Source organism: Somniosus microcephalus, chromosome 11 (assembly GCF_052327205.1).
Source record: "Somniosus microcephalus isolate GS21.2 chromosome 11, FLI_Smic_1.0, whole genome shotgun sequence".
In the NCBI taxonomy this organism is placed as follows: Eukaryota; Metazoa; Chordata; class Chondrichthyes; order Squaliformes; family Somniosidae; genus Somniosus; species Somniosus microcephalus.
The window spans coordinates 206,665,226-206,737,314 of NC_140997.1; the positions used below are offsets into that span (position 1 = coordinate 206,665,226).

The following is a 72,089-nucleotide window of genomic DNA, read 5'->3' on the forward strand; positions in this document are numbered from 1 at the left end:
ACCAGTGTCCGAACTGTGTGGCTGCGTCTGAGGCATGGGGGTCCAGATCCAAGCGCTCTGGTTTCAGGAGTCGATCCATCTTGGTGTTTTAGTGATTAAAATTGATATGCCATCAATGACTCAAAGACAAGGATTCAACTGAAGGCTTTTAATCACTAAGAACATAGCAGCATAGCAGGTCTTCCCACATTGGGTTCGTCTGGTAGTGAATGACTCATACAGCTCCTGAGACCTTTATATGGCAAAAGACAGGGGCGTAGCCAATACACACAATAGGAACAAAAGGGTGCGGTTCACACAATGCAAGCAGGTAAAATACAAGCAGGTCTGATGAAGGCATATTTCATCACAGCAGGCTCTCTTGGCGAGTGGACCTTCGGGTGGGACTTCGGCTCTCACAGCCCGTGGCTCTTCCACGACTGTGGGCTTCGGCTCCCTCCCCTCAGGCTCCGCCCCTTCGGGAATTGGGTCTGTGGCAGACGGCTCCTCCCCACCTGTCCCTACAGGTGGAGGATCTCTGCCCCCAATTTCTACCTCCCCCACGCTCGAGTCGAGGGCGGGACCTCCGTCCTCCGACTCCACCTCTTCCAGAATCATGTCGAGGGCGGGACCTTGTTGTTCGGGTCCCTCCTCGTCTGAGTCCCAGGCCATCAGAGAAAGCTCCCCCCAGGTGGGCGGGACTTCCTCTCCTTCCAAGCATGCTACAACGCCAGGTTGTGTGGTCTGTGACTCATCGCGCGCCTCAGGCTGAGGATCTTTATCCTCAGACCTGGCTTCGGTTGCTGATGCTTTTGCACCCGGTTTAAACAGTTTGCACTGATTGATGTGAAACCATTTAGTGCGCCGGGGCAACTTCACTGCGTATACCATGGGGCTAGCTTTGCCTACAATTTTGTAGGGTCCCCGGTACAGTGGTTCTGAACTCCCCACTCGGGCAGAGTCTCCTACCATGACCTTATCTCCCACTTCCCACTCCTGGGCTCCGGTGGCGGGGATCGATAGATCTTGTACCGATTCCCGCCTAGCCTGATCTACGGCTTTCTCACCGGCGCGGATGGTCAGACCCAGGAATTTCACCTCCGGCTGGCCGATCCGTGCCTTCTTTGGGTTTACCTTAAAACCCTTTCTACCTAACAGCTCCAATAACTCGGCCAATAGTGGGCCATGCTCCTCTCTTGAGTCTGTGAACAGGAGCAGGTCGTCCACATACTGCACTAGCTGATGGGGCTGGCTGAACTCTTTTAAACTCCCTGCCATGCATTGATGAAAAATGCTGGGGCTGTTGTGGAAACCCTGTGGCAAGCAGTTCCAGGTGTACTGTTGCCCTTTAAACGTAAAGGCAAACTTGTACTGATCCTCCCTCCGTAAAGGGATGGACCAAAACCCAGCACCGTGAACGTGGTCGCGGAGGCTGGAATACTCCATCAGGTCGGCAACTGCTGCTACTGTTGGCGCGCAGGCGGGGATGTTGCTATTGAGGACTCTGTAGTCCACCGTGGCTCTCCAGGAATCGTCCGGCTTCTTTACCGGCCATAACGGAGAGTTCATATGGGTGGCTATCGGTCTCAACACGCCCTGCTGCACCAGTGAAGATATTGCTATCTCCATGTCGGGCTCCGCTTCCCTGGGGAAGTTGTACTGTTTTTGGGGTCGGGCCATGGGGTCCCCGTCTACGCTAACCTCAAACCCGGTGACCCTCCCGCAATCGTGCTTGTGAGTGGCAAATGTCGCTATGTGGTCGCACACGAATGCCTGTAAATCTTGTGGGACACCCGTGACCATGAGCTCGAGGTCATAGCCCTCTTTTGGCTTCACGGTGCACAGGGTCCCCCTTTCTCCTTCCCCTGGGATGACGATGACCTGGCCTGGCTCACCCTTACCTGCTCCCCAAAGACAATGATTTCTTAGGTCCACGAGGATCCCGTGTTCGACCAAGAAATCGGACCCTATGATCCCTTTCCCATTCTCCACCTCCCACTTCATTAGTATACACCTCCACTTGGTGCGGAGTGGTCCTATATGAATGGAGAGGGGAATGGAATGTGCGCTAGCCTGTTCCTTACCTGTGAAGCCCGACAGAACATATGGAACCCCGGTGGACAGAGGCGAGGTGGCGGGGTTACCTGTGTGGATCACGGTGCACGATGCCCCCGTATCCAACAAATAGATCCCCTTCACCTCCTGCACTTCCATCTCCACGAGGGGTCGCCTCCATATATCATATCGCAGCGCACACAAGTAAATGGGCTGCGCTGGCTCTAGTCATTTGGGTACAGCGGTCGGGGTTTCGGGAGCGACAAGACCGGTGGTGACGGCTACTTTCCCCTGCGAAATCATTAGAGGCCGCATTGTCTGCAAAATTGATTCAATCGCAGCGGGATCCACTACTGCACCAGCTCCTTGCGCTGGGGCAGGAGCTACGACTTGGGTTTGGGCTGGTGCTGGGGCAGCGGTCTGGGCTTGGGCTTGGGCTGCGGGAAATCTCCCTTTATTATCCTTCCATGGATTTCTACAGTCCTTGCGCCAATGTCCATCCTTCCCACACCCGTAGCAATTGAGCTTGGCTTGGACAGGGCGATTCCCCTCCTGACGCCACTCCTGTTTGCTTGGGGCTGCAGGTTTTGCCTCATGCACCTTTCCTTTCTGGGGAGGTGTTTCCTGACTTCTACAGTTCTTATACGCCACATTTAACTGACGGAGCACCGTTTCTTCCGTGACACCGGGACCTTGGGGATCAAACCATGATCTGGCTAGGGCCCGTATCTCTGGCAAGCTGTTGGTAACCAAGCAACGGAGCCAATGAACCCGCTGTTCGTCGCTCATTAGAGCCCGTTCAGGCATACCCGGACAGCTGTGTCGATATACTGGCCACAGCCTTTCTGCGAAAACCCGTGGGGGTTCTCCAGATAGCTGCACGGTCCCTTCTACGTGGTCGAACGGACTACCGTTGTCCACTCCCATTACCTCTAAAACTTCCTCCCTGAGATCCGTGTGCCCTTTCCGTCCCCTCTTGCCATCCTCTGAGAGGCACTGAAGGATCGTGGGATCCAGGGAGAAAAGCAACAGTTTGACCTGTTCCTGTTCATCGCAGTCGTTAATGGCTGCTGTTTCCTCTATCTCTCTGAAATGAATTGAGGGATCTCCCTTTACTGTGAGTCATGTGAGGTGGCTCACCATGGACCTTAAGTTCGGGCTAGCGTAGGGCACCACGAGCTGGTTCTGGTGGGGTCCGATACTGCCATCGGCAGCGTTAGGACCGAACCTCTGGTGCCGAGCGGGACACATCAGTGCCGGTCCCGTCTTTGCTACCAGTGGTTCTTCCACACACTCCACCTCGGCTACCTCCTCTTTCGCTACCCCCTCCTTTTCCGACCAAGTCTCACTATAGCTTGGCGGTGCTGAGGGCTCGGTGGCTGGTACCACAATTACCTCAGCTGGAATCGGCTGTTTTGATTCCTTCAAAAAGTCCATGTGACTGGCTTTCGGGCTGACGAGACACACCATGCCTCTTGCCTTAACCAGGGCCGCTCTTAGGTCCTCTATGGTCTTTTGGCAGGGGCCGTGGTCTGTGCTCTCAAACCTGTGCTCGAGGGCCAGCTTGTAAGCTGCCTTAACCTCCACTACTCTCTCCTCCTGCGCTCTTAGCTGTTGTGCGAGGCGGGCGTTTTTCTCCCGTATCCTCGTTTCATTAATCTTTGCTTCAGTAACCTGGCACTCCAGGTACTCTATCCTAGCCTGATGTTGACTAGCTACCACTTGGCGTTCCTGATTCAGCGCGTGAAGCGCTGTGATGAGTTTTTCCCCACCCATGGCCTTTTCCTCTATCTCTGCTGCCTGGGTTGTGATCTTGGCTGCCTGTGCTGCAACGACCCGGTCCAAGATCTGGACCTGCTTCTTGTAACACATCAGCCACACTGCCTTCTCCACTGACTTCTTATGCTCTTTGCTCTCTGTCTACCTGATGGTTGCGTCCACCGGATGCCCATCCAGCAAGAGATCGGAAATCCACTGTTTAGTGAGATTTACCTTGCCAAAGACATAATCCGCTATTCTCTCATCCATTGCATTTCGACCATTCAAACTTGGATCTACTACATTGCAATCCTGCTGCCAGAGTCCTGCCGCAGTCACCATTTTCTGTAAGGGGTTTTCCTTCCTCGAGAGGTTTCCCAGAGGTTTCTCTCTCCAGAGGCCTCTCTCTCTTGCACAGTAAAACTTTGAGTGGTTTGACCCACTCGCCCCTTAGGTTCTATACTCTGGACTTAGGCGCAGGAACTACAATGTAGAGAAAACTCGTGTAGACCAAGTTTGATGAATCAAAATGAAATTTTATTGCAAATGGAAAAAGAAAATATCAAATCTGTTAAGTCTGTGTGTTATAATGAGAATTATTACACAGACCACAAGAATAAATTTTAACAGATCTTTACTAGTCGAAGGTCAGGGCGGAACTGCCCAATAAATCCTTACACAGCACTTATATACCGGTGTGGTCACCGCCGGTATTACCGTATACAGCAGCCAAGATAAAGTAGTGCCACTCTTAAAATAGTTCTCTTAAAGGTGGAACGGTTACATACACTACAATCCTCCCTTTTTAGCTTAACAGTATATATTCCCCATTAAACATAGCATAACAACATATATACACAACTTCATGTAAAAGCAGTTCACAGATTCAGTCTCTCTGGAGGCTTCCTGACTCGGTCCGGATAACGCCTCGGTGGTGTAGTAGGTTCTCGTTGCTGGGGTGACTCATCTAATAGTCCTTCACTGGACTTAACAGCTTGAACTTTCGTAACTTCAGAACCAGCATTGTTGACTTCTAAAGGCTCGAGTACCTTGGGAAGTTTTTCTGCTTCCAGACTGATTTGGCTCAGTTCGGAGGGACCACGTGCGTGACCTGGTAGGGGTGATAATGGTTCAGATGAGTCATCATTTTCTGCTTCCTCTCTATTGTCTTCTATTTCCTCCATCACTTCAGCTTTTGCCTCTGCCACCAATTCCCTGAGTGGCTTATTACTGCTGACACTGCTCACAAAAGGGTGCTCTTTCTTCTTAGCTTTCAACTGATCGATGAATTTGACATATTCCCTTTCTTGCTCAGCTTTGATTCGTTTGGCCTCATCGCGCAGATGGTTTGTGTGTTCCTGTTCCATTTTCTCAATCAGCTGCTTCTGCTGTCTTTCCAGATTCTCCCACTCTGTGTCAAAGAAGTTTTTCTTTGCATTCATCTCTTGCTCAAAACGGCGAATCATTTGTTCTAATTGCTGTTGTAGTTTGAAATTGAATTGAGTTCGAGCCCGGTGTTCCTCAGAAATGTGCATGTCTGTAGACTGGACAGACTCAGAATTCTCTGTCAAACTATGTTGTTGTTGTTCAGTGGAATTCTGTTCTGATACTTTGTTCTCTTCTGAAGCATTTATGCACTCCTTCGTTTTTCCATCATTAGTCTGCAAGTCCATTTTAGACTTGTCTTTTGCACATGGGCTGGTCTTACCATCATCAGTTCCAGAGTCTGAGCTGATGGTCTTCACCGAGTTCTCACTCTCTGCTTTGTCACTGTCACTGCTGCATATGCCCTCATCCCATATTCTGGACAATCGGGAGTGCCAGTCCATATTTATTTTCCTGATCCACTCCCATCCCAGAAGTGGTGGACCTCCCTCAGGTAGTACATATATGTCCATTCCTTGGTGTTCTTTGCCCTTGTGTATCACCTTGACTTTTATCTTTCCGATGGGGTGTACTCTTTGCCCCGTGTATGTCTTTAATACTATCTCCATATCCCGTAGGGGAATATGTGTGAATAACCTTTTGTAATCTTGCTTATTCATGACCGTCAACGCCGATCCGGTGTCCAATTCCATCTTCACTTGGACTCCTGCTATCTGCAGTGTGACCCAGATAGTTTGTCGGTCAGCTTCCTTACTCATATTGTGAATTCTCAGACTACCCAGTTCCTTGCTGTTGGAGTCTGAATCCGAATTCTGTTCATCCGAACTCTTCTCAGCCACCTTATGTACCTTTCTGCACTTTTCCTGCGGTGACTTTTTGTTGCTGGTCTTCTTTCCTGACCGGCATACTTTAGCTATGTGACCAAGCTTGCCACATTTTCTACATTCCTGGTTTTTAAACCAGCATTGGTTCTGATCGTGTGTTGTCTTCCCACAACGATAACATTTCGTTGTACCCAAAGCCATTTGATCTACGCTGAGTACCGCTGCCTTCAGCTGCATTTCCGCAGTGCCTCTCGCTGCGGCTTCGTGCGATGCTGCAATAGTGACAGCCTTATCAAGTGTAAGATCATTCTCTTCAAGTAGCCGCTTTTGTGTTCCTTCTTTCGACAATCCACACACGAATTTGTCTCTCAGTGCCTCTGTCAGTCTTTCCCCAAACTGACAGTATTTCGCTAGCTTACGCAGTTCAATTAAATACTCCGCGTTGCTTTCCTCTTCCCGTTGCGTTCTCGCATAAAATTTAAATCGTTCCGCTAACATCAGCGGTGTGGGGTTCAAATGATTTCTCAGGACAGCAACAATATTAGCGAAAGTCTGATCCGCCGGTTTAGCTGGCGATAGAAGATGCTTCAATAGCCCGTATGTCTTCGCACCCATTGAGTTTAGTAAGGTTAGTGCTTTATCTTGATTTGATATTTTATTTGCCTTACGATAGATCTCTATGCGTTCTACATACGTGGCCCAATCTTCAACATCGGGATCGAAATCGTTGATGTTACCACGCTTAGGCACCCTCGCAATCTTCTTGAGAAACAAAAAGAATTTTTTTTTTCTTTTACAAAATGGCGGTTTCCCGCGCTTGTCTTCTTCCCCCGCCTACGAAAATGGCGGCTTCCCGCATTTGCCTTTCTCCCCCGCTGGCTGTAATGGCGATTGCCGTATTGCTGTGTTCGCCCTCCCCAGCGGTTCTCGAATCGTGCCTCCCAGCCCCTCTTGCAGTCCGGTCCTTCCCCCCCGGCTGCGGCTGAGTTCTCCGCATTTTTTTTTTTATTTTCTCCCGCGCCTTACGCTGTCCCGGTCGCTGCACCTCGCGGCCTCGGTAGCTGCCCGGCCTTTTTCACCGGTCGCGGTCGAGCTCTCTCTCGACACTGTTGCGTCTCCCAGCCCGCTATTTTCTCCCGCGCCTTACGCTGTCCCGGTCGCTGCGCCTCGCGGCCTCGGTAGCTGCCCGGCCTTTTTCACCGGTCACGGTCGAGCTCTCTCTCGACGCTGTTGCGTCTCCCAGCCCGCTTGCAGGCCGGTCTTTCGCACCGGCTGCGTTTGCATTCACCGCGGCTCCCGTGCCTTACGCTGCCCCAGTCTCAGCGCCTCTGGCCCCAACTTCTGTCCGGCTCTTTTCCCCGGCCGTGGTCGAGTTCTCCGCCCTTATATCCCCCGTTTTCCCCTCCCCTATTTCACAGCCAACGTGGCCGACTTGCTACTCGTCGCTGATCGGCTTACCCACCACCGTGATAGAAGGGATGATCACTGCCTGTTGCTGATGGAAGGCTTCGTGTCAGAATTCTTCCTTTGCTCTGCAGACCCGAGTCTTTTCTCAGCAGAATGATGAGGGCGGATGCCTCCTCTCAACGCCCGTTAAACTGCCTTGGATGTATCTCTGCCGCAGGGTAAGATCGTACTCGTCGCCACTGTTAAGTCTGTGTGTTATAATGAGAATTATTACACAGACCACAAGAGTAAATTTTAACAGGTCTTTACTAGTCGAAGGTCAGGGCGGAACTGCCCAATAAATCCTTACACAGCACTTATATACCGGTTTGGTCACCGCCGGTATTACAGTATACAGCAGCCAAGATAAAGTAGTGCCACTCTTAAAATAGTTCTCTTAAAGGTGGAACGGTTACATACACTACAAAATCAAATGCAACGCAAATAAGAGTACGGTACATGGGAGGGAAAAACAAACACAAACAAATCATAATGACACAGTGCTAACTAAAACAACTACAGGCATCTTATATTCTACAAAGATCATTATGAAATAAGGAAACACACGGAACATCGAGGGACAACTCATGTTAATTGTACCCTTAAATCCACCCCCTCATTAAACCTATCTAGATCTGATTGTGAAGGGCCAGAAACATGCTCACCAATCCCACTAGGAAGTGCAAGGTTTTGAAAACGAGTCTGTGTTTGGTCCTTTCAGGCGTCTCGTCTCCACGTGAATCGTGGAGCCCCTGCGAGCTGCGCCACACCTCTCTCCTGAGGTGGGGGTCGGGGGAGACTGGACACCGGCGGGCCTGGATGTCGGCGGGGTCGAGGATCGTCGGCTCGACCCTGGTCAGAGGAGTTTTGGGCTGGTGTGGCCCCTTCTACCTTCAGCTACGGCCCGGGGATGGTCGATGATCTCCCGATAGTCTTCCAGGGGCGGGACGCTGGTTCCGAAATAACTTTCTTTATACAGTCATAATTATCCTTCTGATTTCTCCAATGGTGGAGCAGAGTCCGCTGATCTTTCCCCACGCCAGCTCCTCTTTGCCCAGCTCAAAAGCTGGACAGGCTGCTGGGGCTGCAACGACTGTCCGATATTAAACTGTCCTTTTCTCGGCTCTCTTTGTGACTGTCTGAGCTTGTTGATTCAAGCTTCCTCCAGCGTCTTCTTCCAAGCTGTTTCTTCCTCCTCAAGCTGCGTGTTCGGGGTGCTGCGCTCCGTGCTCCCTGGTGCTGTGTCGAGTCGTGTCCCACTGCCGTCTCAACTGCCGAAAAGTCTCTCCAGATATACCTTTCTTCCCGAGGCCTCACTTCCCGCCCAAAATCAGGTTAGTCTTTGTTTTAACTTTGGCGGACTTTTGGCACAGCGGGGCAGTTATTATATTTTAAATCATTTTAAGCGTCTGGTAATAGGCCCATCTCTGGTTGGAAATGGCTTTCATTGTTTTTAATGTCCTGCTGATCTCGTTACCGAGCCCTTGGTGTTGTCCTCATGAATATATATTGTCCTCCTTCGTCTGGGTCAACATTTAGATGGCCCCTGTCTCCAAGCCGATCTTGAGTGGATCTTCATCTAATCCATATGCATGCCTGTGGGTCTGGTTTCGTTCTCTCCGAAACGGCTTCCAGAACTTACTAAGGGTTCAATCCACATAGCTGTCTGAGGTTGCGCAGGAACCATTTTAAAGTGTCCCAATAAGCTGATCACATGGTATGGCAGCCATTTTTTTGCCCCTTTTTTCTGGGCTTCTTTTAAAACAGTCTTTAAAATCACGGCCTCTTCTGCCATTTAACCCTTATTAATATGAAATCCAATTTTGCGAATCCTACATGATTTCCTCTCCAACTTTGCCTGAGACTGAGCCCAATTGTATCACTGCACCCACCATTGCCATCCCTACTGAGGTCAGCTAACTGAGTACAAATGAAGGATTGAATCTGGGATGTTTCTGTTCAGTATGGCTCAGCATCACGCAAGATGGCGCAATAGTCATTGGTAAAGAAATAATAATTTGGATAGGAAGGAAAATGTCAAGAGTGCCTTTCATGAAGAACCTATGTTTGAATCTTGCAAAAAAATACCCGGATATAAAAGATTGTGCACCCAATGACAACCAATATTAAATGTAAGTTAAGCCTCTCACTTTGATTTGCACATAATCTCTAAATTCTTCGGGGACATTTTTCAGTTGCGACATATGGAATCCATATGCTAACTATAGCACAGGCATGAAGTGAAGAAATTACATTGGGTACTGCCTTTTAGCGGATGGGAGAGGTAACTTTGACCCTGGTATATTGGCTGCAGAAAATATTCCGCCTTATTGCTCAACCCCATGAAAGGAAACTACGCAGATCCTTAATATAGACACACCACCGTGTAATTACAGTGTAAGATAAAGTTTTTATTTGCTTTCCAAAAAATTGACAACATATATATGACAATCATGCCCTGGTGTCAATGGCACCATTTAGAACTTAGCTACACCATTTAATATATACGTTGAAAACTGTACATTTGATCAATTTAACATTTATAAATCTACAAAACAATACTCTCTTTACTAGACTCATTATATATTGAATGTATTTTATACAAATTAAATACATAGCTGATGTTCAAAGGATAACACCTTAATTGTGTGTTTGTGTTAAGAGTTATTGCAGTGTTAAGGTCTATGATGGAAGAATTGTTATTTTTTGACAAAACTACATTAAATAAGATGCAGACATTAACACTTAATTTTTACACACTTGCTATACAACAACGTTTTGACAGATATAGTTGTAATATATATATTTTTAAAAAGCAACCAATGTTTAATCAATGCACATGTACTTTCTATGCCTTTACTTAGAATACATTGTACAATATAGCTACATTTTCTTCCGTGGTTCTGTTTCCCTGTCACATTTGCGTAGCTGCCGTAGACACAAGCTGATGTCTGTCTCAAAGTAGAAAATTGTTGAAGCACTGCCTTGATCTGCTGCTACCTGATATTATGAAATCAATAATCATTTACCACTCCCTGGGTTATAAAGTACACTGTTAATGCCCGGATCTGGATCTTTAAATGTAGCAATTCCAAAATATTTGCTGCAACTACTTTCTCTATCCTAACTGAAATGGAACGTAATGTTTGAGTGAATAAAATGTTTATACAAATATTTAAATATCATCAAATGCTGACCTAACCAAGATGTAATGGTTTGGGTTCTCACTGGATTTGATCATAGAGTGTTTGAAAGTGAACAAAATGAGGATTTGGTGTTCTTGAGGATCTAGTTAGTCAAAGCTGAGTTTCAATGCTAATGAATTGGCTTTGGGATCAAGTGATAGTTTGGTTAGAGATAGTTGAGCGTAGAGACTCAGGAAAATGAACAAATGACACTAGAACAAAATCTTCCAACGTTTTAGGAGCAAAAATCTGGAGAAGGCAGGTGAGTGACATTAAGGAGCCAACCTCTAATCTGTGTGCCTCTCTTCCCCCTCCCATCCTCGTGTATCATATCTCATTCCCCCATGCCCGTGCATCATCATCTTGTTCTTCTCCCACACTACATACATCTGCCTCCCATTCCTCATTTTTTCAGCCTATCCCCTTTACCTCTCCTCCTTATCCCAGTCTGTATGCCTTGTGTTGTCAATTACCAGTGCCATAAATTAGTGCTCCTTCTTCTTCTCACTCTTCAGCAAGAGACAGCAAATGAACATTATTAAAGGTTGGGACTATCTTGGACACTGTAATCTAAATGATAAAATTCCATTAACCATATATAGAAGAATTTATTTACATTTATCCTTTCTCCTAGTGGCAATACTTTGCTTTACCTCACTGGAAAAAATAATCAATCCCCACATTGGCATCTGACAATGGTACTTGGGTGGAACAGGAACTGGAGTAGATATACAGACAAAGTGCTGAAACTGGGTGACAGGTACACAGGGGATTCCTACAGATTGTAGCCTCCATTATGGGAGTGTAGGGGTTGCAGGAAAAAAATAAGTAGACCCCTGGAAAATATGGCAGCACTATTAAAGAGTAGGTGAGAAAATTCTATAATTTTATTGCAAAACCATAATTTTGATTAATGGACTTAGTGCTATAAACTTGACAGACTGAATATGTTGACGTGTATAAAATAAGTCAGTGACTCTAATCACGTCTATATGGTCATAGAATCATAGAATCTTACAGCACAGAAGGAAGCCATTTGGCCCATCGTGCATGTGCCGGCTCTTTGAAAGAGAAAACTATGGTTTAAAAATGCTAACAGTCTGCCTCTGTTGATGGTTGTTTGCCAAAATTACATTGTTATCAAAACCTGAACTGAAACTATTTTTGTTAAGTGTTTTACTGATGTCCATCAACAAAGGTTTATAGCCTTGTATAACTATTGGTCATATTTGTGGTAGGAGGTAGGTGCACAATAACATAACTACAGTCCTTGGTCTCGATCAACCGGTGAAAGATTCATTTTCTGGGCAGTGTTAGTACCTTATACTTAATAAATAATCTACATATAGGCTTCATCGCTTGGAGTGTTGCCATGCTCAGGTTGTTCTGGTCCATTCTCCCGACATTTCGCGTCCTCGGTTGGTTGAGTCATAAGTCGGAGACGCTATGAACAAAAACATAAAAACAAAAACACATTTAAAGGCTTGGAATATAGATAATAATGACTATGCTAGAATGTATTATGAACTAATCTCAAGTCAAGGGTGTAGTGTATGTACCTTTAAGGGGAGAACTACTTTTTACAGCTCCTGTATACTGTAGTACCGGCAGTGATCACACCTGTATATAAACCCTGAGTAGGGATCTATACAGTTAGTTTTAGAGTAACCCTCATCCAGTAAACACCTGTTGATTGTTCCCTGCAGTCTCTTGTCTAGTTATTGAAGGACACACAACATCAAGATACACGGATCTAACATTGGCGACAAGAAGATTCAAACCTACCTGCAACTCTGCATCACCTCCCAGGGATTCGCTCCTGGAGAACAGTGAAAGAAGAAGGCCGAGTCCAGAAGCACGGGCGTCGACCATCCAGCGGAGACTTGAGCATCGCAGGGGAGGCTGTTGAGAGCTGGGCTTGGTTCTCCAGTCACGGTGGTCCAGCAAAACGGGCTGGCAACAGGTACGGCGCAGACCCTCCCCGGACAGCGGCGGCTAGAGCCGACCGACGGCACAGAAGAAGGCCGAGCAGCGTCGACGGGAGAAGAGAGAGGGTAGAGCGCACAGGGTGCAGCTGGTGTTCAGGACCGAGTGGCGTCGACAGAAGAGAGAGGGTAGAGCGCACAGGGTGCAGCCGGTGTTCAGGACCGAGCGGCGTCAATGAGAGAGGCGCGCAGGAAAACGCGCAGAGCGCAGCCGGTGTTCAAGGGCTGAGCAGCGTCAGCGGGGAAGAAGGGAGAGTGCGGGAGACGCCATTTTGAGCCAGTCTAACCACACCCAAAAATGCCGAAGAGTGGCAGTATCACAGCGTTCGACAATGAAGTCGAAGATTGGATGACATATGTCGAACGCATAGAAGTGTACTGCAAGGTGAATGAAGTGCCAGATGGCAGGAAAGCGCTGGTATTGTTGAATTCAATGGGTGTAAAAACGTATGGCTTACTGCGAAACCTAGTAACCCCAGAGAAGCCAGTGGAAAAGGATTTTGAAAACATAGTGTCAATCCTACAGGACCACTTAAACCCCACACCGCTGCTGATAGCAGAAAGATTTAAGTTTCACAAAAGGAACCAGCATAAAGATGAAAGTAATGCTGAATATTTAACGGAACTGTGCAAGCTATCGAAACACTGCCAGTTTGGAACGGGACTAGCAGATACTTTAAGGGACAAGTTTGTGTGTGGGCTTCAAAGTGAAGGAACCCAGTAAAGGCTTCTATCAGAAAAGGATCTTACGCTGGACAAGGCTTTCAGCATGGCAGTATCACACGAAGCAGCAGCACGGGGCGCGGCAGAGATACAACGGAGACTGCAAGAATATGGCACAAATGAAATGTCATACGGAACAGTGAAGTGCTATCGCTGCGGCAGAACAACACACGACCATAAGGATTGCTGGTTCAAGGACCAAGTGTGCAGACAGTGTGGAAAAGTAGGACACATGGCAAGAGTCTGCAGGTCGGAAAAGAAAACCAGCAGCAAGAAATCTCCACAGGAGAAGTACAAGAAGGTACATAAGGTGACGGAGAGTAGTTCAGACGAACAGAAAAGTGATACAGACTCCGGAAGCAAGGAGCTGGGTTGTCTGAAACTACATAATGTGATCAAAATGGAGGGTCACCAAACTATCTGGGTCATGCTCAAGATAGCCGGAGTCCAAGTGAAAATGGTATTGGACACAGGATCAGCCCTAACAGTCATAAACCGAAGGGACTACAAGTGGCTATTCTCACATATACCCTTGAGAGATACAGAGAAATGGCAACCAGGAACGATATGCACACGGCAGGGGCCACTAATGTACACAGTGGATGTTGGGGAGAACATTGTGAGACGCCATGTTGACCAGATCCTAGAGTCACAGGAACGAGTCAACCCCATGTCTCGCCCATACGTACCTGGTGATGAACCCGACATACAGATAGCATCTACCCCAGAAACAGTAGCATCGGAAGCTGATGAACCAACCGACGACAGGGGGCCAGAATCGCCTCCGCACCAAGAGCAAGACACTCAGGAAAGGCGCTATCCAGAAAGGATCAGGAAGCCGCCCCAAAGACTGAATTTATAAATAGACTACTTTCAGTTAATGTTGCATGTTAAAAGTGCTAATTGTAATTAGTTGATATTTAATTGTTAAATGAATGTTATGGTACTGTTAATCTAAAAGGGGAGGAATTGTAGTGTATGTACCTTTAAGGGGAGAACTACTTTTTACAGCTCCTGTATACTGTAGTACCGGCAGTGACCACACCTGTATATAAACCCTGAGTAGGGATCTGTACAGTTAGTTTTAGAGTAACCCTCATCCAGTAAACACCTGTTGATTGTTCCCTGCAGTCTCTTGTCTAGTTATTGAAGGACACACAACATCAAGATACACGGATCTAACAAAGGGTAACAGTACTGCTTAGAAAAGCCTAGAGTTTTGGCTAACCCAAATGGAAAGCTACTATTTCTTCTAGGAATAGAATGCTAATCCTAAATTTAATGGAGAAGAAAACCTTAGGTGGAATATTTTCAATACGATGAACCTCTCCATCGGTATAATTCAAAATAAATTGAAGAACATATTTCCTAGCTGCAGGAGATATCATTCATTTTGGATTCCATTTGCACCTGGACTCATTCAGGTGACAGATTATGATTGTGCCCTGACGTGCTTCATTCACTTAAATTAGAATTGGTGTTCTGGACTGGCAATTGGGCCAGGGAAGTGTTGTACTTCTGAGCATATAGCAGCACCCACCTGGTTGTTGGCCTGGGCACCTCCACATTCGCTTTGGGCCAGTCTGGAACTTCAACTGATATGCAAGTAGATTATGTATATGAGTGGCGACCTAAAAGGTCAAATTTCTAAGGGCGTGAAAGTGAATTGGCTGAATGTATTGAAGAAATCCCCTACCAAGTAGAAGACATATTCTTCTTTTTATTTCATTGTAAAGATGTGGAAGTACATTGTATTCAAAGTACTCCTTCTAGCTCTCCTTCTCCTGTTACTGAAGTGGAAGTCATGCTAAATATGGGCTACATGGCAGCTTCACAGGATACGATGTTTACAGAAATATCTGGACCAAGGTTTACAACACAGGACCGAGGAAGCTAGCAATGTGTTTTAAGTTTTATAAATATCATAATCAATTGACCCAAAGTTAAAATTCATAGATATTTTTGTAGTATTTGTAGCCCAGCGAGTCATGTATTTTTTTTGAAGTTGTGAGTAATTAATAAAATATGTAGATCTTGAAATTCTGTGGAAGTTCACCCAGCCTCCTGCTGTAACTCTGGTGGGAAGGCAGTGGGACCCTCAGAAAAACACTGTAAATGACCATCTCTGTGGGGATTCTGCGGGTCTCCCGCCAGAGTTACTGGGAGAACTACCATAGACTTTCAGAGTCATACCTTTACGAGCCATAGTTGGGGTAGATTGCAACTTGGGAGTGGTAGAGGGTATAAGAAAGTAGCCCCAGTCTATGCAGTTGAATGAATTATGTTAAAAGAATATTGTTAGATAAAAGCTTACTCAGTAGCTCCAGAAAGAAGTACATGTTGTATTATTAGTGTTGTTTATATGCCCCAAATGGGTAGTCTTTGCTCTAAGTCCACCAAGAAGTAATAGTACTTGTTTCCAATGGGTAAAGGCGCATTTACATTAGCAGTTTAGTGTTGGTGAAACGTGATTTCTGCTTATATACCAACATTAAATTAGCATTGTAAATCTGTAGGTATTCCCGACCTGATTCCAAAGCGTAGCTGCATGAAACTACCTGGAGTGGAGACAGGACTCAGCAATTAATGAGTAAGACAGTTGATGTTCATGAAACTGAGTAGATGAGGCACTCTGTAGTTCTCCAGTAACAACTTTCAAACCTGACTGTGTTTTGAAGCGTTGCAATTTACTTGGTTTTCGAAGGAAAATTAATTTTGTCTACAGTCTTAGAATAAGGGGCTGCTCTTTCAAAACTGAGATGAGGAGGAACTACTTCACTCAGAGGGTGGTAGGTCCATGGAATATGCTGCCCCAAAAAGCTGTAGAAGCTACATCATTACATAAATTTAAAACAGAAATAGACAGTTTCCTAGAAGTAAAGGGAATTAAGGGTTACGGGGAGCGGGCAGGAATTTGGACATGAGTCTAGGTTCGGATCGGTCATGGCCCTGTGGGTAGCGGAGTGGGCCCAGGGGCCGTGTAGCCTGATCCTGCTCCTATTCCGTGTGTCTAATTCTGTTAGATTCAGGAGATGGTTCTGTGATAGTGGATTGGCGGTTAGGATCAGATCAGCCATGATCTTATTGAATGGCGGAGCAGGCTCGAGGGGCTGATTGGCCTACTCCTGCTCCTATTTCTTATGTTCTTATGTTCTTATTGTTTCCGCAACTCCAGCTCCTATCTCTTATGTTCTTATGTAATGCTTGTTTATGTTGTAAACTGCAGAACACTTTCCTTTTCAGTTTGGATGTATTTTAACAGATTGGATCCTGGTTACATTTCAGCAGTTAAGTCACCATAAATTCGTCAAATGTAGCTTTTCAACTGTTCTCACTTACCTGTTTTAAAGAACCCTTTGAAATGAGGAACAAGTAACCCATGTAGCCAGGAATCAACATCATGGATGATAAAGCCATAAACCAGCCCACACCTTGGCCCCACTTGGGGAAGACATAATTCCCCATCTTGAGTGGTGTCATTTGAATTGCACTGAAGAGAAATACACCCTGGAAATAAAGAAATACTTGAATTTATAGAGTGTTTTATTTTATCTTGCAGAAACATCTCAAAACACTTCCCATACAATGACTTACTTTAAAGTTAGTTAGTACTTTAATATAGGCAAATACAGTTCAACAAAATCCTCGAGACAGTAATGAGATGAATGCACAGTTAATCTGATTTTGAAGAGGAAATTTGTGTTAAGCTTGTTAGACATTAAATGTTAAATAACACTGGTGTGTGTTTGTTGATCTCCTGTGATATTGTTCACAAAAAAAATGAAAACAATTGTCTCTCTTTGTATGGCAGTGCCTGTGCTCATCTCCCACTCTCTGGGGGTGGAATGCAGCTTGGGTAGAAGGGCAAAACAGGCAATAGAAAATCGGCAGCCTGTCTTACACCCTGTCTGATTTTCTTTTACATTGAAGTCAGTGGGAAAGAAAATCGGGCCGATTCGCTATTACCCATTTTGTACGACCGCCCTATTCATTCTGTATGCCTCCTATACACTTTCTCTCATTGCTCTCTCTGTATTTCGTCATTTGTCTCCAACTCTCTTTCTCTTTCCTTCTTTCTCTAAATCTCGCCTTTCCCTCTTCCTTTTCCGACACTCTTTGGATCCCTCGGATGTACATTGCTTTAATGGTTTAATTAATTGTTATCTTTACCGTTCTCAAACCTCGGCCTGGCAGCCAAACCTCACAGGTTGTAGCTAAGTGAAAGGGCCAGATAGAAAAGAGAAACTGAGGGCAGAGAGGGAACGATGAGTTTAGATCAGGACAGGGGAGGGGACAAGGTTCTGACCTAGAAGGAAGTCGGAGAGAGGGCAGGTTCTGGGAAGGAGTGAGGGTTGTGACATTGGGAGGGTTGGGAACTGGCATTGTGAGGGAGTGTGCTGGAAGCATATAGGTCAGATAATATACTCGATAGAGTTAATCTAATTTATTTTGCATAGTTATTTAATGCATTGAATTTATATTATAATATAATGTGAAGTATTGCATTGTCTTTGTATTACAGTTTAATTAACTCTATTTAGCCATCTATATATATATAAATAAAAGTTTTCTTTATGACACAGCATCACATTTTAAAATGTATGTACGTTAATAGTGATTGATTGAAATAACTAATGTTAAGTTAATGATGCTGGCTGAAATTACCCCACTGATTAACCACAAAGAGATCAAAAACTACTTCCATTCAGTAGACAGATGGAAAAAACCCAACATCAATAAGCAAACATAGTCACCAAGAAATCAAATGAATCATATTTTTCAAACTTAACAATCTGGAACTAGTAACTACCATAAATTGCTCAAATTATTTTTTATCAAATTGCTTTTGGCTGCTATTATCCTTCTGCATTCAGGTTCGGATACCATGAAGCATGGTAAATAAGGCTGGTGAGCTGCAGGCACAAATAGCCACATGGGAATATGATGTTGTGGTGATAACGGAGACCTGGCTCAAAAAAGGGCAGGATTGGGTATTAAATATTCCTGAATATAAGGTGTTTCAAAAAGATAAGGAAGGAAAGGAAGAAGATGGGGTGGCAGTATTGATTAAGAATATTACATTGCTGGAGAGAGAGGATGTCCTGGAGGGGTCAAGTACAGAATCTATTTGGTTAGAGTTAAGAAATAATAGAGGTGCCATTAGACTACAAGATGTATTCTATAGGCCACCAACTAGTGGGAAGGATATAGAGGAGCAAATTTGCAGGGAAATTACAGTGATGCAAGAACTATAGATTAGTGATAATGGGGGACTTCAATTATTCTAATATAGACTTGGATAGTAATAGTGTAAAGGGCAGAGAGGGTGAAGAATTTCTGAAGTGTGTTTAGGAGATCTTTCTTCATCAGTATGTTTCCGGCCCAACGAGGAAGGAGGCATTGCTGGATCTGGTTCTGGGGAATGAGGTGGGTCAATTAGAGCAAGTGTCAGTAGGTGAACATTTAGGGAACAGTGACCATAGTATCATAAGTTATAGATTAGCTATGGAATAGGACAAGGAGCAATCTAGAGTAAAAATACTTAATTGGAGGAGGGCCAATTTCAGTGGATTCAGAACGGTTCTGGCCCGGGTAAATTGGAATCAAAGATTGGCAGGCAAAACTGTAATCGAACAATGGGCTGCCTTTAAAGAGGAGATGGTTCGAGTACAGTTGAGGTACATTCCCACGAGGGGGAAAGGTAGAGCAACCAAAGCCAGAGTGCCCTGGATGATGAAAGAGATAGAGAATAAGATGAAGCAGAAAAAGGGGGCGTATGACAGATGTCAGGTTGAGAATACAAATGAGAACGAGGCTGAATATAGAAAGTTCAGAGGGGAAGTGAAAAAGGAAATAAGAGGGTCAAATAGAGAGTATGAGAATAGACTGGTAGCTAACATAAAAGGGAATCCAAAAGTCTTCTATAGGCATTTAAATAATAAATGGGTAGTAAGAGGAGAGGTGCGGCCGATTAGGGACCAAAAAGGAGACCTACACATGGAGTGAGAGGGCGTGGCTGAGATACTAAATGAGTACTTTGCATCTGTTTTTAACAAGGAAGAAGATGCTGCCAAAGTCTTAAGCCAGAATTTTTCCCTAAAAATACAGGTGGGTTTGGAGCATGGGGGCAGTTAGTGGGCTGGATTTTGTGAATGGAGGCGAGTTGGAGGCGGGGCTGCTGCCTGTCGTGTCAATGTCCCGCCTCCATCCTCGCCTGACCATTCAGAGGGATTTTCCCCTGATTGAGCTTGTTAAGCCCGCCCTGCGGGCTCAGCAGGCCAATTAGGGAAGAAGTCACTGACAGATCACGTCAATGTCAGACGTGCTATCTGTCAAGACTGCTTGAAAGAAGAAATGACAGCATTTGACAGCTCTGTGAAGCTGTCAAACATTGACATTCTCTTTAGTTTGATGTGGCTTTGTGGTGAGGACTCATCAAATGTTGCAAATTTGTAAATTTCAGATGTCTGATGGATCAGACGGTCCATCAGCCATTACCTGAAATTGACAAGGAGGATTTCTGCTCTCCCCATCCAGCACGGCTATAGGCTATGGAAGAAAAACAAGGTAAGTGAACACTTTTTTAAACGTATCGCTTACCTTGCATACTTACCACTCCACACTTGCACCCATCACTCACCTCTACACCTTACTTCCAGGTGCCTCCGACCACCGCAGACCTCCTCCATGTCTCCTCCAACCCAACGGGGTTCTCCAAGGTCGGGAAGCCTTCACCTGTGATGGTAAAATGGCACTAATCCTTTTTTCTGCCCGTTAACGACCTGTTAACAGGCAGTTAAAAGGATTAAATGCCTTTCCTGCCTCCAGGAGATGGGACCCGAAGCTGCACATCTTCTCACCTCCTGGCAAATGGGCACGGAGGCAGGATGCGGGCGGGTTTGCCATCCGCCCCCACTTTCTCCGATTTTACTGGCTGTCCTGCCTCCATGCCCGCCTCCTCGGGGCTTGGAAAATCCAGCCCAAAGAGTTAAAAATGAGATTCCCGACCTGATCCCACCTCCAACCCGCCCACTTCAGGTTTTAACAGAGACGGGATGGGAGGGGGTGATCAACCTGTTCCTTGGGATGAGTACGTCAATTTAAATATTGTAATGAGGCTGGAAGCAGTTTTTTTTGTAACCTCTATTTTGAATTTAACTGCATGTGGACGGGTTTCATACAATTCGTGAAACCCGGCAGTTAAACCGAGATGGGAACTGCTGCATCCAGGAGGTATGTGGCTTTATACCTATCTCCTGGATACAGGGTCCCTACCTCCCTAACCCAGTCCCCACGATTGGAGACTCCCCACGAGGCCACTGATCCCCATCATGAGACCTCCACCCCCCACCCCACCGATGATGCTGAGGCCGGCCACAATCCTCCGGTGGCCGGCCCTGATCCTCTCGCCTCCCCCCCTGCCGACCCCCAATCCCCGAACTCCCAATCACCGGCTGACTCCCCCTGATACTCCAACAGCCCCCACCATTCTCCAACAGCCCCCACTGTTCCCCGACCCCCCCAAGATCCCCGATCCTCCCCTGCCATTCCCCGACCGCCCTCCCCGCGATTCCCGATCCTCCCCTGCTTTTCGCCAACCTCCCCCACAGTGATCCCTGACCGAGCCAGCCATTCCCTGACCCCCCCACCGCAATACCCTCCGCGGGCCGACCCCTTCGCTCACTCTCCGTAACTGAGGCCAACCCGCCCACAGCCAGCCAGCCTCTCAATCTGGCTGGCTGCTGGCGGGAATCCGAGACTTCACGTGCAAATCAGGCCCTGCCATTAAAGTTGTCAGGGGCTGCGGGAAATCTGGCCTCCCAGATTTCCCGCCTGCCTCAGAGGACGCCCATCCCCAACCCGCCTACCTGGATAAAATTCCGGCCATAGTGAAAGAGGAGGTAGTTGAGATAGTGGATGGGATAAAAATTGATAAAGCGGAGGTACTAGAAAGGCTGGCTGTACTTAAAGTTGATAAGTCATCAGGACCAGATGTGATGCATTCTCGGATGCTGAGGGAGGTAAGGGTGGAAATTGTGGAGGTACTGGCCATAATCTTCCAATTCTCCTTAGATACGGGGGTGGTGTCAGAGGACTGGAGAATTGCAAATGTTACACTCTTGTTCAAAAAAGGGTGTAATAATAAACCCAGCAACTACAGACCAATCAGTTTTACTCGGTAGTGGAGAAGCTTTTAGAAATGATAATCTGGGACAAAATTAACAGTCACTTCGACAAGTGTGGATTAATTAGGGAAAGCCAGCATGGATTTGTCAAAGGCAAATCATGTTTTACTAAATTGATTAAGTTTTTTGATGAGGTAACAGAGAGGGTTGATGAGGGCAATGCGGCTGATGTGGAGTACATGGACTTCCAAAAGGTGTTTGATAAAGTGCTACATAATAGGCTTGCCAGCAAAGTTGAAGCCCATGGAATAAAAGGGAAAGTGGCAGCATGGATACAAAATTGGATAAGTGACAGGAAACAGAGTAGTGGTGAACGGTTGTTTTTCGGACTGGAGGAAGGTATGGAGTCAGTACTAGGACTATTGCTTTTCTTGATATATTTTATTGACTTGGACTTGGGTGTACAGGGCACAATTTAAAAATTTGCAGATGACACAAAACTTGGAAGTATAGTGAACAGTGAGGAGGATAGTGATAGACTTCAAGAGGACATAGACAAGCTGGTGGAATGGGCAGACACGTGGCAGATGAAATTTAAATCAGAAAATTGCAAAGTGATACATTTTGGCAGAAAGAACAAGGAGAGGCAATATAAACTAAAGGGTACAATTCTAAAGGGGGTGCACAGCGAGTGGTTAGAATCTGGAATGCACTGCCTGAGAGGGTGCTGGAGGCAGATTCAATTGTGGCTTTCAAAAGGGAATTGGATAAGTACCTGAAGGAAAAAAAAATTGCAGGGCTAAGGGGAAAGGGCGGGGGAGTGGGATTAGCTGAAGTTCTCTTGCCGAGAGCCGGCACGGGCTCAACGTGCCGAATGACCTCCTTCTGTGCTGTAAACATTCTATGATTCTATATACAGCTGAAAATAACATTCATAGCATAACAAACACATAAAAAGCTGCACAAATCTTTAAAAAATCACTAACGTTGTCCATAATATTAGAGAGAGCTGCAAAACGATTTCCCTGCACAGGCCTGCCTCTCTAAGCCTGAACATCCATTCTGATTCAGATCCAGAGCTGAAAATTTCACCTGGACCCTAAGTGCTGGTGAGTTCCACTCCCATTAACAAATTTTGTGTGTGTGTGTGTGTGTGTGTGTGTGTGTGAGAGAGACAGATCACAGGAATTGTAGTTTTCAATCTGCTCTTGTGGATCTACATTCCCAATGCGCAACACCAAGGAAAATTTGTTAGCTGGTTGAAAATTTTTAGCTTAATACTAATGTGGAGGCCCAGCAGAGGAGGCCTAGGAAAATAATGCAAGCTGTGGGAATGAGCTGAACTTAAGGTCAGGCCCCCAAAAGAGAGCGCCAGGATCAAGCAGGGCTAGGTTTCTGAAGACCTTCCAATATACATTGTCTAACTTTGTAGGCAAGTTTGGTGCTTTGTTTCAGAATTGTTTAAATATTTTCTATGTTTTCTGTTCTAAGTTTTATTTTGAGAGGTGTTTAGTCTGGTGGATGGGAACTAAGGCCACTCAAAGCAGTTTTACAAAAATCAAAACCAATAAATTGATTGGTTTTATGGTGTTTCTTTAATTGGTCCATGGTATAATTGCAAATTTTTAGAAAGAGAAAGTGGTTTCTGATAAAACCAATCAGGACTTTTTGCCATATGGATAGTTTCCATGTCCTATTGATATTTATCCCTACATATGCAGCCAGATATCAGATTTTTTTTTTAAAAAGTACAATCCTGCGGCACTGTTCTTGGACAGTGTGAGGTTTGTAGCATGGCTGCGATGGTTTGTTGCAGACCTGGCCTGTTTCTTTTAAGGCCATTGCTGAGGTGTGGAGAAGTGGTCTAAATAGGTCCTAATACTAATTATTATCTGGTATTTCTCTAAATCAGCAGCTACTTGGCCCCTTTCTGTGTTATCTTGACCACCTTAGGTTATCGCAAGGTCAGTAGAAAGAGATTGCTCTTTTTGAATACTTTTCATAAAGATTGTTCAATTGTGATTCATTCCATGTTTTATACAACGTACAACAAATGCTATCAAAAATTGAATTCAAAGCCTGTTGCAAACGATAGGGGATCCCATGTTATTATAAGGCAGCATTAGAAACAAACAAGTCACAGAAATCACAGAAACCCCACAGTGCAGATAGAGGCCATTTCGGCCCATCGAGCCTGCACCGACACATATCCCGCCCGATCCCCATAACCCCTACACCAACACATATCCCACCCTATCCCCGTAACCCCACGTATTTAATCCCCCTAACACTAAGGGTCAATTTATCATAGCCAATCAACCTAACCTGCACATCTTTGGACTGTGGGAGGAAACCGGAGCACCCGGAGTAAACCCACGCAAACACGGGGAGAATGTGCAAACTCCACACAGACAGTCGCCCGAGGCTGGATTCGAACCCGGGTCCCTGGCGCTGTGAGGCAACAGTGCTAACCACTATGCCATACAATATTTGTATGCCAATCGCATATAAACTGGGTTTTAAAATTATTTTAGAATGAACGGGTTATGGATGAATACCTTCCTAAAATATTTCACAAATGTTTTGTATATAAATGAAGGTGGAATAAAATGTTTATAAAGCACAGTACATAGAAAGTGCAATGTAGGTGTACTATAAATTGTTTTAACTGCAAATTATTGCAAATTCAACAGCCCTGTTATATAAATATAATAAGTATAAATGATGGCACTACTAGTATGTGTGACATGAATCAACTGAGCGGCCTACGGGTGGCGCTGTCCAGGGAAAGTATAAATACTCGGGCACGGGCCCAGCTTGCGCAGGACATTCTTAACAGGAACTAGTGAAGGACACAACTAGACCTCCATGTTGTAAAATAGTTGATTAAAGCTTTGTTTAATGCTTAGACCAAGTGCCTAGTAGTTTTCTTACGTCAATGTGCATTTTGCATCATTACATGCATTCTTCATGAGATTATTTTAAAATGTTCATGAATGGCACAGCAATTTAGTGAATTGAACCATTAATGTAATTTGCCACATCAGTGGGGAAAATGAGTTCAGTGCCCACACTACCGAGTTTCCAATCTCGGCTTTTCTGCTATAGGTCAGGCACCTTCTCAAGAGGCAGGAAAGTCAGGAGCAGCGTCACACTCATGGTGCAGCCTTTTGGGAGTGACATTGGCTGAGGCCTGAAAGCAGATCAGCTCTCCACTGAATCAGCTGCAAAAACACGTACAACTCAGGGGGATTAAGATTTTATAAAGTTCAGACCATGCACAATTATAAATGCTGTCAGAAGGCGTTAAAACCACCCTAAGTACAAAGGCCTGGAGTTTCCACTCGATTGCGTTGGTTTCTTCATGGAATTGGCCCAAAACTGGCTGAACCAGCACAAAAGATCGTGAAATTTTAATCACAAATTACGTTCAACGCAACTCGAGTTTCCGCGATCTTTTGCGCTGGTTTAAAAAACATTGTGCTAGAAGCAGGCCACATCCCCAGGGTGAATGAATCACCATTGGGAGTTTCTGCTAATTGCACTCGTTTGCAGGCCTTTGAGTAGGCTTTAAAAATTAAACTGGCTCTTTTGGGCTCAAGGACACTAATAGATACATTTTAAAAGCTTTTGAATATATATTTTTTAAATTTACTATATAACTAGCAAATGGTTCCGTATATTTCTTTGAAGTGACTTTCAGTAATTTAAAATGGGGTTACTCACAGGAGGTGGATTGACACACTGATTAAAAATGCTTATTTTTTTGTGATAAACCCATTTTCAGCTGTATTAATCAAACCGCTCTTAAATATATCAAGGAATGTTTTTTAAAGCAAATTTTTAAAAAAAATTACGTTTTAAAATGCTGCCCGATTGCGCTGGTTCATGGCAGATTTTGCGTTCTGTGATATACAAATGAGTTTGAGTGAAGACTCAAAAAAAACAGCCGCAATTTGCACCCGTTTCGCTGACTGCACCCGAAGCGGAAGCTCTACCCCCACACTGCTTGGCACTGACCACATTCTCAGAAATGTGGTGCAGGCTGTTCTCACCTGTTCCAGCAACTGAGCCCACCTAAGAATCTTCCCAACTTGACTTCACAGTTCTTATGACAGATTTGAAAGGTAACTTTCGGCATACTCATAATGGTGCCCATTAGCAGTTTTATTTGGATTAATAAGCAATCCCTCTGACACTAACATATTATGCACATGCATGCTCTTCCTTACCCCCACAACAATTGGAGTGAAAAAGGACCAGCAAAGTTTCCACCATAGACAAGGTTTGTGGCCAACCATCTCCTCGATGTTATCAAAGAACCTGTTCACTCCTGAAGGAAGGAAATATCAATTTTATTCATGTACCTAACAAGCAATTGCAGTAATATGAAGCATATTCATGTCCATGTAGGCACAATGGCACTCAGCACGAGTTAAATAAAATGTAACAATTCAGTAATTTAATTTACTGTTAACTCATTGAATAAATCAAATGTAACTGCAGACAAGAATATGTTTTCTGTGTGGAGGTTAGAGGCAATGTTTAAATGAAAACCCTGAAAACATTATAAAATATTCTGCAACTGAATTCAATATTGTTAGCATGTTTTTTTCCAAACATTAATCAAATTAATAAAGAAATGATCTGAAAGAAATGCTGATTGCTATACAGCCAAATAGGCACTTTTCTGCATGTTTTCATGGTATGGTACACAATCTATCAGTGGGCAATTTTGTGGACAAATCAATGTAGCCTAATGACACACTGAGAAAAGATGAGCTTTGTAAATTGTGTAGTTTAACCAAACATACTTTTGAGGAGCCTGAGTGTCAGAGGTACCTTGAATTGACTTTGGATTTTATTTGCTGTATGTATGCCCCTCACATATACAAATAGGTTAACCTTTCACAGCTGACTATTACTGAGCAATGTGCACTTATAATGTGTATTTTTGGTTAATTTGCAGATGTGATAAACTGTGTTTCTCAATTACCGATAACAAATGTACTTTAATCACTTTACAATTGCGACCGTTAACAAATTTTTCTGATTAACTATCTATTATTCTTTTTGTAGTTGCACTGTCATTGCTCTGTTATTACTTTCAATAGTCTTCGAGTTTGATGCAAAGTTCTTTTCCACAGCAGCCTCCCCCGCTCAGGTCTCCACTAAGCTTCTATCTGTTGTCATTGATTATCGCTGGTTTGATTTGTATTGCCCTCCAGTCATGCTATTTCTCTTCGCTGCACCCTTGACCTTTCTGTCATAGAACAAAGACAAACTGCATGCATTGCTCTTATTTCACGAGTGGGGAGACAGTGCGAGCATTTTTTTTTTATCTCTCATTGCACCTTGATGGAATTTTCTTTTGAGTATCAATAGAAGCAGATCTTCTTTTCTAGGAAATCTTGAAACAAAATAAAATTGAGGTGGAAACGAGTCTGTCGGGAGAATCTAGTCTTGGTGAAGAAAGGTATTTCACAATCCGACCACACTGTTCTGTTTGGCTTTCCCACTATACTTAGGAAAACCCAGTAAAATGCCTGAGATGGTTCATAGGAGATTATGCTGATTCCAAAAACAACTGGTTCCTGAGAATTTATTCTTGGATATCCTTTTTGTAAATTTCATTCAAACAAATGTCATGTTTGGCTGGCAACAATTTGGCTGTTCCTCTGCGGGGTTTGCAGCAAGCAGCAGAATCTTTTCCCATTAACTGAATTAGTAACGTGATTATTATTTAAAGGTAAGAAGGATAAAATGTTGTGAAGAAAGGACCTTGACACACAGTTGAAAAACTTGAGGTAGAGAGGATGTCTGAAGATAAATACTGGGCAGTTCTATGTTCCATAGACTACTCCATGAAAATGCAGAACATTAGGAGTACTGTGATGTGACGCTATATCACAAAATATTAATAGGCTAAAACAACAAAGAAGTTTTTCATGAGATCTTTGGGTGAAATAATGAGCCACGTAATTGCTTGATTCTTCATTATTAATTTAAAGATTCCTTAATTTTAAAACAATGAAAAATAATTCAGGTAATCTCTCTGCGTGTTACTGGAGGTAAATCCAACAACCATTTGACGCTATTTAATAGTTTCATTGTTCCATGAACTTCCATTTTGCTTGGTTGTTATCCCTGATGAACAATGACAATTTCTATGTTGATAGTGATTTTTATTTTCTGTAATTTGTCTTCTTGTTCCAGATTCAGTCATTCTTCTTCAGTCGAAGATTCCATCTGCCTTATCGTTTCCTTGTCTTATAACTGTCCCGACTGGTCAGTTCCTCTGTCCGATTCTTTTTCACTACTGTCTTTTCCGAGTCTCAACTTTCTCTGCAGTAATTCTTCTTTCTTCCAAATTTCTATCATTATTGGGACATTCATAAAACAATTCTGCCCTCTTGGCAACTAGCAAACATGTTGCCTTATTTCTTTAACTTCTTCAAATAAATTTTTCAGAAGTGAGTTCTGTATTTTGTTGTTTCTTCCTGTAAACCCATTCTTTCTCTTCTGCTGTCTTTCAATAGTCTCCCACCTTTCTCTTAACAAACACACGCAATGAAAAGGAAAGTGCTCATTTTTTCTATTAGAGTTCCTGAATATTACATAATATTGGACCAAACAACGTGAAATTTGACTGTCCTGATGGTATGAATGTTCCCTTGTTCTAGTAGGAAAACTGAGCAGTAATGGGTGGATAATGAAGATTCTGTTTAAACATCTGTCACATTAAAAAGATAGGATTGAGGGTGAATTTCCACTGGGGGTTCTCCCACTTGACCGCCGTGAATTTTGATGGACTAGCCAGTTCCCAAGGCTCTTCCACCAACATTACGGCAGGCAGCTGAGAGAACCCCCATGGAAATTCACCCCCGGTGTGTGTAAGCACATCAGAAGAGCAGTGAGCGCTGATTAACATTGAAACTATGGCCTAGAAATTGGGTTTTGGCTTAGCCAGGGCTTTAGCGCCGGAAATTAGTGCCGGCACTAAGTCCCCTGCGCGCGCCAAAAATTCAGTGGCGCCGCGCCCAAACGGCTGCCGGCGCTACTGAAGGGTCTCAGTGCCTGGAAAAGGGCGCTAACTGCCGTTTCGCGCCGCAATTCCGGCGCTGCGGCACCCGATGCGGTGCGGCAGGCTGGGGAAGTGCAGGCCTCCTCCTTCCGTTAAGGAGGAGCTGCCTGCACCCAGCCGCGGCCCGCGCAAATCTGCTTAAAAATGAGCCCGGCACCTCGGACAAGTGCCGGGCTTGCATCTGTTCCGGGGGGGGGGGGGAGAGAAGTCCGGGGAGGGAGCTGCGGGCAGGCGGCCGGCGGGAAAGCGGCCGGCCGCCGCGGGGCCTTTAATGTGCCGGCGCTAACTGCAGTAAGGCACCTCTGACAAAACGCTGGTTGCGGCTGCCACGGGCGAGGCGGCCGCAACTCAATTTCAGAGTTCGGGCGGGTTACCACGGCAACCGGGACGCTGCGCACACCGATGACGTCATCGGTGCCGGCGCAGCGCTACCGGAGCAACGCCGATTTAGGGCCCCAGGGAATTTCACTACTGGCCATAACTCCGGCGCAAGGCCCTCTAGCGCCTCAAATGAGGCGCTAAGGCTACTGAATTTTCAGCCGTATCTTCCTGGTGTACGGAAAAACTAATGTAAGCATTAGGCGGGACACTTGCATCTGTCATTTGTTGCATTTATGGTTGCTACAGATACATAATCAAAATGATTATCAGTAACAGATTTGCTCTGTTACAATATAAGATGACAGAAAACATATTACTGTACACAGCAAAAAATATTTAATACCCTGTACAAGCATTATATATTGATTCTATTTTCTATGAATATAAGCCTTGAGCTGCAATTATACTAAAACTACCATTATCAGGCTATTAGCTGCACAGTGTGAGACCCAGTTAGCCTCAGTTGAATTTGTGTCTGGTCAAACTGAGGTCAGCTACCATGGAGCACAGCAATTTTGCTTAAACTTATGCTCCTCAAGCAATTTATTTTTAATGGCATTGAAAATATGTCATGGAATTCCAGGATAAAATGTCTAATGTATTTGCGATAAATTCTTGTCTCCATTATTTTAGCAGAGGTGACAACCTGTTTATTTTAAACATGTTAATGCCACTGCTAACATAGGAACAGAAGTAGGCCATTCAGCCCCTGAAGTCTGTTCGGCCATTCAATAAGATCACGGCTGATCTGTACCTCAACTCCATTTACCCACCTTTGTTCCACATCCCTTAATACCTTTACTGAATAGAAATCTATCGAACTTAAACTTGAAAATTTCAATTGACTCAGCATCCACAGCTTTTTGGGGAGTGAGCTCCAGATTTCCACTATCTTTTGTATGAAAAAGTGCTTTCTGATTTCACTCCTAAGTGGCCTAGCTCTAATATTAAGATTAGGCGCTCTTGTTCTGGATTTCCACACCAGAGGAAATAGTATCCCTTATCAAAAACCTTAATCATTTTAAATACCTCGATTTGGTCATCCTTGACCCTTTTAAACTTAAGGGAATACAAGCCAAGTTTATGCAACCTGTCCTCATAATTGAACCCTTTCGGCTAGAAATTCAGCTCCTTTGTGCCTGCCACTAGCGCCTCCAGGGTGCACTAACATGGCGCAAAGGGCTTATTGCCTGGGGGTGAGGTGGGGGGGGGGGGGGCGGCGGCGAAAAAAGTGCCTCACGAGAAATTCAGCGGGACATTGCTAAGGTGCTACCCAATAGCGCCGCGCCCCCGCCGGTAGTGCCCCAGGCCGCTGTGCCGCCAGCAATCACATCATCGCTGCGCGCCATGACCCCTTAGAGCCAGCTGCGTCTCCTTACCGCCCCATGGCAGAAATTCGGCTGTGCCCCGTGAGGCTGCCGCGGGCGGTGTCAGCGCCAGCCTCGCGGGTTGTGAGCCAGGCTGACCTCCGCTTGCAGGGCTGTATTTAATGGGGAGGTGTGGCCGCGACCCACGCCGCAATTTTTTTTTGGCCGACCTCCAGGTCGGTCCTCCGTGGTGGGCCGTGGTGTGGTCCTGGCCACCATCACGCAGCCTGGCACCGCGTCTCGGTGCCGGGCTGTGGCCGTGGCACCACGCCGCCCTGGTGGCCTAGTTGGGGCTATTGGAGGCCCTGCAGATGTGCCACAGCCCTCCCTTTAACTGAAGGGGAGGGGCGCTGAAATGCGGCATCGCTCCACCGAGCCTCCGTGGAGCACTGCCGATCGTGCCCCGACAGGAAGTGGAGCGCCCGAGATTGCACTCCACTTCCTGTGCGGGGCGGTAAGCCAAATTTAGTGGCCAGTGTGGTAGTTCCGCGCCGGGCACAAAATGTCTGGCCTTAACTCAGTTACCGCCCTCAAATGGGGCATAACCGAATTTCCCGCCCTTTAAGTCTTGTTATCATTCTGGTGAATCTGTGCTGTACCCCATCGAAGGCCGATATATCATTCCTGAGGTTCAGTGCCCAAAACTGAGTGCAGTACTCCAGATGGGATCTCACTATTCTCTGCACAACTGAAGCATTCCTTCCTCAGTTTTAAATTCCAGCCCCTTTGAGATAAAGGCCAACATTTCGTTAGCCTTTTTGATTACTCTTTGTACCTGTGCACTAGCATTTAGTGATTTGTGTACATGGACACCTCAATCATTTTGTTCCTGTACAGCTTCTAGTATCTTACCATTAAGAAAATATTCCAATTTATCTTTCTCAGATCCTAATTGGATGACTTCACACTTCCCCACATTGAACTTTATCCGCCATAGTTCTGCCCACTCACTTTGTCTGTCCCTCTGTAAGGTCCTGCTCCCATCCACACAACTTACTGTGCCTGGTATCCCATGGTGGAATTCCAAGGCCAACAGCATGAGAAAGTGGCAGTGAAGCTATAAAGTCCCCCAAAAAATTAATGATTATTATTTACCATGTGGCTTCACATTGGCCTAACTTACGCTAATGCTCAGTGCAAACTCGAACCAGCGTGAGGGTGCATTTACACTACAATAGTAGAATCAATGTGAAGTGGTTTTGCTTCATACTGATGCTATAGTAGCAATGCACCCTGAACCCAGAGTTAGGGCTTGGCCTTTACTCTGGAGTCAGGTTGCCACTTAACTCTGGATCTATGTTACATTTGTAAGGCAGTTCAGACTAGTAAAAGCCCCATGAGACAAGCTTTGTGAGGAGGTCTCACAGAGCTTGCTTTTGTATGCTTAGGAGTGTGATGGAGATCTGATTCCGAGGTTACACTGCCACTTTTGTATTGATGCATACCTGAACCTCCTTTGCATCAATGTGAAAAGTGGCAGCAACACTTTACCCTAGACCACTCTCAAAGCAGAAACTCTGAAATACGTTAAAAGAAATTGTAGGAATCTTCTAGTCACAGAGTTTAAATGATTACATGTGCAATAGTTCTAGATCTGTCCAGAAATCTATAGAAGATGAATATAAATCTTGTCTATTGCATGAAGAGCTTAGAATAAAACAAACTCCTAGTAAGATAGTTCACTTTTGAATTGCATTCCTTGGGGTAGATCTTGACTTTGTGCGATAGTGTAAAATGGGTGATAGCAAGTCGGCAGCCCGATTTACATCTCTTCCGATTTTGAATTCGATGGAAATAAAAATCAGAAGCGATATAAAACAGGCTGCCGACTCGCTATCACCCGTCCTTTCCTCTTTGTACTTTTACAAGCCATGGCTTAGAATGAGCACCTGCTTCATTTATTTTTGGCTTCTGAGTTTGAATATATCTGCTCAGGATAGCGACTTCCAGATGGCATATACGAATGAAGATTTTTAACCAGCATGCTATAGCTTGCATATAGAAATCATGTGTTGTCTTGTGTGAGCAGCAAATAGATATTGGCCCGGGTATTCCGATTCCTACGGGTGGGGACGCGCTGTGTACACACCCATAGGGACATCGGAAATGCCGGTTTCAGGCATGCACAGCGCATGCGCTGGAAACCAGCATTTCCGATCTGTCAAGAATGGTCTTGACAGATCCTCCGGCTGCCCTGGAGAAGGGCCTTTGCGGGTGGATAGTTCTGCTTTTTGGAGACCCTCCGCCCACAAAAAACACTTAGAATTCTCCTGCTTTTACCAGGATAAGAGTTGAAAAAAGTTTTAAAAAAATTTTCACTGATTTATCATTTAAAAATATTTTTTAAAAAAGTTAAGTTTATTTTTAGCCCCGTAAAAAACCTTAATTATTTTTTTCAAAAAATTACATTTTTGTTTAAAATGTTTAATTTATTGTAATTTCAAGTCATTTTAAAAAATGTGATTTTTGTTTGAAATTTATTTAAAGTTTTACTGTTTTTGGGGTGATCTCCATTCATATATTTGACCGGTCTATCTGTCAAGTGTATGAAGGGAGATTCCCTTCTTTGATTGGCTCCCCATGACCCTCGTGATCCCAGGGACGCTGCGAACTGCCTGCACCTCTGGGATACGTGGGCCCTGTGCACTTGGAGTTTGGAGAGGCCCAGGATCGGAAGTGTGTGCATCCCGGGAGCCCTCAGGTAAGGGTGTAGATTTTTCCAGATCGCAGGCCTCCGCACGCGGGAAGCCTCAGATCGGAAAATACGGGCCATTGAAGTAATCTACTAGGCAGAGATGGAGTTGCTGGATTCTGCTATTCTACCGGCACTCTCAAATCAAAGAGAAATCACTGCTCCATTTTCTGAGATGTTGAGAAAAATTGCTTGCGAAGCCTTCTCATGTACTTCTACAGTGCTACTTCAATGTATTCACTTTTTAACTGGGCACCAACCATTTATTTGTTGTCCCTAACCATAATAAAATCTTCATGGCCACATTGCAGATGTATTGTCACTTGTCGCATTTCTTTGAATCTCCACTTTCCAATGCAGACTTGCCTCTTTGGAGAGTATCATTCACTTAGCAATCATGGTAAGATTACACAGAGGAGCATTGACCTGAGACTTGGAATTAGGATTTCCAACAGTTGGCAAACTTTGCATGACTAGCATTTTTTTTCATCAAGTGACCTTCACATCCATTTATTGGGAGATTTGACAAATTGCTTTGGTGAAATCAGCATATCAGAAGTTGCTATAAATCTGCAGATGTTATCCAATATAACTCAAGTTATAGAAATTGAATAATAACCAACATTTGGTATTTTTGCATTTATTTTAAGATCCCATGGGATTTTATATCCTTTAGGTTCAGATAGTTTCTTTCTCCTGCATGTTTTTGTTAATGGTATGCAGGGCTGAGATGCATTTTCATTAACAAATTGGAACAAATAACGTGAAGACATGTTCATTGGGCCAAGAGGTTTGAAGAGAATTGCCCAACAATTTAATTTCAGGTTGATCATTTTGGTTATGCAGCTGACACCTTCTGAAACTATTAAACTGATGAATAAAAGCTGTCATATAGTTTTCTTCTCATTCGCTGTCAGAATGTTCTTCTTTACTGTGTTATCACTCATTGCACTACCTTCTAATATACCAATAACATCATGCTCCTTAGTGCCAATATGACACACTGCTGGGATGTGCATTGTCCTACTGTGTGACTTTGAGATCCATAGTGCCAACCAGTGTAATAGAAGTTTAGGTAATGTCGTCCTATGCAGGACCAAGCACCACAGTCTTGTCAGTCTTCTTAAAGTCATCTTCAGCGATATTGAGATCTGTTTCCTCTTAACTAGTACTGATTTTTTGATATCTACTGCCTTGTGCCCTCATTGCTATCATGCACATTTAGTCCTACCCATTGTTTGGGTACTGTTACCATCTGCATTTTATTTAATCAGTGTGCTGCTGGCCATGTCTGACTTTTTCTCCCCAGACTGACCATGATCTACCATTTTTTCTTGCAATCAGTTAACAATTTCTGTTCCAATATTTTTGTTGTTGCAATTTCCATTGCTTATTAGCACTCAGTCGTTTCCTTTATTGCCATCTTACTGAAAGTCTGACAAAAAAAAAGCCTTGGATGATATCTTCTTCCAGCTCAATCCCCACTCTTGGACAAATCTTCAGCAGTCCCTACAGCAAGAACGGCTTGTTGTTATGCTCACATTGCCTGCCATTGTGACAGTCAAGAATTATCCAACTGAAAGAGTCCTTCCCACACAAACTCTCACTCCAATCTGAATATTTATCATATGTTGCTACTATATATGTGTCAAGCTACCTGTACATTTACATAAAATGGGAATGAATTGCTCTCGTCACTGTGTAGCTTCTTTTAAATGCATTGATGATGTCACTACACATAAAGACCAGAACAATGCTTCCCCTAAAGTACTTAAGTATGGTTCGTTTGTTATTAACATGTAAGAAATTAAACTGATTACTAAAAAGTTGGATTGTAAGTTAAATGCGTCAACACCAATTTGAAACAATTACAGGGTGCTGTGATCATCTGTCATGTTTGTTCCTTTTTTCACAGTGGAGAATTAGCCTATTCCAGAAATAACTTCAAAAGTGTTCAAGAGGAAATCCTCACCCAATTTCTCTGAACTCATTCGTTTGACTATATAGTGAATGTACTGCTGATAATATAGGCTTGTATAGGCAGATATAACTTTGGACTAGGTTATTAGAGCTAGACTTTTATGATTAAAGGTTATTTTTATTTTCAAAACTGTTATTTCATTTATAAAAGTGTTTTGTTCTGAGCGTTTGCTCCCCAACATTTAAATTTCTATAAGCACGAGTGGTTCTCCTGCGGAATGGCACATGGTGGGTTGGAGGTTAGGCTGTATTATATTATGCATCCAACAGCTGCCATGCTTCAGGTCCCTGCAGATTCGGAGAGTCCCACCCTATCAATTTGTAGCACGGTCTGTGTTCCCATCTTTTCTAGCCCCTCTTCTCCCTTTTTTATCTTCAGAGGGTTTCTTTCTCTGTTCTTTCCTCATCCTCAAGAGGGTCTGTCTCTGTTTCCCCCTTCTTCCCACTGAATAGTGTAGTGTCAGTGTGTCTTCCTTTCATTCCCCCATGACCACCTTTTGTGATATGCAGCCTGAGTTGGATTGTTGAAATAAATAAAGTCAGGCATTTGTGTACCCCAACTTCAATTATTTATTTCCTTCAGTAATGGAGAGTTGCAAAATAAAGTTGGGAAATCCTGTGGCCTGTCCCCTCCCTCCCTCCCTCCCTCCTTCCCTCCCTTCTTCCATCCTCCCTTCCTTCCTCCATGCCTCCCTTCCTTCCTTTTCACCCTCCCTCCCTTTCTTCCTTCCTTTAATTCAGAGTTCATGTAGCCAAAATTTCTCTCTCTTATTTTTGGCAATGGAGAGTTAATTATTTTTCTGCCAGGCAGAACCTTGGCTGTTTTATAATTGCCAGAGGCTTGAAACCCCTTGGGGCTCTGAGATTGCACACGCTCTGGAGCTCCAAAGCCCAGGTAAATGATGCAAACTCTGGGAATGAAAATCACAGCAACTTCCAAGGCCTTGAGAGAGGTTTAGGCTTTGCAAGGTGGCAACGGTAAGTTTATAGGTATTTCTTTCAGGATTGATTAACTTTTTATTTGTTACGTTAAAATTTTTATTTTAGGGGTATATAGTGGGATGGTGGGAAATCAACAAGGCCATTCAAAGTATTTGTGGGAAAAATTCAGGATGAGGTTGGTCCATCATTTTATGTATGAAAATTTGTTGTGAGATACTGATATGAAATTTGAGCTAATCAGCATACTTTGTACACTTTGAACTTGTCCGGATGTAAAATTCTTAGCTCTATAGATAGATTATTCAGAAAAATAGTCAAGAAATGTTTCCCATCATTTCTGTAATTCTTGCTGTGTAATTTGGCAGTTTGTGGGGAAAAAAATGTTTGATCAGTTCATTCTCCTCAGGGAATTCAACATCAAGGCAAGTTTTTCCTCAGTTTAACGAGTAATGCTGTGATACCATGAACAAGGAGTTTGGCAAGAATCTTTATCGAATGCCATTCGTCTTGTTTGTCAGATGTATTCCAACAGTAGTAAATAACATTTTAATCCTCAGCAGAGTTGTCATTTGTTGCTACAGTGTATGTCACAAACCAATCTGTTTGTGAATTCTGTGCTTAAATGTTGCTTAGCTGTTGGGACATGAAAGGTTGGAGCAGCGTCAATATCCAGTTGAACCAATTACAGGATGTTCTGATCATCTGGGATGACCACTCACTTCCACAATGGAGATACAGCCCATCCCAGAAATAGTATTGGAGTTGAGTAAATGATGATCATGAGGAAATGAGTACAGAATATGTGAAGTGAAGGTTGCAGATGCAAAAATCATTAAAACATCCATATGTCAAGCCTTCAAGGAGACTGCTACAGTCACTCAAGATGAACAATACTCTATCATAGCTTGACCAAAGTGTGAAATGTTGATTGACTTAAGAAGGTTACCATTTACAATGGTGGTAAGGCACTAGCTAAAGCACAACATTACGAAAGTTAGCCTGTCAAGCCACGAGTTGTGAAGCCCACTGTATTCTGTAGTTTGTCAATCAAAATTAGATTGGATGGTCTCAGCTCCTGTGCTTAGAGAACTTTCTTTCTTGATCACTCACTTGCATGCTGTCAGCTTTGACATGGGTTGAGGGGATTGGAGCTATTGCAAATGATCCATATTCTTAAACTGGGAAAATGTTGGAAATGTTCTTGTGGCCAAAAATAAGAGTATCAATGAGTTCCTCTTTGAATGATAATTCAGATTGCAGTCAGCCAGTCGGCAATCAATCTTTTGTTTTATACAACCCAAAAATGGACTGACACATTGGATCACCTTGATGAGATTGTTCGGGTTGCCTGAATATAATGTAGACATTGATAGTTCTGCAATGGCATCAAGTTCATACAGGTCACTTAAGGCATCAATAGCAATTTATTGATCTGTCTGACTTTTTAATGAATTGCAGTCAAACAATGATCCATTTGGTTCTATATCCGAACTAAAAAGCGTCAATGCCGTGTTCCTCAAGAGAGTTTCTGAGGCTATATTATTCCTTATATTCAGAAACTCTATTCCATTCCAAATGAAAATCCTGAGATTGAGACATTTGCATATTATACTCTTTAACGAATCCACTTGTGAAAAAAAAAGTGAAATGTCACTGGCATCCTTAATTATGATCTGCGGAGTTGGTTGAGAGATGGCTTGTGCTAGCCAAAATGGCCAAGACCAACTGTTGACCGTTAGACTAGAGATATGCAAAACTGTAGCTTCCTCTTCTATTTTTGAATTCAGTTCCAAGGGGATATGATGATTGTTGTGTTGGATGTCAAATTAACAATCAAGCATTTGTGTTACTCATGTAGAGTAGATTACCTCCCATACTGAGCATATAAACATTTCCTCCTTTGTAGTGGTAATCAGCTGCCACTACAGTCACAAATAACTGTTTGTACAGCCTTAATCTGATCAACAATGGTATAGTGATCAAACTGTTTGTGCTGGAGAGCGCCAACTCAGTTGCCTAGCTATGACAGTGTCGAGTGATCTACCTTTTGCTGCTGTCTTTACTAGAGAACAGGCAGATGAGAAGAGTTGCAAGAAGGGGACACATCAGCACAGCGGCTCCAAAACAAATATTCAACATTGCCTGCAATTTTTGCCATGCATTACCCATACATGGAACAATCTCCATGTCAGTAATGCAGTCGACTAATAAAGCGCTATCAGCACCTGTTTAGCAGACTAGTAATATTCTGCCATTTATTCTGTACAAAATATGTGTTACTTTGTTTTGAAATAGAGTTACGCATAAGAATGTTTGTTTCAGAAAACAGAAGGATTTAAGTGAAATCGTCTGTTAAAGGCTTGAATTTACTGTAATCTAATGGGCCTGATAACTCTGCAAACAACTGCAATTTCTTTATAACACAAATTTCAGAAATTATGGAACTATTGTAAAATTGTACAAAAAAAGTATACTTTGGAAATTAGAGCCCAGAATTTTGCTGGCTAAACTTAGTTAAGTTGTACTTATTAATATGTTACCCTAAAAGGAAGGAGGGTTTAGCGACCTGAAATATTTGATATGTGGTTAGATGCTATTTCTGATTGTGCATTTGTATAATCCCAATTACATAGCTGAATTTTGGTTCCCAAATTGTTGTAATAATCTTTTGCAGAATAAGTGTGAGTAAGATCTTCAGTAATGTGACCCGATATCAAGCTATTTGGTACAATGAATGTTTTTTTCCCCCGTTGGGTCATAGGATCGCGCTGCTTGGTGAAACAAGTGATTGTAGCCCCATGATGACTATATGTAAAGGAAAAGATGTTGGTGTCTTTCACATAGGTTCAAAATACTTTTAGCAGCGAAGTTTCAAGATAAAAAATCAACAAAAAAATCGGTGTTAATAATTCTTACCATAGCACCAAGATATTGAGACGGTCTCAAAGAAAACGAGAAAGAGCAAAGACATTCCACTAGCAGAGTAGTAGTCAAAAAGTTTAAAGACATACAGACCACCCTAGGGAAAAATTATAATACGTTACTTAGATAACTTTTAATTTAATACATCATGCTTCAGTATCTCTTAGTTGTGCACTTGTTGTTGATTATAGGCACCTTAATTGCATGCCCAGTCTTTAGCTATCCTAAACATAATTGACAGATTAACTAGCCTGACAATAGCTGTTCTGTAGGTAATTCTGATCAAAGTAAGCTTGCCATATATGGACGCTTTCCACATCACAAAAATGAAGTTATCATGAGTGTATTTTGTACAATACCGCTGATACATTTTAAACAAGCTTCAGTATAGTTTAAGTATCTGCCTTCAGTGCCTATGTGCATGTTGTACAGATACCTCAGCAGTATCTAAGCATCGAAGCATTACTTACCCTATATATGCTGATACAATAGTGACTGATGATGGTTAATAATTATCAGTACTCTGGTTATTTTTTTCTATTGTACTTCTATGGGAAGAGCTTAGAGGAATCATAATCCTACTAAATACCATTTTTCAAAACATTCAATCTTTAATTTAAGCAATGACACAAAGCCTTTATAACAAGTTACTCCTTGAAAACCCTGTATAATGATGTCACTAAGTCAGGCAGTTATGACCAATTATATATATTTCTACACTTATTGGCCATATAATTATATACTGTACTACACTTATTGTACCAAATGTGTATTCTATTGCATTAAAAGTAACTACCAATCTTAATTTAAGTGCTAGCCTGTTTGCCCTAAATAGGACAAATCAAAAATACTATTTATTGGTCTAGTTTTGACATTCAAAAAAATGTTTTTCTAAATGTATACATGCTACAAATAGAATTGTAGATCAGCAATAGGAGAGATTTTAGCAGACGATGTAAAGGGTATAAACCAGGTACATTGTGACATGAATCAACTGAGCGGCCTGCGGGTGGCGCTGTCCAGGGAGAGTATAAATACTCGGGCACGGGCCCAGCTTACGCAGGACATTCTTAACAGGAACTAGTGAAGGACACAACTAGACCTCCATGTTGTAAAACAGTTGATTAAAGCTTTGTTTAACGCTTAGACCAAGTGCCTAGTAGTTTTCTTATGTCACATTGCATTGAGGAAAAATGGGGAAAAGATTGTTCTGTCAAATTTTCTGATCCACATGATAAAAGTAAGTTATATCAAATACTGGAGTTCCACGGATGATAGAGAGATTAGATCTATTTGAAACTAAAGGGGCATATGTTAGGGTTGTTATAATTTATGTTAAGAATTGAGTGAACAATATCAAATATCGCTGATGACATTAAATTGTGATAAGGATTGTGTAAACAGATGTAGGACGTTAGCTAGCAGGATGGGTTGATACTTAACAGATGCCGTTTAATTTTTTTAAAATGTGAGGTAGTACATTTTGTAACTAGGATTTGGGAAAAGAGGCACACCTTGAATGGTCAGATTTCAAAATTAGTAGAGGATCAGAGGTACCTTGGTGTGCAGGAACATAGCTCATTAACAGTGTAGCACAAGTGGACAAGGCCACAAAAAGGCAAACAAAATATTTGGTTTTATATCTAGAGGTATAGAATACAAAAGCAAGGAAGTAATGTTAAGATTCTACAAGTTCTTAGTTAAGCCATAGTTGGAATATTGAGTAGAATTTTGGGCACCCCATTAAAGGAAGGATATAAAAGCAGTGGGAAAAGTATAGAGTAGTTTCACTAGGGGTGAGCTGTTACAGTGATGAAGAGAAATTTGAGAAGTTAGGGCTTTTTACTGAAACTGAGTGACCTGATCAAGATCTTCAAGATTAGGGTACATAGTAATGATTGTTCCATTGATCAGTGGGTAGTAACAACGTGGAACAAATTTAAGCTAATTAGAAAAAGAATTAAAAGGGTGGCTAGAAAAAAACTTTACACAGAGAATAGTGGAATGTAGAATTCTCTGCCACAAACAATTGTTGAAATAAAGTCAATCAATTATTTTAAAAGGGAATTAGATAGTTGCTTGATAAAGAGAAATACTAGAAGGTATGGGAAGTGAACAAGAGAGTGGGATTTGAATAGGTGGCTCGTGTCGGGGGGGGGGAGGGGGGAAACATCAGGGAAAACTTATTGGGCCAAATGGCCTGTTCCTGTGCTGTAACATTCCCGATTCTACGATAAGGCCTGGTACATTTGGTTTGAAAATGTGACAGATACATTTTAATGCTTTATATACAAGTTTTGAAAATCGCCATGTAAAAATGTTGCTTAAAGCTTTTACTGCCTTGTTTTTGATTGTTCTGAAATCTGACAAATGTTGACCTGAAGGAAAACAATTTGCAGAACTGATGAAAAAGAAACTGGCATGATTTTCATCGGTGGATTCATTGAAACAATGTCACATAGACAGCACCTTACACAATATAAGTCTCACCAATAGAAACTAAAGCATTATAGCTACATTGTAGTGTATGTAACCTGTACCACCTTAAGAGGATACCTTAAGGTGATGGACTACTTTTTGATGGCTCCTGTACATTGTAGTACCGGTGGTGACCACACTGGTATATAAACCCTGCGGAGCAAAGTGTATCTCAGTTCAGCCCTGACCCTCAATCACTAAAGACCTGTTTAATTATTTCTGTAGTCTGTGTCCTGTTATTCAGCATAACTACATTTGAAAACACAGACTCAACAGTGGCGATGAGTCTGATCTTACCTAGCGGCAGTTTTGCATCAAAGGAAGCTTCGTCCTCTGAAACGGGCGTCGAACAAGGGCACCCGCCCTCAACATCCTGCTGGGCACTGCATCGCACGGGAGGCCATCGGGGAACCGGGTTGGTTTCTGGCCACGAAGACAAACATCAGTGAACATCCCTTCGACGACAGCGGCGGGTAAGCCCGATCGAGCGGCACGGGGGGGGACGTCGGCCGAGTTGTCAGTGAGAGAAGGGGAGGGAAAACGACGAAAAGGGCGGAGAACATGACCGCAGCCGGTGTCAGGGGCCGGACTGCAATCGGGGCAGAGACGCGCAGCAGCCAGAAAAGCGTTTATGACCACAAGGACCGCGGGAGCGGCGGGGAACAAGAGCAGCAGCGCAGGGGAAAATAAAGGACTGCTGGGAGGCGTGAATGGCAACAGTGCGGGAATCGCCATTTTGAGTCGGCGGGGGAAGAAGACAAGCACGGGAAAAGCCGCCAAGCGTGGGAAAAGCCGCCATCTTGAAAATAAAAATAATAATATCCGAAGGGAAAGGAGAAACTCAGCAAGGATGCCAAAAACGGGTAACATCACTGCTTTTGATAACGATGTGGAAAATTGGGCCACTTATGTGGAATGCATCGAAGTTTACTGTACAACTAATGAGGTACCGGATGATAAGAAAGCACTAACCCTATTAAACTCGATGGGTGCGAAGACGTACGGGTTATTAAGGAACCTTGTAACACCAGACAAACCGGTAGGGAAGAGTTTCGCGGATATTGTTACTATCCTGCAAGAGCATTTAAACCCCACGCCGCTGCTGATAGCGGAACGATTTAAATTCTACAAAAGAATTCAACTTAAAGAAGAAAGCAACACGGAATTCCTAACCGAACTGCGCAAGTTATCAAAGTACTGCCAGTTCGGTACAGGACTAGCAGATGCACTGAGAGATAAGTTTGTGTGTGGGCTCCTAAGGGAAGGAACCCAGAAGCGACTGCTAGAGGAAAAAGACCTTACACTGGACAAAGCTTTCAGCATTGCAGCATCGCATGAGGCAGCAGCATGAGGTGCTGCAGAGATACAGCAAAGGCCATTGGAATTCAGCACCAATGAAATGGCATTGGGCGCAGTAAAGTGCTATCGTTGCAGAAGGACAACGCATGACCAGAACCAGTGCTGGTTCAAAGATAAAGAATGCAGGCAATGTGGCAAACTTGGTCACATAGCGAGAGTATGCCGGTCAGGAAAGAAGACCAGCAGCAAAAAGTCACCGCAGGAGAAGTACAAAAAAGTACACAAGGTGACAGAGAACAGTTCGGATGAACAGAAGATGGATTCAGACTCCAGCAGTAAGGAACTGGGTTGTCTAAAAATACATAATGTGGGTAACACAGCAGACCACCAAACTATCTGGGTTATGCTTCGGATAGCAGGAGTCCAAGTTAAGATGGAATTGGACACTGGATCAGCATTAATGGTCATGAATAAGCAAGATTAACAAAGGTTATTCTCGCACATTCCCCTGAGGGATACGGAGATTGTATTGAAAACATACACGGGGCAAATAGTATACCCCAAAGGAAAGATAAAAGTAAATGTGGTCTACAATGGTAAAGAAAGTCAGAAAATGGACTTGTATGTGTTACCTGATGGAGGTCCGCCACTACTGGGACGGGAATGGATCCGGAGAATAAATGTGGACTGGCATTCCATACAAGCACTGACTGTAGATGCCTGTAAGGGGGACGACGTCAAACCTAAACGACTGTCCAAAATATTAGACGATGCTAAGGTGGTGTTCCAACAGGGACTGGGAACACTGAAAGGAATTACGGCAAACATCAAGGTTGAAGAACATGCAAACCCAAAATTTTTCAAAGCCAGACCGGTACCTTATGCGATACGACCTGCTGTGGAAGCAGAGCTGGAAGGGCTAGAACGTTCAGGGGTACTGTCCAAGGTGGACTGGAGCGAATGGGCCACACCCATTGTTCCTGTCATGAAGCGTTCGTTAAGCAACAAGCCGGGGGAACCTGGGAAGGTTCGCATCTGTGGCGATTTCAAGATCACTGTTAATCCGGTTCTTCACACGGTGCAATATCCGCTTCCGCGGATTGAAGATATCTTCGCTTCACTGTCTGGCGGGAAACACTTCACCAAGATAGACCTGGCGCAGGCGTACCTACAGATGGAAGTTGATGAAGCATCACACCAGTATCTCATGATCAACACACATAAGGGCTTATATCGGTACAATAGACTGGTTTTTGGAGTGGCATCGGCTCCAGCGATTTGGCAAAGGGCCATGGAGCAGGTATTGCAAGGAATCCCAGGCACACAATGCTACCTGGACGACATCCTGATTACAGGAGATAACGATAAGGATCACCTCGCGAATTTGGAGCAGGTGCTCATCAGATTGAAAGAATATGGGCTCAGAGTTAATCGCCAGAAATGTGAGTTCTTTCAAAAGCGAATCTCGTACTGCGGCCATGTCATTGACCAGGAGGGGCTCCATAAGTCACCTGACAAGATCGAAGCTGTTGTAAAAGCTCCTGCACCGGAAAATGTATCCCAGTTGAGGTCGTTCCTCGGGTTGATTAACTATTACCACAAGTTTCTTCCAAATTTATCCACGGTGTTACACCCGCTAAACACTCTTTTGCAAATGGGAATACCATGGAAGTGGAGCGATGATTGTAAGCAGGCTTTTCGAAAGAGCAAGGCACTGATCACCTCTAAGGAAGTGTTGGCCCACTTTAACCCAACGCTGCCTATTCGCTTAGCTTGTGATGCTTCTCCATATGGTATCGGGGCAGTGCTCTCACATAAGTTTCCAGATGGCTCGGAAAGGCCAGTCGCTTTCGCATCCAGATCATTGACCTCCGCTGAGCGCAACTATGCTCAGATAGATAGGGAGGCTCTCAGCCTCGTGTGGGGAGTTAAGAAATTTAACCATTACCTGCAAGGCCAAAAGTTTACGCTGCTGACAGATCACCAGCCGTTGGTTTCCATTTTCAACCCTAAGAAGGGTGTTCCGGTAATGACGGCGCAGAGGCTTCAGAGATGGTCCCTTTTCCTAGGGGCACATCAATATGATATTGAATTCAAAGGTACAAAGCAACATGGTAATGCTGATGGGCTGTCGCGCCTGCCACTACCTACAGAGGAAGAAGCACCGGCAGTTGACCCTGTCGAGATATTTCACTCGACCATCATCGAATGCTTACCAGTCACCAATGCGGGTATTGAGAGAGAGACCCGAAATGACTCGACACTGTCTCGGGTCTACGACTTGACAGTGAAGGGATGGCCAGCACATGGCGAACCACTGTTACCAGCATTCTCAGCCAGATGAGAACAGCTGTCCGTATGTCAAGGAACATTGATGTATGGAACAAAGGTGATTATTCCTCCTAAATTAAGGGAGAGAGTCCTGAAAGAATTGCACGAAGGTCATCTGGGGGGAGTCAAGATGAAAAGCCTTGCTAGGGCTTATGTGTGGTGGCCAGGTATCGACAAACAAATAGAGGATCTGACTAAAAGCTGCTCAGGGTGCCAAAAAGTTCAAAATGCACCTCCAATTGCACCGCTGCATCCGTGGGAATGGCCTTCAACCCCATGGCAATGTGTGCATATCGACTTTGCAGGTCCATTCATGGATTCCATGTTTTTGATAGCAGTAGACGCACATTCTAAATGGCCAGAAGTGATTAAGATGTCGACCACTACCTCTGAGAAGACAATCGCAGTTCTAAGAACCATATTTGCAAGGAATGGGTTGCCGGAGCAAATATGTTCAGACAACGGACCAAAGTTCGTGTCAGAAGAATTCCAGAAATTCATGAAAAGGAATGGGGTGAAACACTATACATCTGCCCCATATCATCCGGCTACAAATGGGTTGGCTGAGAGATTTGTACAAACGTTCAAAAAGGCGATAAAGGCCATGAGTGAAGACCATATTCCACTACAACACAAGGTGGACAATTTCCTGATGGCGTATCGAAACGCCACGCATGCAGTGACAAATCAAAGCCCCGCCATAATGTTCTATAACAGAAGGTTGTGGTCCTGGTTGGATTTGTTAAAACCCAATGTGCGAAGGGAAGTCGAAAACAAGCAATTCCAGCATGTAAATAACAAGGCCACTCATAGTTTTGAAATAGGACAACCAGTGTTGGCCAGGGACTATATGGATGATAAATGGCAACCTGGAACAATTCGTGCACGACAAGGACCCTTGATGTACATGGTAGACGTTGGAGAGAACGTAATACGACGTCATGCTGACCAACTGGTGGAATCGAGAACAAGGGTCGACCCCATGTCTACGGCAGAGACACCAGTTGAAGAACTTATTGAGCCTGTAGCATCTACCTCAGACTCGAACGTATTGGATGATGTTAAATCCATAGGAGATCAAGTGGATGAGTCACCCCAGCAACGAGAACCAGAGACCCCTGAAAGGCGTTATCCAGCCCGGATCAGGAGGCCTCCTCAGAGACTGAATCTTTGAACAGTTATTGTGTGTAAATTGTACATATGTTATCCATGTAATGTTTAATTTGGGGTGTACACTGTTAAGCTAAAAGGGGAGGAATTGTAGTGTATGTAACCTGTACCACCTTAAGAGGATACCTTAAGGTGATGGACTACTTTTTGATGGCTCCTGTACATTGTAGTACCGGTGGTGACCACACCGGTATATAAACCCTGCGGAGCAAAGTGTATCTCAGTTCAGCCCTGACCCTCAATCACTAAAGACCTGTTTAATTATTTCTGTAGTCTGTGTCCTGTTATTCAGCATAACTACATTTGAAAACACAGACTCAACATACATGCCCCCACTATTTTCTATTTTATTTTTTGGAGTACGTATTAAAATAAGAAGCACTCAAATGAGTGAAACGTATGTGTTATATTGAAAATTTGGGATCAGAAAATTAAAAAATGTAATTAAGTTGCTGGTGGTCCAGTTGGGGAATGCAACACCTAATGCAAAATTGATCTGTAGATAGCTAGAATGCCATAGGGTCCATCCCGATCCGTTAGCTGATCTCAGCTGGGGTAGTGGTAGGATGCTAGAGCTGGCCTTCGTAGCCTGGCCTGTGGAGGTAAAAATCAGCTAGGGTTCCTGCTCCCCATCACTATCCAATGGTCCTTGCTGGAACGCGTGCATATTTTGATTTTCGGTGAGGACAAAAGCTGTCTTGTCTATGATGCTACCCAGAGTTAAAAGCCAAATTTGTTCTTTCCCAATTTTTTTTGGAGGGGGGGAATAGTTAAAAAAGGTATCACAGAAAAATGAGGCAATGCAGTTCAATAACATAAAAATCTTATGTTAAAATAAGAGACTACCAAACTGAGCTGGGAGCAAAGCAATTGCTTTTAACTGTTTCGAATGGATATTAATCTATAGTTAGTAATAGCAAATTTATAAAGAATCAAAGGGTTGATTCTCCGACCAGGCGTTCCCAGTGAGGAATAATATTTGCAGGGAGCATTGGTTGGGATATTGTGAACACCAGCCCCTGATTTTCCATCCATTTAAATGAATGGACTAAAATAATCAGGGGCTGTGGGCCCACAAACTCCCAACCAGCGCGCCCTTTAAGTGCTGCTCCTCAGTGGCAGTGGCCGATCAGGCAATCAGCCCTTAAATGTATTCTGTTGGCAAACAATATCCATAATTTTAATATTCAAAGACCTTTTATTATTTGCATTTTGAATTTTGTTCTCATCAAATTGCAGGAGATCGGAGCTAAGTAATGCAAGTTTTTCCCACACTTTTTAAACTCTGTATCATACTCCTGCATATCATGTTTAAAATGTGTTTGACGTAAGAGATAAATATCTTTACAGTGCCCAAACCCTAACCTCTGCTGCAGAAGAACATGTCCTATTCCACTAGTGCGATATTTCCACTTCCATTGACATTGTCAATCACTGTTGGGACAAGCACAGGCAATTTATGTGCTCTGGACTCATACCCATTAAGAACTGGATTTAGAAAATACAAACTCATTTCATTTAGAATCCTCACAGGAAGGAAACTTTCAACACTCATTCTAGACCAGTTAAAGGACAGTTTAAGAACCCTCTGTGCCATCCAACTGCACATTTGAAACTAACCTCAACCTAAATTGGGAACAGTAAACTTTGACAAGTCATTAAAATCACTATTATGCTTTCAAGTTACATTATTGCTGTGTCTCACTGGAGTGTTCCCAGGTTCATCTCATGGGTTGAGTCTCAGCTAGTCACCTTATGTTGGATGCAACTTTCCGAGACCACTTGACATTAATGGACAGAAGAATCATAAGCAGCATTCTAGTCAGCCTCCTTCTACGCTGAAGGCCAGTGGGACAGAGCCCTCAGAAAGTTCCGCCCATTATCTGATTAGATCATCCAGTGGAACTGTTCTTTTAAAAAGAGTGAAGCGACGCAATTCTGGCAATAAAATTTAAGTCTAGATTCAGGATTTGTTACTTTTAAATATTGTTTAAATTTGAAATGTGCTCACAGATCTGTCACAGTGTTGTTTCTGGGAAGTCGGATGATGCAGCGTTTTATAATGTTGCCAGGTAAAGTGCAACTATACTTCACCAGGCCTGTCCCATTAAAGCCCCAAAGTCAAACTGCTGTAAATAAGAGATCCTGAGGTCATTTAGCGATTAACTGTTATTAGTGAGGGAAGTTTACAGATTGCCTTGTACATTTCTGGCACTAGATCAAAAGAAACTGTCTGAAATAACTGCACTTCTTTAGACATATATTTCTGATGCTTCAAACTGCAGGAGTTGGTGCAAAGGGCAGAATTTGGTCAATGGGCAGAATGCCCTTTGTTACTGCCATGAGTCGCAACCTGTTTTGAAGACTGGGCCTCATTTGCATCAATCCAGCAGGCTCACATACCAAACCAGCGCGCCAATATGACTTGCTGAATGGGGAGGGTGTTAAATCAGTAGGCTCCTGTGTGGCACCAGTTGGCTGGGGGGGTGGGGGGGGGCGGTAAATGATCTGGGGGGGCACCCACGGGGCAGCAGGCCAGAATATTTTAGTGGAACCTTTAAGGCCCGCTGGTTCGGCTGCCCAATGTCAATACAAATGGGCGGAACTGCATGGCTCACACTCTGTCTGTCTATTTGTACATCAAATTTGCAGTTGGAGTCCGATGTATTTCATAGCAAAAGTGGTTTCCCACCTGAACCAGCAGGCACTCCGGCCACCCATCTAAAGGAATGCAGTGTAAACAGGGCAGTAAGTGACCAGATGCCAATTTTGGGCTGCTACTGCCCCATTTACACTGGGACATTGCAGTTAAAATTGGCCCTGTGATATCCAAAATGTCATGGATGTGCACAGAAGTAAGACTTTTATATATAGATGCTGTAGATTTGCTTTGTTTCAATTTCAGCTCAGGCAAAATCAAAGTTGAATAATCACAAATCATGTTACGTGGTGGCTATTTTTCTGCGGCAAAATATTATACTGTATCTGTCACATTTTCAGATGGAAATCAGCTTAAATCTAGAGATTGCATATTTAATACAGTTTCATGGAAATTGATTGTAATTTACCTGGGTAATGTTAGATAGTCCTATCAAATATGAAATAACACAGACCCCGGCAATGAAAATCTCTCTTCTTCCTCGTAACACTTTGGGAAACTCATCCACCAAAGCAGTTATAAAGCCTTCCACAGTGCAAAACTGAAAATTAAGAAATATTGTCCATGAACATCTGTTTATTTTTCCTTTAGATTATATAAGTAGTTTTTGTAAACAGTGATAGCTTAGCTATACTTCCTATTATTGTACAGCATCTTCCTTTGCTTTTACAAATGTAAAATAAAATTTACAAACACGGGCATTCCCTATTCTCAAATCAGTAATCATTTTAACTTCTTGACAGCACTGTATTTGGAAATTAGCCAGAAATCTGAAGGGGATGCTGTGATTTTACAAATGGCAGGGTGCTGAATCAAAAATAGAAATAAAAGTTCTTGAGGATGACGAATACTGTCTCAGTCCTAACCCTATGGCTGCCTTTTCTTCATGCTTCAAACCCATTTTGTTTTAAAATGTATTCTTCTTTCCTTTTGTTTCCATTGAGTGCCAGTCTGTTCTCTGAATAAGTTTGCCATCTTTAATTTTATTGAATCTCTTAAATATTTTCTCCCCCTTTTCTTCATTTTCTCCCTCTCTCACACACATTTACACGATTGCCCCACTAAACATCCTCCAAAGAAAATAGTGCAAAGCTGCAAATTGGGCAAATAGAGTTTATACTGTAAGCATGGAGAGAAATTCCGAGGTAATTTTTTTCACCTTAATGTGTGTGTGTTTATACACATATATGGAAATCAACTCCATGTCATTATGTGTCTACCCTTCTTTAAATCTTGTACATTTGGCTCCATGGCTTCTGGAAATCCCACTCTGTAACTGGTTGTTGGGAGGTGAACAAGAGTAACTCAAAGTGATTTGCTCTTCAGTCTAGTGGAAAAGTATCTAGCCTTCATTCAACTCCTCCTCCTGTTAGCACAACTGAGATTGGGAATTCACTGTGTGAGGGGTGGCAAGTGTAATGTTACATCTTACTACTCCATTACACACTGAGCATGTTGGTACACGAACCTACATCTGAAGAAACAAAGTGCAAGTTTCAACAGGTTCAATATTCAATTGTTTGAAAGAAGAAAATGTTTCCCTCAAAATCTAGCTTTTAAATATATATTATTCAGTTTTTTTAAATATATTTACCGAAAATCTGGGAAGAAACCAATTTTGTAATCTACTTTGTAACTAAATTGTCCAGGGCAGTGTGCCCCAGAGTATCTCTTGCTTTCCTAGGTGAGTATCGGCAAATGTAAAGAAAAAATATTGTAATTGCCTGCCTCAGTCACTCTAGTTACTAAATGTTGACCACACTGCTGCATTTGTCATCTGCCAAACTCATCTCTTCTTATCTAACGAGGAAGCTTCTCAGCCTGTGCACTGGGCATGAATTTATTTAGCCTGTTATACAGTGCAGTCTTCAATGGAAGCTTGCATTGAGAAGAGAACAATTCTTCACATTGACATATTTAGACAGCCTAACTTGGACTACTGTTGACACAGAAAACATTGATTTTACTAAGAAATGCAATGTGATTTTTATTACAGCACTTCATCCTAGAAATTGCAACAGGAGCATAGCCAGGGGCTAATCAGCAGTGTTACCCATAGCAACAGGAAGCTGTTCAGTACTGATGTGTGGCTGAGGCAAGGCTTGGATATGGCTGCACCTGTCAGACACAATCAGTAACGGCATTCTTGGTGTTTTTTCCCCCTAAACCATTAGATTCACAGAGAATATTTCAAGGAAGTGGCAGGATACATCCCTGCCCAAACCTATTAGCTCTATAAATGTACAGTTGTAATTCTGTATTGTAGTACATAATGTAATCAACTTGTTTTACTTGGTGTAGTGTGAAATGCTTCTTACACTGTAAGCCTTACAGTTCAAATGTGTTTAACTAGCATAATTTTTTTAATATTCAACTGTATTGAACAAATTTTCAATGTTATTAGTAACAACTGTTCACAATTTCAATTACAAATATGTACAAAGATTCTTGCCGTCCATTTTTATTTGTATTAAAATTTTAATGAATTCAAATTAATCAAAAAGCTGAATTACCTGACGATTAACTCTTTCAAAAATGAACAACAGCAATTCTTATTACTGACACAATACAACATAAAGTGCTGAACTAGAAGCTTACCTGGCTGTCAATTCCAAGCATAAGTAGCATTGAAAAGAAGAGAATGGACCATAGCGGAGATATTGGTAATTGAGTCACTGCCTCAGGGTATGCCAAAAATGCCAGACCAGGACCTTAGAAAAGAAAAGAGAATCAAATATTATCTGTTTTATGTTCTAGAGCAAACATAACTACATGGGTAGGATTAAATATGTTGTAATGTAATTTCTGTAAGCTAATATTCAGTGTAGGAATGCACTGCTAAAATTAACTAAAAACATAAGCACTAAATGAGAAAAGATTATCCATTCATGGAACATGTACAGTTCATGATCAAGGGACTCTACTCAATCCATTAAGGTGCTGTAAAGTTCATCCCAAGGAAAGTAGTGTTAAACTACAGATTAGCTATCAAACTTTACATCCTACATTACTCTTCCTTGGCTTGTTGCCTTCCCTTGGCATGGCATTTCCATGATCCCAAGGACCATTATATTCCAGTGAGCTTATAATTATCTCTAGCCTCACCAGCCTTGTTCCTGCTGCAAACCAGATATTTATTTTAGTGTTTTAAAGGTGTTAATTGACACAACAGTCACTGTTATTGTTGGAAGGCTAGATTATATATTTATGGAGAAAAATATATTTTATTCTTTAATCTTGCTTATTTTGTCTAAAAAGCCCTTTTTAATTGTTTCTTACCTTCCTAATTAGGAGCACAGAATGTTATATTCTTATTCTCAGCTGGTGTTGGACTTTATATTTTAATGTATGCTTGATTTTGGATACTATTGACCTTGTGCATTAATATATTTTCTAGGCACTTAAAATGAAGAGTTTTCAAAAAATCTGGAATGATTTATTTCAAATTGTTGCCAGAATTCACATGCAAGAGAGGCTTACAACTGATTGGATTTTGTATTTCATTCAAAGACTTGTGGGGCTTCCTACTGTTCTCTTTTCCTAAATGAAAGTATGACTCTGTACAGTTGCTGGCCACAATTACATTAAGACCTCTCGGGCTGAATTCAACAGAGTATCTTACACGCATTCCTCTTACCATGTTTTGACAGATAGAATTAATAAGCATATAATAATAGTAATCTAATTGTGCCAATGATGATGATTGTACGAGGTTAGCTATTAGTCTCAGTGTAGCCTAAGATCTTCAGGTCCTTCCACACACATAGCAACAATGACTAGGATCTGAATATTCCAATTGCAGTCCATGTTCCTGCTGCTCTTGCTTGATCTTCATTCAGCTCATTTTAAAGTAATCCTGAGAAGTCTGTCATATGACATTTTCAGCACATCTCATTTAAGTTTTCAGCAAGGTGCTGGCTGTTGCTTCTCTGGTTTAGATGCCAGTGTTGGATCTCGTGATGCCATTTGACATGAAGAATGGTGCAAAAATATTGCATGTGGAACTTCTCTAGCGCTTTGTGCTAGCTATAACTATCCAAGTTGTACAATTAAAGAGTAGAGACTTTAATCACAACAGCATGATGGGCTTTGATTTTAGTTTTAATGTTCAACCTAATATCAAGTTGGCTCTAAAGGTTTTCCATTTCTATAGAAGCCAGGACTAGTCTTCTCGATAATGCTGCAGACTTCCAAGTCTATTATCCCATCACTGGATAATGCTCTACCCAGGTAAGTAAACGGACTCACAGATTTCAATGTGGTACTCTCGATGTTGATGGAGGATGGCGAGTACGTGTTCTGAGGCGCAGGTTGATGGATCACTTCCGCCTTCTTCAGGCCAAATCATTTCACAGATATTTTGTAAAACGGTCCCTGGGAGTGTTCGGCAAATCCTCTTCTGTGTGGGCCAGAATGTATGCAATGAGCTCGGAAGAGTATTTCGTCCTTCTGCATGGAACAACGAAGACCACGCCTGACAAGAGGAGATTTGGTTTTCCTTTTTGTGAGTGACGCGCCTTGAGAAGGAGTTACAGAAACAAACACTTGTGATATCCATGAGCATTTCTAAGACGTGCCAAGGAAGCATATTCGTTGCAGGGGTGCAAATAAGTACTCCAAAATCACAAACAAGCATAACATTTTATCCTTGAAGCTCAAATACAAGCCACCTGAAATCGATTTTAGAAGGGGTGGCGTTGGAGAAAATAAAAGTGTCTCCTATACAACATCAAATATTCACTAACTTCTTTCAGAAGTGGCGCGAAAGATATTGACGGTACTTTCCTTGCTACAATGTCAGGGTGGGTCTAAATCTGCGCATTAGATATAAGTAGACCCTGCAAAACGGCGTAAGCACGTGCGTGTACATACCTGAAGCAGCCACGTCTGCTATAGACCGTTTTGTCACATGTGCCATGAAGCCTACGATGGAGAAAATGACAAAACCAGCGAACATGCTGGTGGTGGAATTTATACAGCAGACGATAATCGAGTCCCTGAAACAAGGAGCAAAAAAAAAACATTTGTCTGTCGCGCGTGCAATGTTACAGAATTAGTTTCTTGGGCAACATCAAAGCAGCACCAACATGTGATGCCAGGCAGTGAATTCCCGCTCGTGATTCGCCAAGCTGTTGAGTTATTGATATCTAATGTCACCACGGGGAAGCGTTTAGTGGAGGTTACGCATTTCCTCACTGGGTCAGAAGGAAAATGGGCGAGTCTCAACGTAAAGCGGGTCCTGTGCACCTCCTGGTAGTTGGTGATGAACCGCATTGGCAGAGACTGGGGAGGTCAGCTTGCTGCCTTCTCTGCTGCAGTTTGTACACAGTCTACTTTCGTTTTATCTTATTTAGGAGGTAGATAGAAAAACATAAACGAGGGAAAGATGTTGGCTGTTTTCTATAGCGTCTCCATTTGATTCAATGGATCCATTTTGGGGGGAGTAACGCACCGTACACATCCAGCAACTGGTAGCACAGAAGTGAATACCAGCCCCAAATGCCTGACATAAATTCGAAGTGAGGTTTATAATAGGCTACCCTCGCCGACAATTACAGGACTATTGTTAAACCAGGCATTGATGTGCATTAACTCTGAATTTTGAAAGATTAGACTTTCTCATCTTGAAAATATGCTCCAACTGTTTTTAATCTCGCGTGTATGAGAAAACTACATACCCCGGCTAGCTAAAATGAAATGAGACATTCCCGTGTTAACGGGCAAGAGAACCCCTAAATCGGGGGCTGAGGTCCCCTTGGATTTAACCTTGTTGCGTCATGGAAGGAATCCAGACAATACTTAATTGAAGTGACTGGTAATTATTGAACTCCCGAAGCATAAATGATTCAGCCAACGTTGGTACAAAATGCATTGGAATCGGAAAGTGTTCCCCTCCTCAGGGGTAAAGGGGGCTCACAAAACATGAATCTGATTGACAAATTCGGATGACTACAAAAATTAAAGTGAAATTAAAGTTGGAGAGATTTGGAAGTGTTATCTGAACCTATGACTCCGAATATTGCCTTGATCACCAACAGGTGATTGGATATATACAAAAAGGATAAAACATTGCAGGGCTATGGGGCAAAGGGCAGGGCAGTGGGACTAACTGGATAGGAGCGGTGGGCCGAATGGTCTACTGCATGATTCTAGTGCAGTTCATTTTGCGGGGAGAATGCGGTCAGTACAGATGCAATATGTAACGGTGTCTGTCTCGGGAAAATGTTACCTGTAAATATTATTGTGGAATGTGTTGTAGCTTCCGAGCGCCACCAGGGAACCAAGACCCAGACCGTAGGAGAAAAATATCTGTGTTGCTGCGTCCAGCCAGACCTGAGGAAGGAACGGTGGAGATTGTCGATGGGCGGCGGTAACTAAAGCGGTTTCGTTGACCTATTCACATGAACCCCGAAACAGAAACCTCGCGGCTGACAGACATACCTCTGAATCTGCAAGGCGGCTGAAGTCAGGAGTGATGTAGAACAAGATCCCTTCGCGGGCGCCAGGCAGTGTCACTCCACGGAAAAACAAAATAAGAAGCATGATATAGGGATAGGTTGCTGAAAAGTAAACTACCTGTGAAAAGACACGGGCAGTTTATTATAATGGAGAAGATCATGGTAATAGACTTCTATATCTGCCCCATGAATAGGAGAGATTCGCAACACTTTGACTTTTTAATGCATAGGATTAATACTGATAGTTTCTTGCTCCAAAATACGCAAATTAAGTATGTGCACTAGTGGTCAGATGCCTATGTGGTTGATGTGAAGTGCTCTGAGCAGTATATATGTTTCAAAGTTTTAATTGTCTCGAAATGAGATCTTTGTCAGACTCATTCCACTGTTAATTCTGGCGGGATGTGTGTACTTCCATTGGGAGGAGAGGCTTTAGATCTACGAGGAAGTGAACAGTTAGAATTTAAGTAAATAATATTCCCCTTTGTATCAAATTCAAACTTATGGTGGGGATGACAGTGATCCCAGCGCTAGTGTAAGGCTGTGGGAAATGCATTTTCCGAGGCCCTGGGACCTCGCCATTGCTCCTTATTCCTCGCGAGCTACTTTGGATTGACCCGAAACTTCCTTTAATTGTTGCACAAATATCTTTCTTTAGGCAAAGAATGGTGACAGCGGGGAATGCTTTGCCACGCGGGATAGTTGAAGTAGAGACCCAAGCAGCTTTTAAGGGGGAAAACAAGTCGTTTGAACCAACAGGGCTTTGGGGAGAGTGCAGGTTTTGGGTTGCTCTTGTAAACAGCCAGCACAGACACGATGGGCCGTATGGACTCCTTCAGCGCTACGCAGCGAGTGGTTAGGACCTGGAATGCACTGCCTGAAAGGATGGTGGAGGAGGACTCAATCGTGGCTTTCAAAAGGGAATTGGATAAGTACCTGAAGGAAAAATCATTGCAGGACGACAAGGAAAGGGCGGGGGAGTGGGAGGAGCTGAAGTGCTCTTGCAGAGAGCCGGCACAGGCTCGACGGGCCGAATGGTCTCCTTCTGTACTGTAACCATTCTATGAAATGTGCCTGGTTCTATAGGTTCTAGTCTGCATTTCCCAAACCCTCAGCCAGAGACATGTAGGAAGTAGTGGGGGCACCGTGATTTCACACCCCAGATGAAAATCTGGAGAGCTCTGGTTCCAATTATTTTAATGCCGCGGGTCTAACCGTGCCCGAGAATTGTTCTCTTTAAGTTAGGAATGACGTTACCTTTCCTGTCCAGCTGACACCTTTCCAGATACAAAAATACACAAGAACCCAGGCGATCGCCAGCGTTATTGCAAGAGGCGCTCGAATTTGTCCAGGCTGATCCAACCCGTCTGTTAACTGGTGCATGTTTCGTCTGTGGGTATAGTTATGTGTTTATCAATAACACGTTTCATTCCTGGCCTACTTTTTTTTCTGTTAATGTAAATCTTAATTTGCAAAAATAAGATAAAAATCGAAAGACGTAAAAGCCATCTTACTCCCAAAATTCCACGATTGGGCTGGTCAGGTTGGTTGCATTGGTCATGCTGTAGTTTGAAAAACACCTGTCTGTATTCCAGACATTATCACAACTCTGCCAGGGAAGTTCCTGTTTACAAAACGATACAATTAGTTTGGTTTTTCAAGAAATAGATCTCACATAGTCACCAATCAATCTTTATTATCTGTAGTCTCTATTTGGCAGTTCAACCCAAACCAGCGCTATGAATGCGGTTATGCGGGATCATAGGTGTGAATGTTTCCCTCTCCTGCTGTCGCTCACTATAGCAGAAGCGGCATTGGTTTACAGTCACGGAGTGTTTCATTGCCTTGCTAGTTATTTTCGAGAATGAGAACAATAGTTACTTTAACACCAATTGTTATAACAGCCAGGAAATAAGCAGAAACAACTTACTGATGTGAAGGAATTGTACAAGTAATAAATGGCCCAAGCAATTATGACGACGTAGTAGATGTTTAGCCAGAAAGAAAGGACTGCAGCTGCGAGACCCACGCCTGCAAATAGAAGAAATACCGCGAAGCCCGAAATGTTTAATACAACAGGCTGTGCCATTCATTCATACAGTATCAATCAATTTAAGGCACGTTAACAAAGGCGGCCACTCCCAACAAAAGCTTCCAGTGAAGACTTTGCACGATATTTGTGAAACGCGAAGTGAAATACACGGTGTTAATATCACTTGGAATACCTTCTGTGACACCGACTGAGGTGTTTGTGAATAGCCTTTTCCTTCAACTTGGAAAAATTGAAACTATATTGGCCCTAACATTTACTATGGGTAACCTGGATGTGAGACAGAAGTGGCACTGAGAAATTAACATTATCATGTTATGTGTAGACTTTAGAACAGACCGTTCGAATTAAGAATTGCAATACAACATTTCAGTGGTAGTAAACAATGACGAAAGAATGACTAGGGTCGCTAATTGTAGAGGTGCAGTGTTTTGGAATAGGTTAGAATTCCGCTGCAATTCTTCCTCTATATCAGATAGGAAATAGCGATATGCCGTATTTCCCATTGACAGTGTTTGTTTTACTTTTTTTCTGCACACCGAGAGATGTGCGGCGTTCTTGCTCGCGGTGCTGATTCAGACCATACCTTTGAACATTGGCGCCAGTTTCCAGATACCCAGTCCACCGACAGACGTGTACTGACCCACAGAGCATTCCAGCAGGAAGATTGGCATCCCAGCAAAGATCAGAGTCAAGAAATAGGGAATGAGAAAGGCCCCTTATAGAGAACAATGAGCAGTGTGTTAGAAAGTCATGGGAAATAGACAGCCTCATAAAATCCAGACCAACTGGAGAGATCTAGACATTTAATAAATGCGTTCATATGCAAAGAGCACGAGTTGGTCACACCATCTAATGCCATAACCCACGCGTTAAAATGCATTGCCTGTTTTCTTGGACTTAAAAAAATGCATTCCGGTAGAAAAATATGAGTATAGTGCCTCACCTGGATTTCACTATTCCAATTTTCACATATTAAATTGATGCATAATTTTGCAATAATTGAATACCTGACAATATTCTATCTCAACACAACTTCACCGGGGCTCTTGGGGCGGGTGATCTTTAACATATAATTGACTCTAGTTTTTCCAATCCAACCCCAGGAAAGAGGAAATGTTCTGGTTTAGCTTTGTTTGAACTATTGTTTCATTTAGAAAGTATATCGTGAAGTGAAAAGTAACGCTTACCTCCGCCATTCTTCCCACACAGATAAGGAAATCGCCAGACATTTCCCAGGCCGATTGCATAGCCAATACAGGACAGCAGGAAGTCAAATTTCCCTCCCCACTTCTCTCTCTCGGGAATCGTTCTCGTCTTTTGCACCTTGACCACCAGAGTTTTCGGTTTATCGTTCGAGGTGGGGGCGTCGTGCAGCTCGGTGGAAATTTGCCCGTCGGGTGTTTTTGCGCCGTTGGTCGCCATGCCTTTAAATTTGGGCGCCGAGCGTCTGGGAGTTGGTCGGAAAATTTCAGCACCAGACCACGTGGAAAGCAGCTTCGCGGTTCTGTCTGACCAGCCCAGGTGAAAAAAAATATATCGAGCACTCGGAGCGGAGCCGAACTTGCGAGGTGGGGGGGAGAGAGAGAGAGAGAGAGATGGCCGAGTCCGTACTCGGTGAGGCGAGATTTAGCCAGGGAAGGAGGGAAAGATGCTGGAATGAGACAAGGATACGTAGGCTAGAGTTGGTAACGATAGAAACAGCCAAAGGCACGTGTCTGCATTCTGCTATCGGTTTGGTCATACCGATGGAATTGGGACACATCATGTCATTTCAGAGTTTGACTAAAATCAATAACACAGCTGTTGGATTCGGAGCACAATACGCGGCGATCTTACCACAGCTGGAGCACATTCTAACTATTCATTGTTTTCCCATTTCTTTACCAGAAAACATCGCTGTAAAAAGCGACCTGTCGCCGTTTTTAACACATATGGTCGAGGTTAATGCAACTGCCTGTCACTGCGCGTAACATTTCCCCGCCAATAGACTACTCGATGCCAATGTGCAATGTGTTGATGGGCTACAAAGCCCGGCTGCTGAGCGGGAAGACTGTGCACGATGTCAACAGTATGCAATAGACCTTAATCCTCGTGCAGACTTTTGGACATTGCCACAAAGTGATAGCGATCACATTTTAAGCAGAGAGTCCGGCTAGATCTGCACGAACAAGACGCCTCAAGCTCCGAGATTTGCCCGTCACGCTGTCTGCTCGTGATGTCTATAAAAATATCCCTTATCGCTTTCGATGAATCAAAGTAAAGATCGCCAGCATTTCTCCCCCTTGAATTTCTGGAGACGAAATACTCTGGCGTCTTAACCCTAGTGTTTGGACTTGAATATCTTAGCAATTGCGATTAAATTCCCCTCACACCGGCATTCCCTTAGCTCAACATTCAAAGTTTTCTTAATCGTTCAGTCTGAACTGCGCGAGGAAACTATTGCTACAAACCCACATTGCGATTACAGTTGATTCAAATAGCTGCGATTTTTCACTTCAAATCAGTCCACCGGTTTACTGTTAATTTGTTTTTCTATTTTCTCATAAACCTCGATGAAAGAAAGAGTTCGCTCTCTGTATGGTTAAACCGTCCACTTACTGTTCCAGAGCGCAGGCTGAGCCCGTCTTTGCTGTTCGATCTTGTTCCTTCCTCTGGTCGAGTACCAAGTCTTTATTTTTTTGGGGGGGGAGGGGGGGGGGGGTTGCGAGCCTACGAGCTCAGAACCGTCGGCACAGTATGTTGCCAGAGCGCGTCTCTGAGAGTGTGGCGAGCGGAGAGGAGCAGAGAGGGGCAGGGAGCAAGAGGGACGAGGCTCCGGCGACAACGTAGCGTGCGGCGCCCAGCCTGCCACTCTCATCTACATAGCGTCAATGTCATCTCAAAGTCACATCCACTGAGATGGCAGTCAGTGGGCTTCGCTCGACTGCCCCCTTCCTTTTTTTTTTCTCGCTCCAGCCTTTGCCGATCTTGTTGTTGTTGTTGATGTTTGCTGGCTCCTCTCAACAAGTTAACACTGTGCGGCTGCCAAACGCAAGTCCCATTTCGTAGGCTGGTCGAAAATGCCAAGTGGCAAGTATTAGCATTTTAATAGGACGGCAGGTTATTTCGAAAATTAAATCCTGAGTACTTCGACACACGGTCGAGTTAGTGCTGCAAGCCGCTCATGGTCCTCAAGTAATGTCACTGAGAAAAGCCAAAGCTTAATTTGAATTTGAATATTGTTATCGACAACATTAAAGGCACATGTTTCTTAAATTGTGGTGATGTTTCCACTATCTGCACTCCCTTTACCTCATACTGTAAATGTTATAAACCAAACCATTTTATAAACACGAACACGATAAAGTTTGTTACAAGGTAGAAAGGGTGTTAACTATACGGGGGTAGCCACAGTCAGTTCTGAAGGGTTGGAGGGCTAGACTAAGCTAAATTTGAATGAAGGGATGGGACATTCTACCCTGACTTCAGGACAAGGAAAGTTTCACTCAAAACAAGAAAGCAGCAACTCCTCAAATTTTCCAGTCGCGCGAAGATAACGCCTTAGAAGAGTTTAAAAAAAAAATCAAGTTCTGCATGAAAAGCTCAAAGAATTCACTTCACCACACTTTCAACTGGCAGAATTGGGAATCCTGGCAGGGTAAGATAAGAGAAACAGTCAATAATACTTGCTCTGGAGGCAGGAGATAAATTGAGAATAGTATTTATAATCTTCTTAACTTCCACACGCCAGAGAAGAAAAGGCCCCAGTGCCCAAACTCCGGAACACAGAGCTTTGGAGTTTAAATGAATGGACCAGCTTCTCACCAGGGGACCACGGAAATATTACTGTGTCGTTTAAGCCATTCCCGTGATAATTGATTGGAAAGGTGCATGTTAACTGTCGTAACAGCATTAAATTCATACCGGGTTCCACAAAACACGCTGCCTTTCGTCGTGGTAACCCCCTTCAACAAGAATAACCACTTTAATTAAAATTCGGCCAAATAAAACTGGAATGAAGGTTGTGCTCTTTATAGGTGGCAAGTAGATTTACGTTCGAAGTACACCTACATCCATTGGGATAATGAGGAAAAGTGGGTATTCATTTCATTAAACGCGTTGAAACCCTTAAGCATGACACACGGAATATCGTATTTAATTATTTAAATATATTTTCGTTTAATGCGCAATTCGGTTGTGTGACATGCAACAACTGGCCATCTTGAAATGGTTCATATACCGTTTAAGATTCATAGTGAAGATGTCCACATGTAGGATAGAGAGTTAGAAATGGAAGCAAATGTTTCAAATGTTGTAACAGATGCATCAGTAAAACGTTCAGTATTACTGTTCTGAGAAATATTTGTAAAATGTATATATATAAAAAAACCTAAGTAACTTTCCGTTATAAACTGTCTCCCTTCTTTCCACGTTGCTCGTTCTTGACAAGTCAATGCAATTATGTGGCTTTTTCAGAATAAATGCCTTTGTCTATAACTGGGAGGCGTTTACAAATACTTCAGGCACTAACCTCGTACACAATAATGCTCGCGTTGTCTTGTTAAGTGTATCGCAATGTAATCTGGCTGTAATAAAACTGGCAGCAATAATTTCAACAGCTGTTTCCTGGGAGGGGAGGTTGGGTTTCAGTAAGAAGGGGGAGATGGTGTTTGCATATGCAAAGTTAGCAGGTGGAGCCAGCGTCAGGAAAATCTACTCACATTACATGGGATGCAGTTAGAATTGAGAAACATGTATTTCCATTAAATATGAAGAGGCGCTGAATGGAACCTAACATTTCCTATGACAGCGTACAGCTGTGGATCGACTCCACCATTTTGCAGTTAAACGCTGTAACTGTGCCAATTATGGGATTTCTTGTCATTAAACCGTTTATCCTTTCCCAGTAAGGACCACTTGTGATATAACTGACGCGCCAATATTTTGAATGTTGCAATACGGCTGATTGGATTTCAAGAAACCTTTATGCACAACGAGCTCAAACTTGATGGCTCCCACTGGAATCTCAGGCCATTGCCCGCGGTTTCCTCAGGTCTAGATCATTTGGCTTTGAGTGCCCTCGACGATATTCCGGGCCATATCCAATTTACAATGCGCTGTAAGGGTCGGGAGCAACTTCACCGAGTTCACTGTGCTGATTAACCATTTCTCAATTGATTTGTGTTAGTGGTCATTATATTCATATAAAACCTGTAGATACTCTTAATTATCGGTGTGGACATTTAGGGCAGAGAGACACATACCTCCACCATTGCGATTCTGGAGATAATTATGGGAGACTTGAGAAATACTGTTTCACTTTTTGAAGTGGGTAACGACGTCATATTTCAGTTCAAAACCTAGTGTTGAGTCCGGTCCACCATAAGTTCAAAATGAACATTTCAATTTTCAAAATGTATGTTTAAAGACATATTTGTTTAATATACTAATAAAGTAATGCACCCCATTCAGTAAGATCTTCAGAACTATATAAATAATCTTTTTGCGTTTCTGATATTTAATTGAGTCAGTTCTTGTGGAATAACGGATAGCTAACTATTTTTGTATTTACAGGTATATAATTCGACACAAGCAGATTCAGCGAATGTTGCCATGACTATCACAAAGCAAGTTGTAAGCAAGATTTTGGACCTCACTGATCTCAGTTGTTACTGGGGTAGCGGGATAACGTGACATTTGCATTGATAGGTCTTCTTAGCCAGTGCCTCGGATCCGAGGATGACTTGCTTCCACACTAAAAATGAGTTCTCAGGTGACTGATGAGTCCAATGCAGGACCTACAGTCTCTGTCACAGGTGGGGCAGACGATGGTTGAAGGGGTGGCTGGGTGGGGTACTTGGGTTGACGTGCACTCCTTCCGCTGTTTGTGCTTGGCTTCCGCTTGCGCCCGGCGAAGAGACTCGAGGTGTTCGGTGCCTTCCCGGACGCTTCTCCTCCACTTTGTGTGGTCTTGGGCCAGGGATTCCCGGGTGTCGGTGGGGATGTTGCACTTTCTCAAGGAGGCTTTGAGGGTGTCCTTGCAGCATTTCCTCTGCCCACCTGGGGCTCTCTTGCCGCGTCAGAGCTCCAAGTAGAGCACTTGTTTTGGGAGTCTCGTATCGGGCATGCGGACGATGTGGCCCATCCATCGGAGCTGATCGAGCATGGTCAAAGCTTCAATGCTGGGGATGTTGGCCTGAGCGAGAACACTGACGTTGGTGCACCTATCCTGCCAATGGATTTGCAAGATCTTGCAGAGGCAGCGTTGGTGGTACCTCTCCAGTGCTTTGAGGTGCCTGCTGTATATGGTCCATGTCTCTGAAGCATACAGGAGGGCGGCTGAAACTCAGCACCAAGTTCATGGTCTACAGAGCAGTAGTGATTGAAAGGTATACTTTTAGAAACATGGTAGATTCCCCCAATTGTGGCAAAACAGAAGATTTTATGATATTCCAGTTCTTTCCCTCTGGTGAACTTTAGTGTCCTCCATAACCCGGTCTTAAAATTGATTGTCTAACCAGAAATAACACAACGCAGCCCAACAGGCACGTGTAGTGATTGGAATGGAAATAGTTCTATGTGCACTGAAGCCTTTAAGAACGACGTCACATACTTGCTAAATACCATAGTTGCTAAGGTGTTTATAAACACCTCAAATGTTATATATCTCACCCAAAGGTGATTTGAATGGTTAGCTCAAGTTATATTCGGGCGATCATGGATTTAAATAGACCATTAAATGAAGTAACGTAGATATGTCACTCCGCCCGTTGTGTAGTCATTTGTGATGTTATGTGTATTGAGATTTAACACACACAAACATATATACGCACAACACATACATATACAATCTTGTTCTAGTGTCCTAGGTGGAAACGCAAAGCACCAGTCATCTTTATTAACTGGGCCTGATTGCGTCAATGTGTGACCGAGTCTCCCTGTCACCAGCCTACCACACTCTTCATGATTTAAGACACCGGGCTAAATATTATGGTAAAGCTGTGTTTGCTTTCAGCTTCTGATTCCATAGTAAACAGATTAGCTCAACTCAAGAATCCCTGCAGTTTATATGGCGGTGTTTTGTCCAACATTTGATGACTAGTAATTTAATTTATTTTATCTAAATATGTCCCTGCTGCGCTATTTTCTCACCCACCTTCATTCAATATCTGCAGATAGGACAAAAATACATATTTATAAAAAATGATCTGCATAACGTTCCGTTGTTGAATCGTTTTCCCTTCCAAGTTAATTGGTATTCAACTAATTAGAAAATTAATCCTTTTTTCATAATTAGTGTTTGTGAGGATTATTGCTGATTTATTTTGGGGAACAAACATACGGCGTTTGTTATTGGCCAAAACTAACCCCTATGTGATTTTACTCAAGACAATATGAAAAACGTTTTACACAACGTTGAACAGTTTGGGAGCGATAATCTCCCTGACAGTCATTTTAATTCGCCCAACACATAAAAGTCGTGTCAATCTTGACATAAAAGTGGTAATATGATAGAACTTCTAGCATGTATTTCATGGCATAATTTTTACAGAGCAGGGACGTTTTAACAGCTTTAGTTTAGCAGCCATTAAGTTATGATTGGGTGTGGATAGAATCAAGTTTACCGAGGCAGCAATTTCTGAACTATGAAGGTAGCTGGGTTTACTTTAATTGTACTCGAACCAGATCTTCATTTAATCCCAGTGACTGGTGAACTGATATTTTAAATATTGTAATTGGGTAACTCTGCAAACTGATGTGCAGCTTGTGTCTTAATACAGAGGATTGATTAGCCTGAGCTTGAACAGTGATTTAAACACGATAAACCCCTTTGGCATCTCATTAGAAGAGTGATCCGGGATAGAAACTTACTGAATAGATGCACATACAACATTGCGCTTTTGCAACTAGAATTGTGCAGCGAACTGCCACACGAAAAATGTCATGTCTCCTCCAAGAGAAAGTGCACCAAATCAGACTGAGCATTTAAGAAGCATTCAGAGTTCCACCCAGGAGGGCGATCCAAGCCCGCGCTGAAGATTTCAGACATGAGCTGAATTTGAAAGATTAGCACAGAGGAGGAGAAGTCAAGAAGTAAGTGGTAAAACTATTAAGTCTTGCTTTAACAACTTAGAAAAGGTAACACAAGTAGATAAAATATTACTTCTCTGCAGACAAGTTATATAATTGTAGTTATACCCACTGCAGTCTGAGGCTTAGACTTATGTCTGCCATTACATTGTTTTTCTGTGCAAAGATTCTGTGCAAACATATCTTAAAAGATAAACAGTGCTACTTAGACAAAAACAATTCCTTATCATTCTATAGGATACATGCACATGAAGAAAATATTCATGGCTTCACTTTTCAGATTTAACAAAGATCCATCTGCCCTCCCAAAGTAAGGGGCAGGCAGGGGTGTCTAAGCTTTTTATCTTCATGGGCCACAGAGGTGTATGTCATGGAGCCTTGGGGAGCACATACAGACACCAAAATTCAGACGTGAAGCTAAGGCGGACAGCAGGTGGAGCTCCTGATGGGAACACAGTTTGGAGCAGAACTCAGTTCTACCTTAAATTCCAATAAGGAATGGAGGGGGGCGGGGTTGGGTGGGGATGAGTAAGTCTTCTGCCCTCCCCTCTACCTCTCTGGTGGAGTTCCCAGGCTACACCAGGAATTCTGCCCAGTATGCCCTCAAGAGAATCCTTGCTAACTGCGACCTGGCAAATGTTTTGTTGAGGTCCATGGGATGGTCCCAGGAGGTTCTCAGGCAAAAGTAAGGGATTCATTATCTTTATTTACATTACTTATCGCTTTCTTTGGAGCTGATAATCGAAAAGCTGGCAAAAGTCTTTGGCCCAGGACATGCCTGGGGGACCTTTAGCTGAGCAGCTGGGGACTGCTCCATTTTCCAACAGTGGATTGGGGTGGGTGCCACTGATGCAGCCTTACAGGAGTGGGCACTCATTCCAACCATGTAAATAACCTTGTCCCTGGGATTTGGGACAGGTTCTGAGACCTTCCTTTTGGGTTATTATGAGGTTTACTCCGCTACACTAGCAGAGTGGACCATTAATCTGAATATATCGCAAGCTGCAGATACTAATAGGTTTTGGTGTTCTTTTAGAATTTAACCACCAATGAGGAAATACTGCTAAGGATCGCCTTTCCCAATCTCCAGACCCATGAAATTCAAACAGGATAAACCAGAGATTAAGAAATACAAGGACTTTGAGAGTCAGATTGCTAGGTCTTGCAGGCCACAACTTGGAGTCCTGACCTAAGGAAGAAGTGAAATGGATCCCTGCCGCACAATTCCCATGGAAAGGCCTTCAGATGGTTCTATAAGGCTGTGAATTCCTATATCCCGGAGCAACATGGAGGACAGTAGGTCATTGTGTACAAGTGTGCCGAGCACATTGAATACAAAACCTGTGTACACTGCCAACAGTGCCCAGCCTAACTGTATAATGTGTTGCAGGTAAATCACATCAGTGTACATCTGCTTGCTGCTAGACCACATACTGGCATAAAGATTGCCCCATGTCTGCTTCTGCAGATACATACCATTCTCTGCAAGATCTCTCGGATATTGGAGGGTGTAACAAGAACAGTCTCTGTCTCTTGTGGTTCAGGTGTATTTCCAACTGCCATTGTAGAACCTCCTGAAACTTTGCTCCATCTCTGCCAGGCTCTGTAAAGGACCCATTGCAACTCATTCTTATCTATCTATTTTCAGTTAACAGTTATTTATCCAAATCTTCTTAATGGAGCTAATCAACTACTTTTGCTAGGAGTCTATATGCATTTTGTTGTGGCAAAAAAACCTAATCTCTAGTCTTACTTGAGACTTGTTAATATTGAGCTCATGCCCTCCAGATTTGCAATCCATGTCTAGATTAAATAAACTGATTTAACTGCATGATCCACAACTCTCACCATTTTAAAGACCTAGATTATGCCTCCTCTCAATCTTCTATGATTAAAATAACGTTGGTTCTGTGAACTTTCCCCATAACCTAGAGCTCTGAGTTCCAGAATTATCTTTGTTGGTCTTCTCTGAACTCAAGTGCATCAAGTTTTTGCAAGAGATCAAACTGTTAATAGAAGTGAATGATATGAAAACATACATATTTTCAAAAATGGATGAAAGCAGCACCAGTGAAGAGAAAAATAGCTAGAAATAAACAGCAGGTCCAACAGCATCTAAAAAGGGACATGAAGGCTAACCTGACTTCCCCTTTCAGATGTGGATGGTCCTGCTGAATATTTCAGATGTGCAGACCCATGCTGCTAGCTAGACAACCCCCCACCCTGCATGCCCTCATTGCCCACTATCTGGCCGTTTGGTACCCACTAGCCCTCTCACTCAGCAGTTTTTGGCCTGCTACCCTCCCTTTCCTCATTGAGCAACATTTCTGTCTTCCCGCCGTGCACAGTAGGTTTTCAATCCGGGCTGTCCCCCTCACTGAGCACTATACTTCCCCCTCCATAGAGAAAATTGCCAGCCCAAACCTACCCCCACTGAGTAGCATTCCTGCACTTTGACAACCACCCCCCACCCACCCCCACCACCCCAAAACAGAGCAGCATTGTGGCCTATCCCCCTTCTTTTAGCTCAAATTCGTCCTTAGTTCCCTCCACTGACCAAGAAAATCTTCACTGACACTTTGTTAACCTCATACCATGGTCTGAACTCAGACTACCTGCCATGAGGGGCAAGTGCTACTCTGAAAGAAGATTTGTTTAAAGGGGCCCATCACTTGCAAGCTCGGACACCTGGGAGAAAAGAAATGTGACTGGCAACTAAATTCCTCCAACACTGTGTCCTCTCTTTGCAAAGGGAAAAGTAGCACACAAACAGCACCAAAGAACAGCAACTGGAGGAGAATAATAATCTTGGTCACTTTAGAATGCCCACAGGGAGGAAGCTTTGCAGTTTGCAGGCAGACATACAGGAGAGGTTGTAGGAGGTAGCGAAGTAGGAGGGGAGTCGTCAAGATCAGACTGGTAAAGGCAAAGCACGCGTCACTTCAGCTTCATGTGAATTATTAAAGTATAGCAATGGCTGTGCTTTCTGTATCTAATTTTTCTGGGAGTCATATCACTGTTTACACAGCTAAACAAGGTTTTGTTTTTGCAATTCTAGTAGATGTCTCGGAGGAATAAATGGGTCGTTTTCAGGTTGGCAAACTGTAACTGGGGGGGGGGTGCCGCAGGGATCAGTGCTGGGGCCTCAACTATTTACAATCTATATTAATGACTTGAATGAAGGGACCGAGTGTAATGTAGCCAAATTTGCTGATGATACAAAGATAGGTGGGAAAGCAAATTGTGTGGAGGACGCAAAGAATCTCCAAAGGGATATAGATAGGCTAAGTGAGTGGGCAAAAATCTGGCTGATGGAGTATAATGTAGGAAAATTCAAGGTTATCTACATTGGTAGGAAAAATAAAAAAGCAAATTATTATTTAAATGGGGAGAGATCACAAAATGCTGAGGTACAGAGCGATCTGGGGGTCCTTGTACATGAATGACAAAAAGTTAACATGCAGGTACAGTAAGCAAGTAGGAAGGCAAATGGAATGTTGGCCTTTATTGCAAAGGGAATGGAGTATAAAAGTAGGGAAGTCCTGTTACAACTGTACAGGGCGTTGGTGAGACCACACCTGGAGGACTGTGTACAGTTTTGGTCTCCTTATTTAAGGAAGGATATACTTGCATTGGAGGCAGTTCAGCGAAGGTTCACGAGGTTGATTCCAGAGATGAAGAGGTTGTCTTATGAAGAAAGGTTGAGTAGGTTGGGCCTATACTCACTGGAGTTTAGAAGAATGAGAGGTGATCTTATTGAAACATATAAGATTCTGAAGGGACTTGACAGGGTAGATGCAGAGAGGATGTTTCCCCTCGTGGGGGAATCTAGAACTAGGGGGCATAATTTCAGAATAAGGGGACACCTATTTAAAACGGAAATGAGGAGGAATTTCTTCTTTCAGAGGGTCATGAATCTTTGGAATTCTCTTCCCCAGAGGGCTGTGGATGCTGGGTCATTGAATATATTTAAGGTGGAGACAGACAGATTTTTGAATGGTAAGGGAGTCAAGGGTTATGGGGAGTGGGCAGGGGAGTGGAGTTGAGGCCAAGATCATATCAGCTATGATTTTATTGAATGACGGAGCAGGCTCGAAACATAGAAACATAGAAGATAGGAGCAGGAGTAGGCCATTCGGCCCTTCAAGCCTGCTCTGCCATTCAATGAGATCATGGCTGATCATCCAAACCCTAGCACCCGGTCCCTACACCGACAGCCATCCCACACAAGCCCTATCCCCGTAACCCCGTAACCCCACGTATTTAATCCCCCCTAACACTAAGGGCCAATTTTTTATCATGGCCAATCAACCTAACCCGCACATCCTTGGACTGTGGGAGGAAACCGGAGCACCCGGAGAAAACCCACGCAAACATGGGGAGAATGTGCAAACTCCACACAGACAGTCACCTGAGGCCGGATTTGAACCCGGGTCCCTGGCGCTGTGAGGCAACAGTGCTAACCACTATGCCACACTATGCTGACCTCGACGCTAGTGCGATGAAGCAGAGAGCTGACCTAGATGCCAGTCTCCACATTCTCCAAAGCCAGAGAGCTGCCGCTGCCGCTGAAGCTGAAGCTGCAGCTTATGAAGAAGGTGAGGAGAACGAAGCCGGGGAGCCCAGCCATGAAGCATATGTTCTAGAACAGCCCCTCAGTCCAGTGCAATGTACAAGTGAGTATGTCCAACAACACTCCAAATTGTTCTTCAAGGAAACATCCAGGTATCTCGATGCAGAACCAGCTACTCACCACAGTAGCAAACAGCCTGTTTTTGGAGACACTCAGCTTAAAGGAGAAGAAACAAGTAAGACTTACCTGCAGAGACCTCCACAGCACTCGGCCAATCCAGCCAAGCAGTCCTCACCCGAGCCACAAGGTGCACAAGACCTCGCTAGGTACCTTATCCGCCGAGAATTGTTAAGTTCAGGCCTTCTAGAATTTGATGACCGTCCTGAAAATTATTGGTCATGGAAAGTGTCCTTCCTGAGTGCCACGAAGGACTTGAATCTGTCAGCCAGAGAAGAACTAGATTGGATGACAAAGTGGCTCGGAGCTGAGTCATCAGAACAGGTGAAGAGAATTCGCTCAGCGCACGTCCGCAATCCCACAGCAGGCCTCAACCTGGTTTGGCAACGTCTCGAAGACTGTTATGGGACACCAGAAGTCATTGAACATGCACTGCTCAAGAAGATTGAGGACTTTCCGAAGCTAACCAACAAAGATAATGTTGAGCTCCGAGAACTGGGCGACATTCTCCTCGAACTGGAGTGTGCTAAGGGAGAAGGTTACCTGACCGGCCTCTCGTATTTGGATACAGCTCGTGGGGTAAACCCAATAGTGGAAAAGCTCCCCTACAACCTTCAAGAGAAATGGATAGCTAAGGGATCCAAGTACAAGGAGGACAATGGAGTGGCATTTCCCCCCTTCTCTCTCTTCTCCAGGTTCGTCCAACAACAGGCAAAGATGAGGAATGATCCAAGTTTCACTTTCTCCACCTCCAGCAGTTACACTCCTTCGAGAACAGAGAAACCCACAAAGTACAGCAACAAAGCCTCTGTGAGCATGCACAAAACAAATGTTCCAGCCGAACCCTCAGTCAACCAATCCAGTTCTGCTGGGAATAAAGTGGATGTCCCAGATCGTCAGTGTCCAATACACAAGAAGCCCCACCCACTCAAAAAGTGTCGAAGCTTTAGAGACAAGCCTATTGATGAGCGCAAATCATACCTGAAAGAGAATCACATCTGCTTCAGGTGTTGTGGGTCGACTATGCACATGGCAAAAGACTGCAAGGCGACAATCAAGTGCTTGAGTGCAACAGTGAAAAACACATCGCAGCCCTGCATCCAGGTCCTCCTCCTTCAACCACCGAGAGTGCTGCGGTTGACAAAGAGGATAGCAGGGAGCAAAGCGAAAGCACATCTTCTTCAGTCACCTCCAAGTGTACAGAGGTTTGTGGAAATGCAAGTAGCCCACGCTCATGCTCCAAAATCTGCTTGGTTAACGCATATCCTGCAGGGAGAAAGGAGAAGGCAATCAAAATGCCACTAGGCCAAATGACCTATTCCTGCTCCTATGTCTTATGTTCTTATGTAGGAAGAAGCTAGCAACTCAGATGAAGTCAGGGTCATTAAGTTTCACTTAAGGTCCATAACTTTTGTCCTATCCTCATCAACTCCAACATGACATCTTACCTGCTCCAGCACTAGCCTAGATACACCCAGCCACCAACCTCTCAACCTCACAGGTATCTGACTCATCCATGGCTACACCTGCTGACACAATTTTCCTTTTGCAAAGCATTTTGGAAAATTATAGTCAAAGCCTCCACTGTTTCTACCCTAGTTTCCCTCAGGAGCCTTAGATGTAAACTTGGTGATTTGTCTACCATAAGTTTGAGTACCATGCATAGTCAGCATTTATGAACTGTTTCTCTTATGGCAAGATTGCACAGGATAAGTCTTTCTGAATGTTTAGGTTCACCACAAAATGATTTACAGGCTATGAGAGTAGATTTTGTGGCATGAATATGTGTAGCAGGTACTGCTGTAGAAGCTGTACTGTAGACTTACGTTAGCAGCTTGCTTCAGGTCAGCCATCTTCTTCCTTACTGCACCAGTCAGATGAATCCTGCAAACAGCATTGAATCTGACTGCAAACTGATACCAGGCTTCATGAACCAGTCACTTTTGAGAACGGTGTATTTCTCTCCTTTGTAGGACATCCCTAGTT

At 43.4% G+C, this 72,089-nt stretch overlaps 1 protein-coding gene across 1 annotated transcript; it reads right to left on the minus strand.

Annotated features, from left to right (window-relative positions):
• Window positions 1-9,838: 9,838 nt before the first annotated feature.
• Window positions 9,839-58,909, minus strand: slc6a1b (solute carrier family 6 member 1b). Its single transcript, XM_086001775.1, has 14 exons — window positions 58,471-58,909; window positions 57,867-57,998; window positions 57,161-57,261; window positions 56,745-56,854; window positions 56,488-56,620; window positions 55,214-55,348; window positions 55,002-55,105; window positions 53,645-53,769; window positions 51,371-51,483; window positions 49,182-49,313; window positions 38,830-38,932; window positions 25,700-25,800; window positions 16,681-16,848; window positions 9,839-12,077 (listed from the first exon to the last, which is right to left on the minus strand). Exons 1-14 carry the CDS (start codon window positions 58,703-58,705, stop codon window positions 11,973-11,975), a joined length of 1,797 nt encoding a protein of 598 aa, XP_085857901.1. The 5' UTR covers window positions 58,706-58,909; the 3' UTR covers window positions 9,839-11,972.
• Between the last annotated feature and the right edge of the window lie 13,180 nt (window positions 58,910-72,089).

What these genes read in the sequence shown, in the direction of transcription:
- slc6a1b (XM_086001775.1), bottom strand. Translation starts at nt 58,705, where the DNA reads ATGGCGACCAACGGCGCAAAAACACCCGACGGGCAAATTTCCACCGAG. An exon ending in CTCAATATCTTGGTGCTATG is followed by an intron (nt 25,801 to 38,829) that starts GTAAGAATTATT and finishes TCCTTCCTTCAG; the next exon opens with GAGTGAACAGGTTCTTTGAT. An exon ending in CAAAGGGTTCTTTAAAACAG is followed by an intron (nt 12,078 to 16,680) that starts GTAAGTGAGAAC and finishes TTTTGTTCATAG; the next exon opens with CGTCTCCGACTTATGACTCA.